Source organism: Coregonus lavaretus (genome assembly GCF_964263955.1).
Source record: "Coregonus lavaretus genome assembly, chromosome: 15".
Taxonomy (NCBI): Eukaryota; Metazoa; Chordata; class Actinopteri; order Salmoniformes; family Salmonidae; genus Coregonus; species Coregonus lavaretus.
The window spans coordinates 41,391,944-41,463,644 of NC_140002.1; the positions used below are offsets into that span (position 1 = coordinate 41,391,944).

Genomic DNA, 71,701 nt, shown 5'->3' on the forward strand with positions numbered 1-71,701 from the left:
TGTATACCACTAATATACAGACTCTCCACATTTCTTTACCCTACTCGAAATTGGTATAACGTCTGTTATAAGTGGATGCACGTGGCTTTTTGACAACTTTGGGGAAAAAAACACTTTATATAGTTGTGCCTGTTGTCGTAGAGATAGAAAGAGGACTCATCATTGATATAACCCGCTTTAACATGGACGTTGCCATTGAGGGCTTCCACCATTTTAAAGTAGTCAATGTTATTTTTCTTCATTGGCTGATTACTCCCAACTCATAGGAATCCCCACCCAGTTGACTACTTTAAAATGGTGGAAGCCCTCAATGGCAACGTCCATGTTAAAGCGGGTTATATCAATGATGAGTCCTCTTTCTATCTCTACGACAACAGGCACAACTATATAAAGTGTTTTTTTCCCAAAGTTGTCAAAAAGCCACGTGCATCCACATATATCAGTGCATTCGTAACAACCTAACCATTACAAAACTTCTATTAGATCAAATAAGCCTCACGTAGCCTCACGATTTGACCTCGTTTTTTCCCCCAAGTTCCCATTTGTCTTAAACGCATCATTAGGGCTCAGAGTTTTTTCCTGGTCAGCTCACGTGGGCAGAAAAAATAATAATTAGTAGGCTAGCTAACTAGCTAGATCGGTTCGCCATTTTGTAGGCTCTGAGATGCAGAGTAGCCCACGTTTTGCGAGCATGGAGAGGCCAGGGATAGCCAGACTAGTAACTTGGGCTAAGGAACAGAAGTTGGGTATTGGAGAAAGGCCATCAGTGTGTGTTCTGCAAACAATATAGCGGATGAAGGCACGCATGAGTGTAGTGATTGGATAGATGTGGTTATGGACAACAAGGAAGAAGGAGAAGAGCCAAGTGCAGAGGGAAGATGTGTGTTGAGGAAGAATTGCGCCAAGTACAAACTGTACCCTGCTGTCTCTGATGGCTCAGAAATTGAACCTGACGAGCGTGAGGATGAATTACCTGTGGTGGAAGGTGTGGTGAAGACCTCCGAGTATGAGCCTCGCCCCGATGGTCATGCAAAGGATGACCATGGAGAAAGTGGATCCCTGCCTTTTGGCTGACCCATATGTAGTCTCAGGTTGGGTAGAAAATAATTTGGGTACTGTTAAATTGGTGAAGGTAGCTTGAAGTGGACTTGTGATGATTTTCTGTGTTTCTTCCGCCCAGACGGAGCAGGTGCTTATCCCATGAGAGCTTTTGTGCCGAACCCACTAAGGTGTTTCAGATGCCAGGCTTATGGTCATGTTGCAGCAGTGTGTAGGAGGGAGATTCTGAGATGTGAGAAGTGTGCAGGAGAGCATGGGACAAAGGAATGTGTAGTATCAGTGGAACAAACTGTGTGTGCCAATTGTGGGGGTGCCCATGTTGCTGGGGATCAGAAGTGATTGGTGCAAGAGAGACAGGTTGAGGTTGCCAGGGTTAGAGTAGAACAGGTGTCATATGCTGTGAGGCAGTGAAGAGAGTAGAGGATGATGGGTCAAGGGTGAGTAGTAGGCCTAGGCCAATACAGAGGGAAACAAATTTGTGCTTCAGTAAGGTTGGCTTCTTAGCATTCATTGCCATGGTTATCAACTGTACCGCAGAAATGGAACTTAATCACAGAAAATATATGTTGTGGTGGCAGCTGCAGAGAAGTACTTGGGTGTACAAGGTTTTACTGCAGAAGAGTTACAAGGTGTTTTGAACGAAAGAGTCCCGTCCTCCTAGGCTGTCAGCCTGGTGTAGGATCAGTTAGGGTCAAAGTAGTGGAATGTAGTGGAATGTATGATTTTAGTTTTTTTGAAATAGTGAACTATTGGTGTAGGGTTAGTTGGTTGTGCACATTTTTCCTTTCCCCCTTCCTTTTTATTTTTGTTTCACAAAATGTAACGTGCTCGACCACACACTCCCGCACAGTAGATGGCGGCATGCACAAACAAAATGTGCGAACTCCATGATACCAAAGAACAAGAAGAAGCAGCTAGCTAGATCACACAAACCCACGTTTTCCTCCAGCGTAGGGTGTGGCAGGAGTCAAACTGGAAGGCTAGCTAACTAATCAGTCGGTGTCATTCAAATACACTAGATAAGGTCGGAGTCTTGTCCTCCTCTGCCTCGCAGTACGCGGGACAGAATGGCGTCTACACTAGCAAGGCATTTCAGCAGGATTTTCCAATTAACGTTAAATGTCCAAAGAAAATCTGTTACGTTTTCGGGTGAGTAGTTAGCTACTATAAAAGTGTTTGATTAATGTCGCAACTATTAAACGTATAATTATTCCAGTCATTCAAAAACAACGTATACAAGGGGCGGGTGTCGCTAACGTTAACTCTACAACCAAAGTACAGTGAACTAAGTAACAGCTACCTACTTAAAGCAGAGATTCCTTTTCTAATAGAGCGTCTGCTAAATGATGTAAATGTAATATCGCTGCCTAAAGCTAGCTAACGTTAGAGGCTAGCTATTTAGTTAGCTAACTTTAGCTTACTGTAGCTAATAGCTAAATGCATAACGGAAAACATTGAGTTGTTACTGGCTAGCTAGACAGATTTTCAAAATAATTACTGTTTCTACGAAATCTCTGCTTCAAAAACCAAGTCGGTTAGCGATCTTCCTTTCCTAGCTTCCTTTCCTTCCCTACCTCAATTTCTTCTCCTCCTTTCCTATCTCTTTCCTTATCTCCTTACCTTTCCTAGCTCCCTTGTTCTAGCTTACTTTCCTCGCTCCCTTTCATTCTTACCTAACTCCCTTTTCCTACTTTCCTAGCTTTCTTTCCTTACCTCCTTTCCTAGAATTAACCACGTCCAGTAGAAAGGAAGGAAAGGGAGCTAGGCAAGGAGTAATGGAGGTAGGAAAGGAGGAAGAGAGAAAGGGACCATGACATTTCTCTCTCTCTCTATCTATCTCTGGTGAGTTATCATTATTATTAGCATTACATAAGGCTTGTGTTGACATAGATAGCACATTTACCGAACTCCAATGACAGTTGACCACAATGTGTGATATCTGGGGGTTTTGTGTGATGTTGCAAGATAAGTGGGCGGCAGGTAGCTTAGTGGTTAAGAGCGTAGTGCCAGTAACCGAAAGGTCGCTGGTTCTAATCCCGAGCCGACTAGGTGAAAAATCTGTCGATGTGCCCTTGAGCAAGGCACTTAAACCTAATTGCTCCTGTAAGTCGCTCTGGATAAGAGCGTCTGCTAAATGACTAAAATGTCAATGTAAAGGAATATAAGAAAGAAAATGGGGAAAGGGAGCGAGGAAAGGAATCTAGGAAAGAAAAGGAGTTCACATGTATGTGGTAGGGATTAACCACGGCCAGTAGAGGAAAGGGAGCAAGGAAAGGAATCTATTAGGGATGTGCATCTTTCCCTTTCAAGACGATTCAATACATATCAAGATACATGGGCTCCGATACTGTACAGGAACGATACGTTTTGGTTGGATTAGAGAACGAATCAATGCGATTTGATGCACTAACATTTTCATAAATGTTCATTTTCCATTCTAAATTAAAATCTGCTTCTGATGGAGCTCATGAGCTGGGCATCTGAGCTGGATCTGTCCGAGCTGATGTCAAAAATCTAATCAAATTTTATTTGTCACATGCGCCGAATACAACCTTACCGTGAAATGCTTACTTACAAGTCCTTAACCAACAATGCAGTTTTAAGAAAAATAAGAGTTAAGAAAATATTTACTAAATAAACTAAAGTAAAAAGAAATAACACAATAAAATAACATTAGCGAGGCTATGTACATGGGGCACCGGTACGGAGTCAATGTAAAAAATCATACAATGTGATTTTCTGGATTTTTGTTTTAGATTCCGTCTCTCACAGTTGAAGTGTACCTATGATAAAAATTACAGACCTCTACATGCTTTGTAAGTAGGAAAACCTGCAAAATCGGCAGTGTATCAAATACTTGTTCTCCCCACTGTAGGTAGGGGTAAAGTGTTTATGCATAGATAATAAACAGAGGGTAGCAGCGGCGTAAAAAAACGGGTGTCAATGCAAATAGTCCAGGTAGCCATTTGATTAACTGTTAAGCAGTCTTATGGCTTGGCGGTAGAAGCTGTTAAGGAGCCTTTTGGACCTAGACTTGTCGTGTGGTAGCAGAGAGAACAGTCTATGACTAGGATGGCTGGAGTCTTTTGACCATTTTTAGGGCCTTCCTCTGACACCGCCTGGTATAGAGTTCCTGGAGGGCAGGAAGCTTGGCCCCAGTGATGTACTGGGCCGTACACACTACCCTCCTGTAGCGCCTTGCGGTCGGATGCCGAGCAGTTGCCATACCAGGCGGTGATGCAACCAGTCAGGATGCTCTCGATGGTGCAGCTGTAGAACTTTTTAAGGATCTGAGGACCCATGCCAAATCTTTTCAGTTTCCTGAGGAGCAGTAGGTGTTGTCGTGCCCTCTTCACGACTGTCTTGGTGTGTTTGAACCATGATAGTTTGTTGATGTGGACACTAAGGAACTTGAAGCTCTCGACCTGCTCCACTAAAGCCTGTCGACGTGAATGGGGGCGTGCTCGGCCCTCCTTTTCCTGTAGTCCACGATCATGTCCTTTGTCTTGATCACGTTGAGGGAGAAGTTGTTGTCCTGGCACCACACTGCCAGGTCTCTGACCTCCTCTTTATAGGCTGTCATCGTTGTCGGTGATCAGGCCTACCACCGTTGTGTCGTCTGCAAACTTAATGATGGTGTTGGAGTCGTGCTTGTCCATGCAGTCGTGGGTGAACAGGCAGTACATGAGGGGACTAAGCACGCACCCGAGGGGCCCCCGTGTTGAGGATCAACGTGGCGGATGTGTTGTTGCCTACCCTCACCACCTGGGGGCGTCCCGTCAAGAAGTCCAGTTTCAAAGGGAGGTGTTCAGTCCCAGGATCCTTAGCTTAGTGATTAGCTTGGAGGGCACTATGGTGTTGAATGCTGAGCTATAGTCAATGAACAGCATTCTCACGTAGGTGTTCCTTTTGTCCATGTGGGAAAGGGCAGTGTGGAGTGCAATCAAGATTGTCATCTGTTGGGGCGGTATACATATTGGAGTGGGACCAGGGTGTCTGGGATGATGGTGGTGTTGATGTAAGCCATGACCAACTTTGAAAGGCATTTCATGGCTACAGATGTGAGCGTTACGGGGCGATACCTTGGCTTTCTTTGGCACAGGGAATATATAGTAGTCTGCTTGAAACATGTAGGTATTACAGACTGGGTCAGGCAGAGGTTGAAAATGTTAGTGAAGACACTTGCCACCTGGTCAGCGCATGCTCTGAGTACGCATCCTGGTAATCCGTCTGGCCCTGCGGCCTGTTTAAAGGTCTTACTCACATCGGCTACGGAGTGTACACAGTCGTCCGGAACAACTGGTGCTCTCATGCATGGGCTCCCGAGTGGCGCAGCGGTCTAAGGCACTGCATCTCAGTGCTTGAGGCGTCACTACAGACCCCCTGGTTCGATTCCAGGCTATATCACAACCGGTCGTGATTGGGAGTCCCATAGGGCGGCGCGCAATTGGCCCAGCGTCATCCGGGTTTGGCCGGTGTAGGCCGTCATTGTAAATAAGAATTTGTTCTTAACTGACTTGCCTAGTTAAATAAAGGTTAAATTAAAATAAATGCATGGTTCAGTGTTGCTAGCCTCGACGCGAGCATTGAAGGCGTTTAGCTAGTCTGGTAGGCTCAAGTCACTGGGCAGCTCGCGGCTGGGTTTCCCATTGTAATCCGTGATAGTTTGCAAGCCCTGCCACATCCGACGAGCATCAGAGCCAGTGTACTAGGATTCCATCTTAGTCCTGTATTGACGCTTTGCCTGTTTGATGGTTCGTCGGTGCGCGTATGGGGTATTTCTTATATGCGTCCGGGTTAGTGACACGCTCCTTGAAAGTGGCATCTCTAGCCTGTAGCTCAGTGCGGATGTTGCCTGTAATCCATGGCTTTTGGTTGGGATATGTACGTACGGTCACCGTGGGGACAATGTCGTCAATGCACTTTTTAATAATAATATGCCATTTAGCATACGCTTTTATCCGTGCATACTTAAAAAAAAAAAAAAAAATTGTATGGGTGGTCCCGGGGATCGAAACCACTACCTTGGCGTTACAAGCGCCGTGCTCTACCAGCTGAGCTACAGAGGACCACGCCGGTGACTGATGTGGTAAACTCCTCAATGCCATTGGATGAGTCCCAGAACATATTCCAGTCTCTGCTAGGGTTGTCACGATACTGGGATACCTGATTTTCCATGGCGAAAAGGAAAACACAAAGCAGATTTAGCTCTTTGGTCCTTTTAAAAAACCTATTGTATGTAAATCTATTGTGTTCTTGGAAAAGAAACGTGATTCTGGTTGACACATAAGGCTGCTTGTTTCCAACATTGACTGTTTTCCTCAGGAAATATTATCCACTTCATGTTTTGTTTCCTTGCCACGATACCTCAGAGTATCGTAATACTGGTATGGTGACAACCCAACTTCTCTTCTAGCGAAACAGTCTTGTAGCTTAGCATCTGCTTTATCGGACCACTTCTGTATTGAGCGTGTCAGATTTGCCAAATGGAGGGCGAGGGAGAGCTTTGTATGAGTGTGTGTGTGGGGAGTTTTTTTCGCCTCTAGTTGCACAGGTGACATGCTGCATTACAATCACCGGCAACTAGGATCACAGCCTCTGGATGAACTTTTTCTTGTTCGCTTATAGCCCTATACAGCACATTGAGTGCGGTCTTAGTGCCAGCCTCGGTTTGTGGTGGTAAATGGACAGCTATGAAAAATATAGATAAACTCTCTTGATAAATAGTATGGTCTAAAGCTTATCATGAGGTATTCTAACTCAGGCGAGCAGAACCTCGAGACTCCCTTAATATTAGAGATCGCGCTCCAGCTGTTGTTAACAAACACACCACCCTCCTTGAGCTTTCCCGACGCTGCCGTTCTGTCCTGCCGATGCATAGAAAAACCAGCTAGAATATTATCCATGTCCTTGTTCAGCCAAGTTTCAGAGAAACATAGAATATTACAGTTCTTCAGGTCCCTTTTGATTAAACAGAGCTCATCCAGTTTGTTCTCCATTATACATCCGGTGTACATTCGCTAATAGAACAGAGGGTAGAGGCTGTTTATTTGCTCGCTGACGTAGTTTCATCAGCCACCTTGCTTGCCTCTGAAGCTACGCAGGGTCGGTCCCTGGATGGGAGACCAGATGCTGCTGGAAGTGGTGTTGGAGGGCCAGTAAGAGGCACTCTTTCCTCAGGTCAAAAATAAATAAATATATATATATATCCCAATGCCCCAGGGCAGTGATTGGGTACATTGCCCTGTGTAGGGTGCCGCTTTTCGGATGGGATGTTTAACAGGTTTCCTGACTCTCTGGTCACTAAAGATCCCATGGCACTTATCGTAAGAGTAGGGCTGTTAAACCCGGTGTCCTGGCTAATTTCCCAATCTGGCCCTCATACCTTCATCATCCCCAGCTTCCAATTGGTTCATTTATCCCCCCTCCTCTCCCCTGTAACTATTCCCCAGGTTGTTGCTGTAAATGAGAATGTGTTGTCTGTCAACTTACCTGGTAAAATAAGGGTAAAATAAAAAAATATCTCAAAATAATAATCAGGGTATCTAGATTCTAGTTTGGGAACAGAACTGTATTGAGATTGGGCTTTTGTTCGATGAGGACATCAGCAAAATGTAGGCCCAGTTCCATCTCGCTCCATACACTCCCACTGCCAGCCACTTCCTCTCCTCCGGAAATTCCAACCGGATGCTTCAGATTTATACATCCGGTGAAACATCTGGCTCTTTGTTCTATCTGTGCTAACTTTACCCTAGCTAGATAGCTAACTAAGTTAGCTAGTTAGTTACTGGAAAGGAGCAAGTTACAAGTAGTACCTTGCTAGCTATTGCTAATGCAAGCCTGCAGCTAACTTTGCTAACTCGCCAGCAGTTATTCATCAGTTGTCAGTATTATAACGCTTTCAAGACAATTCGGCACTCGGAAATGTCAGACTTGGAAACTCTTTGTAGGAAAATTAGCTCTGAGTTTCCCACTTGAAAAATATCAGAATTGACCAATAGGATGCTCTAAGCAAGAAAACGTACAGAAATGTTAACTCTGAGTTTCCGAGTTGTTGTTTTGAAAGCACCATTAGCTAGCTAGTCAGAACAGACCATGATTGTTCAAAGGTGTGACCAGACCAGTGGTGTTCGAAACCACCTAAAGTGAGACAGACCAAGACCATTGCAAATCAAGACCAACACGGGGGGGAACATATGGATTGGATTCTATAGCCATTCAGAATGATGGAAAAATATATTCTGAGGGCATATAGTCACTCTTCAAATTATCACTAACCATTGCCAACACCTCCTTTGGCCGCCATTCCTTCCAGTTCTCTGCTGCCAATGACTGGAACGAATTGCAAAAATCTCTGAAGCTGACAAACTATTACAATTTCCCCAGATCTTCTAGGGGAGCAAGGAAATTCCGAAGAGCGTGACAAGGTTTGAGAATATGTTTCAACAAAAGTAAAGGACAGTAATGTTACGAGTAAAGTAGAAAGCCCAGGTTTTAATAGGCTATAAGATATAAATGTCATGAATGGAGTGTGGATCTCTGGCCTGGCAAAGCGCTGACTGAACATGGGCTGATAATTATTTATTTTTTTACTCCACTGAGGCCTCATCTATAAACCTTGCGTAACCACAAAATATGCCCCAAAACATGCGTGTGCCAGTTATCATGCAAAAGTTGGCTCTTGACCTAAGAATGTGCTTATCCTCCCGCAAACTTTAGACCATGCGTTCGCACAGTTTCTAGTGGTTGCGGTATTGCATTTCAAGAATGCAAAAGTAGGCTAGTAGTAGCCTTGTGCAAATGGGAAAATACAGTATGATGACACGCTTATTCATTAAAAAAAGTAACAGGTAGCTGATATAATAACAAGATGCAATCATTTGCCGTTAGTGATAAGAGCAAAAATCTAGGCCTATATATTTTATTTGGATTCTAAAATAATTAGAAATAGTCACCTATTTCCTATTTATTTCATTTCCATGATCATTGCAGAATAAATTCCTCACCTTTTCTAACTCGTGGTTTCATACTCGGGAAAATTCACTGAACAAAAATATAAACGCAACATGTATAGTGTTGGTTTCATGAGCTGAAATGATCCCAGAAATGTTCCATATGCACAAAAAGCTTATTTCTCTAAAAAATGTTGTGCAAATTTGTTTACATCCCTGTTTGTGAGCATTTCCCCTTTGCCAAGATAATCCATCCACCTGACAGGTTTGGCATATCAAGAAGCTGATTAAACAGCATGCTCATTACACAGGTGACCCAAACTAAATGCATGCTCTTCAATCGAACGCTGCTGGCACCCGCCCACCCGACTAGAATCACCACTCTCGACGGGTCTGACCTAGAGTATGTGGACAACTACAAATACCTAGGTGTCTGGTTAGACTGTAAACTCTCCTTCCAGACTCACATTAAGAATCTCCAATCCAAAGTTAAATCTAGAATCAGCTTCCTATTTCGCAACAAAGCCTCCTTCACTCATGCTGCCAAACATGCCCTCGTAAAACTGACTACCCTACCGATCCTTGACTTCGGCGATGTCATTTACAAAATAGCCTCCAACACTCTACTCAGCAAATTGGATGTAGTCTATCACAGTGCCATCCGTTTTGTCACCAAAGCCCCATACACTACCCACCACTGTGACCTGTACGCTCTTGTTGGCTGGTCCTCACTACATGTTCGTCGTCAAACCCACTGGCTCCAGGCCATCCAAATCCCTGCCTCATCTTAGCTCATTGGTCACCATAGCAGCACCCACCCGTAGTCTGCACTCCAGCAGGTATATCTCACTGGTCATTCCCAAAGCCAACACCTCCTTTGGCCGCCATTCCTTCCAGTTCTCTGCTGCCAATGACTGGAACGAATTGCAAAAATCTCTGAAACTGGAGACTCTTATCTCCCTCACTAACTTCAAGCATCAGTTGTCAGAGCACCTTACCGATCACTGCACCTGTACACAGCCCATCTGAAATTAGCCCACCCAACTACCTCATCCCTATATTGTTATTTATTTTGCTCTTTTGCACCCCAGTATCTCTATTTGCACATAATCTCTTGCACATCTAGCATTCCAGTGTTAATACTAATTGTAATTATTTTGCACTATAGCCTATTTACATTTACATTTACATTTTAGTCATTTAGCAGACGCTCTTATCCAGAGCGACTTACAGGAGCAATTAGGGTTAAGTGCCTTGCTCAAGGGCACATTTACGTCATTTAGCAGACGCTCTTATCCAGAGCGACTACAAATTGGTGCATTCACCCTATAGCCAGTGGGATAACCACTTTACAATTCTTATTTTTATTTTTTATTTTTTTATATTTTTTTTTTGGGGGGGGGGGGGGGTTAGAAGGATTACTTTATCCTATCCCAGGTGTTCCTTAAAGAGGTGGGGTTTCAAATGTCTCCGGAAGGTGGTGAGTGACTCCGCTGTCCTGGCGTCGTGAGGGAGCTTGTTCCACCATTGGGGTGCCAGAGCAGCGAACAGTTTTGACTGGGCTGAGCGGGAACTATGCTTCCGCAGAGGAAGGGGAGCCAGCAGGCCAGAGGTGGATGAACGCAATGCCCTCGTTTGGGTGTAGGGACTGATCAGAGCCTGAAGGTACGGAGGTGCCGTTCCCCTCACTGCTCCATAGGCAAGCACCATGGTCTTGTAACGGATGCGAGCTTCAACTGGAAGCCAGTGGAGTGTGCGGAGGAGGGGGGTGACGTGAGAGAACTTGGGAAGGTTGAACACCAGACGGGCTGCGGCATTCTGGATGAGTTGTAGGGGTTTAATGGCACAGGCAGGGAGCCCAGCCAACAGCGAGTTGCAGTAATCCAGACGGGAGATGACAAGTGCCTGGATTAGGACCTGTGCCGCTTCCTGTGTAAGGCAGGGTCCTACTCTCCGAATGTTGTAGAGCATGAACCTGCAGGATCGGGTCACCGCCTTGATGTTAGCGGAGAACGACAGGGTGTTGTCCAGGGTCACGCCAAGGCTCTTCGCACTCTGGGAGGAGGACACAACGGAGTTGTCAACCGTGATGGCGAGATCATGGAACGGGCAGTCCTTCCCCGGGAGGAAGAGCAGCTCCGTCTTGCCAGGGTTCAGCTTGAGGTGGTGATCCGTCATCCATACTGATATGTCGGCCAGACATGCAGAGATGCGATTCGCCACCTGGTTATCAGAAGGGGGAAAGGAGAAGATTAGTTGTGTATCGTCAGCGTAGCAATGATAGGAGAGGCCATGTGAGGATATGACAGAGCCAAGTGACTTGGTGTATAGGGAGAAAAGGAGAGGGCCTAGAACTGAGCCCTGGGGGACACCAGTGGTGAGAGCACGTGGTGCGGAGACAGCTTCTCGCCACGCCACTTGGTAGGAGCGACCGGTCAGGTAGGACGCAATCCAGGAGTGAGCCGCGCCGGAGATGCCCAGCTCGGAGAGGGTGGAGAGGAGGATCTGATGGTTCACAGTATCAAAGGCAGCAGACAGGTCTAGAAGGACAAGAGCAGAGGAGAGAGAGTTAGCTTTAGCAGTGCGGAGAGCCTCCGTGACACAGAGAAGAGCAGTCTCAGTTGAATGACCAGTCCTGAAACCTGACTGGTTTGGATCAAGAAGGTCATTCTGAGAGAGATAGCAGGAGAGTTGGCTAAAGACGGCACGCTCAATAGTTTTGGAAAGAAAAGAAAGAAGGGATACTGGTCTGTAGTTGTTGACATCAGTGGGATCGAGTGTTGGTTTTTTGAGGAGGGGTGCAACTCTCGCTCTCTTGAAGACGGAAGGGACATGGCCAGCGGTCAAGGATGAGTTGATCAGCGAGGTGAGGTAGGGGAGAAGGTCACCGGAGATGGTCTGGAGAAGAGAGGAGGGGATGGGGTCAAGCGGGCAGGTTGTTGGGCGGCCTGCAGTCACTAGTCGCAAGATTTTATCTGGAGAGAGAGGGGAGAAAGAAGTCAAAGCATAGGGTAGGGCAGTGTGAGCAGGACCAGCAGTGTCATTAGACTTAACAAACGAGGATCGGATGTCGTCAACCTTCTTTTCAAAGTGGTTGACGAAGTCATCCACAGAGAGGGAGGAGGAGGGGGAGGGGGGGGGGGGGGATTCAGCAGTGAGGAGAATGTGGCAAAGAGCTTCCTAGGTTTAGAGGCAGATGCTTGGAATTTAGAGTGGTAGAAAGTGGCCTTAGCAGCAGAAACAGATGAAGAAAATGTAGAGAGGAGGGAGTGAAAAGATGCCAGGTCGGCAGGGAGTTTAGTTTTCTTCCATTTCCGCTCAGCTGCCCGGAGCTCTGTTCTGTGAGCTCGCAATGAGTCATCAAGCCACGGAGCTGGAGGGGAGGACCGAGCCGGCCGGGAGGATAGGGGACACAGGGAGTCAAAGGATGCAGAAAGGGAGGAGAGGAGGGTTGAGGAGGCATAATCAGGAGATTGGAGGGAGAAGGATTGAGCAGAGGGAAGAGATGATAGGATGGAAGAGGAGAGAGTAGTGGGAGAGAGAGAGCGAAGGTTGCGGCGGCGCGTTACCATCTGTGTAGGGGCAGAGTGAGTAGTGTTGGAGGAGAGCGAGAGAGAAAAGGATACAAAGTAGTGGTCGGAGACATGGAGGGGAGTTGCAGTGAGAAGTAGAAGAGCAACATCTAGTAAAGATGAAGTCAAGCGTATTGCCTGCCTTGTGAGTGGGGGGGGATGGTGAGAGGGTGAGGTCAAAAGAGGAGAGGAGTGGAAAGAAGGAGGCAGAGAGAAATGAGTCAAATGTAGACGTAGGGAGGTTGAAATCCCCCAAAACTGTGAAGGGTGAGCCATCCTCAGGAAAGGAACTTATCAAGGCGTCAAGCTCATTGATGAACTCTCCAAGGGAACCTGGAGGGCGATAGATGACAAGGATATTAAGCTTAAATGGGCTAGTGACTGTGACAGCGTGGAATTCAAATGAGGAGATAGACAGATGGGTTAGGGGAAAAATTGAGAATGACCACTTGGGAGAGATGAGGATTCCTGTGCCACCACCCCTCTGACCAGATGCTCTCGGGGTATGCGAGAACACATGGTCAGACGAGGAGAGAGCAGTAGGAGTAGCAGTATTTTCAGTGGTAATCCATGTTTCCGTCAGCGCCAGGAAGTCGAGGGACTGGAGGGTAGCATAGGCTGGGATGAAGTCAGCCTTGTTGGCGGCAGAACGCCAGTTCCAGAGGCTGCCTGAGACCTGGAACTCCAGGTGTGGTGCGTGCAGGGACCACCAGGTTAGAGAGGCAGCAGCCACGCGGTGTGAGGCGTTTGTGTAGCCTGTGCGGAGAGGAGAGAACAGGGATAGGCAGAGGCATAGTTGACAGGCTGCAGCAGATGGCTACAATAATGCAGAGGAGATCGGAATGAAATGAACTAAACATCTGGGAAAGGAGAGAGCAGGCCTCCCTCACCAAAAAAAAAATATAACTCTCCCAACTTCCACCTCAGAAACTATAATTGTTTCACTGAACCACCCGAATAAAACTCTCCCAACTTCCACTTTAGAAATTAGAATTGTTGTAAACTACAGCAGACTGTTATCAGTAGCTGTAATTAAGTACAGCAGCTACCAACCACCTAACGTTAATGCCTCGGATAATGAGGTTAGAAAAACAGCTGAATGGTGGCAGCTAGCTGGCTCAATCACAGGTACTCTTAAGCATGAAATAACATTGGAAACAACTAACCACAGTTGCTAAAAGTTACCAGTAGCTACCCGCTAGCTAGCTAGCTAGCTTTGTTGGTCCAAGTAGTGGGTAAGCTAGCCTCGTGCTATTTATTGCCTTACCTCCATAACTTGCTACATTTGCACACACTGTATATATATTTTCTGTTGTATTTTTTGACTTTGTTTTTTTACCCCATATGTAACTCTGTGTTGTTGTTTTTATCGCACTGCTTTTGCTTTATCTTGGCCAGGTCGCAGTTGTAAATGAGAACTTGTTCTCAACTGGCTTACCTGGTTAAATAAAGGTGAAATAAAATAAATAAAAAATTGTGCTGGGGACAAAAGGCCTCTCTAAAATGTGCAGTTTTGTCACATAACACAATCTGTGCAATTGGCATGCTGACTGCAGGAATGCCCTCCAGAGCTGTTGCCAGAGAATGTAATGTTCATTTCTCTAACATAAGCTGCCACAACGTCATTTTTGAGAATTTGGCAGTACGACCATGTGTATGGCGTCATGTGGGTAAGCGGTTTGCTGATGTCAAGGTTGTGAAAGATGGGTGTTTTTCAGGTGGAGTTAGAATGCTTGTTTATGCTTGCGCAGTTTTACAACAGGTCTGATTTCTAACGGGATACATGCATGTGTATGGCTTGCGGCAAGTTTATAAATCTCAATAATTTTGTGAGTGCGCAGTCTTTTCAGAAATGGGGCTTGCAGATATTTATAACGGTTATAAATTAGGCCCCTGGTCTTGTCTGGTCTCGTGAAAAAATGACGAGTCCTCATTGACCGAGCAAAAATGCATCAGAGACCGAGACACTCAATATGTGATCTCGAGACCGGACTACAACACTTGACAAGACGCATACAAATTGGAACCACAAACAAAACCATTGTAAAAGCACCACCATCTCCAATTCCAAATCACATGGGCATGGCTATCCGTGTCATTTATTGAAATCATGTAGTTCAAGATTGACCCAATGGTTTGGTGAAACATATGCAAAATGTGATCATTATTTGACCCTGCTGGTCATCTATGAACGTTTGAACATCTTGGAGAAAAATCTGGCCTTAATGGTGGCCATGTACTGTTATAATCTCCACCCGGCACAGCCAGAAGGGGACTGGCCACCCCTCGGAGCCTGGCTCCTCTCTAGGTTTCTTCCTAGGTTTCTGCCTTTCTAGGGAGTTTTTTCTAGCCACCGTGCTTCTACATCTGCATTGCTTGCTGTTTGGGGTTTTAGGCAGGGTTTCTGTATAGCACTTTGTGACATCTGCTGATGTAAAAAGGGCTTTATAAATACATTTGATTGATTTGATTGTTGTTGTAATGTTTCTGTTTTCCAGGAGTGCGACACAAGTCGTCTACAGTGCAGTATGCAACACGCCCTGACCTGCCGAAGCTGGCTTATAGAAAAGTGAAGGGGAAGAGCCCAGGTGTAGTCTTCTTGCCAGGGTTTGCTTCTAACATGGGTGGGAAGAAAGCAGATGCCCTTGAGGAGTTCTGCCAATCACTAGGCCACTCTTACCTAAGGTAAATTAGAAAAATAGAGCTGTCTGATATCTCTCTCTCTACATGCATCCATGCATGTACAGTGGGGAGAACAAGTATTTGATACACTGCCGATTTTGCAGGTTTTCCTACTTACAAAGCATGTAGAGGTCTGTAATTTTTATCATAGGTACACTTCAACTGTGAGAGATGGAATCTAAAACAAAAATCCAGAAAATCACATTGTATGATTTTAAAGTAATTAATTTGCATTTTATTGCATGACATAAGTATTTGATCACCTATCAACCAGTAAGAATTCCGGCTCTCACAGACCTGTTCGTTTTTCTTTAAGAAGCCCTCCTGTTCTCCACTCATTACCTGTATTAACTGCACCTGTTTGAACTCATTACCTGTATAAAAGACACCTGTCCACACACTCAATCAAACAGACTCCAACCTCTCCACAATGGCCAAGACCAGAGAGCTGTGTAAGGACATCAGGGATAAAATTGTAGACCTGCACAAGGCTGGGATGGGCTACAGGACAATAGGCAAGCAGCTTGGTGAGAAGGCAACAACTGTTGGCGCAATTATTAGAAAATGGAAGAAGTTCAAGATGATGGTCAATCATCCTCGGTCTGGGGCTCCATGCAAGATCTCACCTCGTGGGGCATCAATGATCATGAGGAAGGTGTGGGATCAGCCCAGAACTACACGGCAGGACCTGGTCAATGACCTGAAGAGAGCTGGGACCACAGTCTCAAAGAAAACCATTAGTAACACACTACGCCGTCATGGATTAAAATCCTGCAGCGCACGCAAGGTCCCCCTGCTCAAGCCAGCGCATGTCCAGGCCCGTCTGAAGTTTACCAATGACCATCTGGATGATCCAGAGGAGGAATGGGAGAAGGTCATGTGTTCTGATGAGACAAAAATAGAGCTTTTTGGTCTAAACTCCACTCGCCGTGTTTGGAGGGAGAAGAAGGATGAGTACAACCCCAAGAACACCATCCCAACCGTGAAGCATGGAGGTGGAAACATCATTCTTTGGGGATGCTTTTCTGCAAAGGGGACAGGACGACTGCACCGTATTGAGGGGAGGATGGATGGGGCCATGTATCGCGAGATCTTGGCTAACAACCTCCTTCCCTCAGTAAGAGCATTGAAGATGGGTCGTGGCTGGGTCTTCCAGCATGACAACGACCTGAAACACACAGCCAGGGCAACTAAGGAGTGGCTCCGTAAGAAGCATCTCAAGGTCCTGGAGTGACCTAGCCAGTCTCCAGACCTGAACCCAATAGAACATCTTTGGAGGGAGCTGAAAGTCTGTATTTCCCAGCGACAGCCCCGAAACCTGAAGGATCTGGAGAAGGTCTGTATGGAGGAGTGGGCCAAAATCCCTTCTGCAGTGTGTGCAAACCTGGTCAAGACCTACAGGAAACGTATGATCTCTGTAATTGCAAACAAATGTTTCTGTACCAAAAATTAAGTTCTGCTTTTCTGATGTATCAAATACTTATGTCATGCAATAAAATGCAAATTAATTACTTAAAAATCATACAATGTGATTTTCTGGATTTTTGTTTTAGATTCCGTCTCTCACAGTTGAAGTGTACCTATGATAAAAATTACAGCCCTCTACATGCTTTGTAAGTAGGAAAACCTGCAAAATCGGCAGTGTATCAAATACTTGTTCTCCCCACTGTATGTATGTCATTCCTTGAATCGGTCAGGAATTGTTGCCAATGTTTTTTGCCTGCATTGCTCTCATTGAGTTATAGGCTGCCATCATATCATGACGATGTAGGCTATCTGGTCTTTCCCAGGTTTGACTATACAGGCTGTGGGTCATCTGAAGGTGAAATGGTAGACGGCACTGTCGGCACTTGGAAGAAGGATGTTCTATATGTATTGGATGAGCTTGTGGAGGGGCCACAAGTAAGGCGCTCCTCTCTGATTCTATGATGAGAAGAATTCTAATCAGCCAGTGTAATACAAAGTATTAATACCTGAAGTAGACCTGCACACTCATGTATAATGGTGTATAACCACTAGGGATGGTAGTTTATGTAAAACTGTTACAGATTGCAGTGTGAATTGACCACTGAGTTAATAATAAACCCAGCCCTGATGGCCATGTGGAGGATATTAGGGTTATTATAGCTCTACTTGGCCTGCACTTGTACAATAAGCCTTTGATTCCTCCGGCATGCATCATTTACACTAGGGATATCAGTTCTATCATTAGAGGGTCATTTCTGATCTAGATAATTATTCTGATGTTGCAGATTCTGGTTGGCTCCAGTATGGGCGGCTGGCTGATGTGCCTGGCAGCCATAGCTCGTCCAGAAAGAACTGCAGCCATGGTTGGCATCTCTACAGCAGCTGACCACTTTGTAACTGTCTTCAATACACTTCCTATTGAGGTGAGTCAGCATTCAGAGTAAGCCATCTTGAGTTGTCAATAACCTTAAAGGGCTCTACAGACCAATGCATTTTTCCCCTCATGACAGACACTTGATTAAATGGGTCATATCAATAAACCGAAGGTGGGTTCAAAGCAAAGGGAACAAAAAATCCTTAATTCTGAAATCCATGCAGTTAGTCTTGAAATCGCAATAACAAAATTCAGATGGCATTATAGTAAAAACGTATTTCCTGAGGACATTTTCGAATGGTTGCCATCTTAGACAATGTCTCCACCCCTAAAATCTAATTTAAGCATTTTGTCTAAATACCACCTGCCTGTCATTCTAGGCAAGAAAGGAGATTGAAGAGAAGGGGCAGTGGGTGGTTCCTACCAAACACAACGAGGAGGGCTCCATCACGTTCACCACAGAGTTCCTGAAGGAGGCAGAGCAGCACTGCATTCTGCAGAGCCCCATTCCAGTGACCTGCCCTGTGAGGCTCATCCATGGGATGAAGGACCAGGATGTGCCCTGGCACATCTCCATGCAGGTAGCTGAGCGTGTGCTTAGCAATGACGTTGACGTCATCTTGCGCAAGCATGGCCAGCACCGCATGGTAGAAAAGGAAGACATCAAGCTCATAGTTTACACCATCGATGACCTAATAGACAAGCTGACCACTTTGGTTTGAGTGGGCAAAACTGGACCATGCTATGGGTGACACCTACTACCCCGATCCCAACATTTCCGCACTCCGACTGCTCTGTTCCTGATGCGTTACAAAATCAAGGTGCCACTGTACAAAATACATACAGTGAAGATAAGGACCTCTTACATTTTCTCCTGGCTCTCCATACCTTTTGTTAGGATTTTTATTTACCAGTGCCATTCCACTTTGTCACTTTGTTCACAGTACCACCGAACTTCTTGGGCATTCTGTGAACAGTTTTTTATGTATTCTCACAATGTGGTCAGATAGTGATTCCGTTAAACCATCAATGAGGAACGTTACGTCCACTTGCGAGAAAACATTTATTTTATCCACTGTCAATTTTACTCCAACAAACACAAGTGTAATGGGCAGTTTTGCCTTTATGTATGTGCACTTAAAGACCAGTAAGAGGCAGCAAATGTCACTAGTATTTTAGGCACTTCACTATGTAACAGTCTCCAGCAGAAGAAATCGCTGGGGGGTTGTCTGTGGAGAGATCAGTTGGAAAAAGGACTTTCTTCATCTGTACTGTATGATTCTCGTGCTGATATCCATGCACTGCCCATTTCCCATGCTGTCCATATTTGCGCTTTTGGTTCCATTGCTGACAGAACAAATCTATTTTCGCATTGATTTGTCCATGCCATTTGACTTTGCACACAAGGTCAGAACAGAATATTGACTGCATGGCAACTCATGTATGAAGAACTGGAGCATTGTGTGTTATTTTTTAAATGTATTGTAATGAGAGAACTTTATTGAGATTCAACTGACGTCACTCTGGGTTACTTTCAATGTTGGCTCAGTTCATGTGGGTTTTGTTGCTAGTGGGTCCTATTCCAAAATTACACAGATCTCAAAGAAACGATTGAACAGTAGCATCATGAGATGTTAGCCTGGTTTGAGTGACTAGCACAAAAGCACGTTTCTTGGGAGTTGTTAGGTGAAAAACATTGCCGTGTAGGCAGCAGCCCATGTTTAGATTTTCCTGTTTAGTATAGTAAACATTCTGTTTTGCTGGTTAAAGACAGGTTCCTCTTGTTGGTTTCCAACATATCACAACCTAGATCCTGAATGTTTAATCTTGTGAACAAAGTTTTATTTATGACATGTTTCCTATCACAGTTAAATGTTTATAGGTGATATTACTGTGGAAGAATTGATGGGCTAGTTCACTGAAACACAATGGCCATACCTGTATATTGATGATAACAAGCAATACCATCTGAAGCTTATGCCAATAAACAAAGTACCAAAATGTAAGGATCTGGCTTTTTTAAATATATATTTTCTATTGTTTCTCTCATACCTATCTGGTTTCATTTGAGTTTTTATTTTAAATGAGCCATTTCCCAAAGGTTATGAAGTGTATCTCATTTCTTAACATATACACTGAGTATACCAAACATATTAGGAACACCTTCCTAATATTGAGTTGCACCCACCCTCCCCCTTTTGTCCACAGAACAGCCTCGATTCGTCGGGGCATGGACTCCACAAGGTGTCGAAAGCGTTCCACAGGGATGCTGGCCCATGTTGACTCAATAGCCTCCCACAGTTGTCAAGTTGGCTGAATGTCCTTAGGGTGGTGGACCATTCTTGATACACACAAGTGTGGAAAAACCCAGCAACGTTGTAGTTCTTGACACAAACCGGTGCGCCTGGCACCTACTACCATACCCTGTTCAAAGGCACTTCAATATTTTTTCTTGCCCATTCACCCTCTGAATGGCACACATACACAATCCATTTCAGTTGTTAGCTGGAATTCTATCTCTCATTGATTATATACAGTGCCTTGCAAAATTATTCATCCCCCTTGGCGTTTTTTCCTATTTTGTTGCGTTACAACCTGTAACTTAAATGGATTTTTATTTGGATTTCATGTAATGGACATACACAAAATAGTCAAAATTGGTGAAGTGAAATGGGAAAAAATATGAATAAAGCCATAGATTTTTGAGATGGCAAGTGATCCATGCAGTTACAGGTGAAAAGGTAGACCCAATGCTAATGAGGGTTGCTGTTTCACCTGCAAAAAAAACACATTTTGTTTTTGCGTTTCACCCAACTGCAGTAATATCTTATTTTTTCAGGTCAGAAACATGAAAATTGTGATTATTTTTGCCCTCCTGAGTGGTAAGTGTGTATATAAAACGTTTTGGTAAACTTTCAAAAGGCTGGTCTGCAGAAATCTCAAAGATACTGCATTTAATCAATTACTGAACAGAAAAGTGCAATACCAATATTTTGAACAGGAGTTTTCGCTGCTCCATTCATGAAGGAAGAGGAAGCTAAGCGATTCATCAGACTGAAGAGACAATCAGGATACTGGGATCCCAACCACTCTCAGAACCAGTGGGGTTACACTATTCAAGAACAGGTGCCACATCTACCAGTGTATTTTGTGTATGGATTTAGGATTTTGTATTGCCTTTGACCAGTTTAGGCTTTCTACCTGTGTAAATGTATGTGTTTGTTTGCATGCCCTTGATATATTACTCTCTACCCAAGGCCAATGAGTACTGGACAGCTCTCCGAACAGATGCACAGTATTATATGGATATGGGACACCTGATGTTCGACCGCTCTGTGGCTATGTGAGTCTATTAAGACAACTGTCACCATCGATAACTGCAATGACACTAAAAAGATTTCTTAACAAAGAGCACAGCTTACATACCGGTAATGTGTAATTCTGCTATTGACGTGTTTTTAAATAGTCTGATTGCATGTATTTGTGTTCCAGTGAAAACAACAGGCTCTATATGGAGATGCTGCGGAATGCTCGTGCTCACCTTGACAGTCATACGGTGACAATGGTCAATAGAGGAGCTGTGGAGATGCTCAGCAGCCACAGTCTCATGGATCATATCATCAGCACCTCACAGTGAGGGTGGATGAATACAATCATTTACAGTGAGGGAAAAAAGTATTTGATCCCCTGCTGATTTTGTACGTTTGCCCACTGACAAAGAGATTATCAGTCTATAATTTTAATGGTAGGTTTATTTGAACAGTGAGCGACAGAATAACAACCAAAAAATCCAGAAAAACGGATGTCAAAAATGTTATAAATTGATTTGCATTTTAATGAGGGAAATAAGTATTTGACCCCCTCTCAATCAGAAAGATTTCTGGCTCCCAAGTGTCTTTTTATACAGGTAACGAGCTGAGATTAGGAGCACACTCTTAAAGGGAGTGCTCCTAATCTCAGTTTGTTACCTGTATAAAATACACCTGTCCACAGAAGCAATCAATCAATCAGATTCCAAACTCTCCACCATGGCCAAGACCAAAGAGCTCTCCAAGGATGTCAGGGACAAGATTGTAGACCTACACAAGGCTGGAATGGGCTACAAGACCATCGCCAAGCAGCTTGGTGAGAAGGTGACAACAGTTGGTGCAATTATTCGCAAATGGAAGAAACACAAAAGACCTGTCAATCTCCCTCGGCCTGGGGCTCCATGCAAGATCTCACCTTATGGAGTTGCAATGATCATGAGAACGGTGAGGAATCAGCCCAGAACTACACGGGAGGATCTTGTCAATGTTCTCAAGGCAGCTGGGACCATAGTCACCAAGAAAACAATTGGTAACACACTACGCCGTGAAGGACTGAATCCTGCAGCGCCCGCAAGTTCCCCCTGCTCAAGAAAGCACATATACAGGGCCGTCTGAAGTTTGCCAATGAACATCTGAATGATTCAGAGGAGAACTGGGTGAAAGTGTTGTGGTCAGATGAGACCAAAATCGAGCTCTTTGGCATCAACTCAACTCGCCGTGTTTGGAGGAGGAGGAATGCTGCCTATGACCCCAAGAACACCATCCCCACCGTCAAACATGGAGGTGGAAACATTATGCTTTGGGGGTGTTTTTCTGCTAAGGGGACAGGACAATTTCACCGCATCAAAGGGACGATGGACGGGGCCATGTACCATCAACTCTTGGGTGAGAACCTCCTTCCCTCAGCCAGGGCATTGAAAATGAGTTGTGGATGGGTATTCCAGCATGACAATGACTCAAATCACATGGCCAAGGCAACAAAGGAGTGGCTCAAGAAGAAGCACATTAAGGTCCTGGAGGGGCCTAGCCAGTCTCCAGACCTTAATCCCATAGAAAATCTGTGGAGGGAGATGAAGGTTCGAGTTGCCAAACGTCAGCCTCGAAACCTTAATGACTTGGAGAAGATCTGCAAAGAGGAGTGGAACAAAATCCCTCCTGAGATGTGTGCAAACCTGGTGGCCAACTACAAGAAACATCTGACCTCTGTGATTGCCAACAAGGGTTTTGCCACTAAGTCATGTTTTGCAGAGGGGTCAAATACTTATTTCCCTCACTGTATCTAAATGTGCTTTCTCTACGTTGCTGTCCTTGATGTAAGAGCGTGATTGCACAAGGCATTAACTATGTATTATCCTTTTTATTCTGTCCAAATAAACATTTAAAAAAGGAAAATGCATATTACATTTTTGCACATGCATGATTCGTTTTTGCATAGACATGTTTCATATAACATAGGCAACTGTAACTTTGTGAAATGCATTTAAGAATAAAAACTATTTTATATGAATAATAATCAGGGTTTAGTTGAGGTGTAAGCCTACTTGCTTGACATGCAGTGCCTTCAGAATGTGTTCACACCCCTTGACTTTTTCCACGTTTTGTGTTACAAGGTGAGATTAAAATTGATTTAATTGTCATTTTATTTGTCAATGATTACACAAAATACTCTGTCAAAGTGGAAGAAAAATTCGAACAAAAAAAGAAACAAATCTTGATTACACAAGTATTCAACCCCCTGACTCAATACATGTTAGAATCACCTTTGACAGCGATTACAGCTATGAGTCTTTCTGGCTTAGTCTCGAAGAGCGTTGCACACCTGGATTGTACAATATTTCCACATTATTCTTCAAACTCTGTCATGTTGGTGGTTGATCATTGCTAGACGGGCATTTTCAACTCCTGCCATAGATTTCCAAGCAGAATTAAGTCAAAACTGTAACCAGGCCTCTCGGAAACATTCAATGTCATCTTGGTAAGCAACTCCAGTGTATATTTGGCCTTGTTTTAGGTTATTGTCTTGCTGAAAGGTGAATTTGTCTCCCAGTGTCTGTCTGGAAAGCAGACTGAACCAGGTTTTCCTCTAGGATTTTGCATGTGCTTAGCTCCATTCTGTTTCTTTTTATCCTAAAAAGCTCCCTAGTCCTTGCCGATGACAAGCATACCCATAACATGATGCAGCCACTGCCATGCTTGAAAATATGAGGAGTGGTAGTGATGTCTTATGTTGAATTTGACCCAAACATAACGCTTTCTATTCTGGACATAAAGATAATTTCTTTGCCATGTTTATTACAGTTTTACTTTAGTGCCTTATTGCAAACAGGATGCATGTTTTGGAATATTTTTATTCTGTACAGGCTTCCTTTTCACTTTGTCATTTAGGTTAGTATTATGGAGTAACTACAATGTTATTGATCCATCCTCAGTTTTCTCCTATCACAGCCATTAAACTCTTAACTGTTTTAAAGTCACCATTGTCCTCATAGTGAAATCCCTGAGTGGTTTCCGGCAACTGAGTTAGGAAGGATGCCTGTATCGTTGTACTTTTGACATGAGGTATTGTGTGTAGGCCAGTGACACAAAATCTCAATTTAATCCAATTACAATTCAGGCTGTAACACAAAACAATTTGTGAATACTTTCTGAAGGCACTGTATGCCTTGATTCAAATGCCTTGTGAATAAAACAACTGATCCATTGATTAATCAATAAAGAGAAAGCACACAAATATCAACCATAGTCAAATGAATGGGTAAAGAAGGGCCTATCTACAAATCATGCAAATGTAATGATACATTATATTAATTAAATAATTGGAATGAACTCCCAGTAAACTATTTGAAGGGTAAAGTCCTATAGTAACCATTCCTGGACATTATCACTGGATATTGACGTTTCTCCCATTTGGCCATGAATTCATCCCGATAGTATGCTACATCCCCTATCAGAGGCGCGTAGGCGCTGAGGCATCAATTGACTCTCGTGGCACTGAAAGCTGTAGCCAGTCCGAGAACGGATGCTGAGTACGGATGCTGAGGTTGGTACTGCATTCCTCAAGATGTCCATTTTTAACAGCATGTGACTGCAGAGCGGGACAAACGACCAGGAACGGAACGAAGCAGACCATACATCAATTGAAAATTCGTAAGTAAACGAATGAAATGGGAAAATGATGTGCATAGACGGAGACTGACATTCCGAATGTGCCTAGATGTATTGCGAACGCTATAATAAATTATTTCATATTGCAAGCACTTACACTAGCAGTCTTTTCCCTGGAGGGAGTTAATCCAGGCCGTTTTGCCTACGTTATTTCCTTAACTCGGCTGATCCATTTGTCTTTTTATTTAGCCTATGCAAGCAAGTATATTATGGCGTTTTATAAATCAATCCCTGGATGCCATCCAGTGGAGAGTGACAACGCGCGCATCACAGGAGGACTACCAAGCCTATCTTAAAATTCGATCATATTTCCCTCGATTTTTTTTTCGAGAGAAGTATCACACGGTTAAAACATAAATGTAATTATGGAGATTTCAATGTGAAACTAGAGGTGTCCGAATATATTAAGAAAATTGCTGAACTTTATGACTGCGTATCCTTGAAGCTCACAGATGCCCGTATCTAAATATACACATGACATCAGAAATGAAAGCCCAGGGCGGACTTCTGTGTGAGCTGCAATAGAGTGCATTATTTATTAATACAAATAATAAACAGAGAGCAGTGAAATAGTGTATGGCTCCAGCGACACACATCCTCAAATTACTAGACTGCAGTTCAAATGTTATGTCTTAATTTACGCACAATAAGTGATTTTGCTTCTAATTTTACAGAAGGGTTGGAGAGATTTTATATTTGTTAAATTGCACCCTTCACCTTGCAGTCACTCTCTTGGAAGAGCTCTAATTCCGGAAGCCATGGCTAACAGAGGACCCAGTTACGGGCTGAGTAGGGAGGTTCAGGAGAAGATAGACCAGAAGTATACTCTGGACCTGGAGGCCAGACTGGTGGACTGGATCATCTTGCAGGTTGGGGGGGACATAGAACGACCAGAGCCTGGGAGACTAAACTTCCAGAGCTGGCTCAAGGATGGAACAGTGAGTCTCTGACATAAACTCTGGTTGACGTAACCTTATGCATGTCTTCATTATTCTAAACCTAACTCTTAAAACACATATACAGATCATCTCAGACTCTAATTCACCATGGTCATAATAGGCCATATATGATAGCCTTTGCTATTATGGGGTTTCTTCTCCTGGTCCAACCACTGCCACCCCTAATGCTAGGTGGGTGTAGGCCGGTTGTATTCTGTCATTCCATTATTTCATCTCTCGTTGCAGATTCTTTGTAGGCTCATTAACAGCCTCTATCCCCCTGGTCAAGAGCCCATAAAGAAGATCCCAGAGACAAATATGGTCTTCAAGCAGATGGAGAAGATCTCACAGTTCCTGCAGGCAGCTGAAGCTTATGGGGTGATCACCGGGGACCTTTTCCAGACCGTGGACCTATGGGAAGGTACAGCTCTTCTAATACAGTAGTGACTCCACTCCACCATACACTCACATGCAGCAACCGGTTAGTCCTTATGATAGATAACTTCAGGGATGTGCCATGTATGTGAATATAGCCTTTCAATATAAAATAACTTACTTTGTCAAATCATACATTTATTTTCTACAAAAACAAATTTTTATTATAACCAATGAGGGAACAACATGGACTACAGGAGACCGCAGAGAGAGCACTCCCCCATCCACATCGACAGAGCCGCAGTGGAGAGGGTCAAAAGCTGCAAGTTCCTCGGCGTGCACATCACTGAAGACCTGAAATGGTCCCTTCACACAGACAGCGTGGTGAAGAAAGCTCAACAGCGCTTCTTCAACCTCAGGAGAATGAAGAAATTTGTCTTGGCCACTAAGACCCTCACAAACTTCTACAGATGAGGGTGATGCGGTCAGCCCAACGCATCACCGGGGGCACACTGCCTGCCCTCCAGGACATCTACAGCACCCAGTGTCAAAGGAAGGCCAAGAAGATCATCAAGGACCTCAGCCACCCGAGCCACTGCCTTTTCACCCTTCTACCATCTATCTAGAAGGCGGAGACAGTTCAGGTGCATCAAAGCTGTGATGAAAGACTGAGAAAACAGCTTCTATCTCCAGGCCATCAGACTGTTAAACAGTCACCACTAGCCGGCCTCCACCCAGTACCCTGCCCTGAACCTTAGTCACTCTTACTAGCCGGCTAACACCCGGTAATCTACCCTGCACATTAGAGACTGCTGCCGTATGTCCATAGTCATTGAACACTGGTCACTTTAATCATGTTTACATACTGTTTTACCTACTTCATATGTATATACTGTATTCTAGTATTCTATAACTACTGCTGTACACACCTTTTCTATTCATATACTGTCCATACAGTCTATAGACACCATTATAAACAGTGCATTCGGAAAGTATTCCCTTCACTTTTTTCCACATTTTGTTACGTTACAGCCTTATTCTATAATGGATTAAATAATTTTTCCCCTCATCAATCTACACACAATACCCCATAGTGACAAAGGGAAAACATATTTTTAGATTTTTAGCCAAAAAATATAAAACAGAATGCCTTATTTACATAAGTATTCAGACCCTTTGCTATGAGACTCGAAATTGAGCTCAGTTGCATCCTGTTTCCATTGATCATCTTTGAGATGTTTCTATAACTTGATTGGAGTCCACCTGTGGTAAATTCAATTGATTGGACATGATTTGGAAAGGCACATACCTGTCTATATAAGGTACCACAGTTGACAATGCATGTCAGAGCAAAAACAAAGCCATGAGGTCAGGGAATTGTCCGTAGAGCTCTGAGACAGGATTGTGTCGAGGCACAGATCTGGGGAAGGGTACCAAAAAATTTCTGCAGCATTGAATGTCCCCAAGAACACAGTGGCCTCCATCATTCTTAAATGGAATAAGTTTTGAACCACCAAGACTCTTCCTAGAGCTGGCTGCCTGGCCAAACTGAGCAATCGTGGGAGAAGGGCCTTGGTCAGGGAGATGACCAAGAACCCGTTGGTCACTCTGACAGAGCTCCAGAATTCCTCTGTGGAAATGGGAGAACCTTCCAGAAGGACAACCATCTCTGCAGCACTCCACCAATCAGACTTTTATGGGAGAGTGGCCAGACGGAAGCCACTCCTCAGTAAAAGGCACATGACAGCCCGCTTGAGTTTGCCAAAAGGCACCAAAGGACTCTTAGACCATGAGAAACAAGATTCTCTGGTCTGATGAAACCAAGATTGAACTCTTTGGCCTAAATGCCAAGCATCACATCTAGAGGAAACCAGGCACCGCTCATCATCTGGCTAATACCATCCCTACGGTGAAGCATGGTGGTGGCAGCATCATGCTGTGGGGATGTTTTTCAGCGGCAGGGACTGGGAGACTAGTCAGGATCGAGGGAAAGATTAATGGAGCAAAGTACAGAGAGATCCTTGATGAAAACCTGCTCCAGAGCGCTCAGGACCTCAGACTGGAGCAAAGGTTCACTTTCCAATGGGACAACGACACTAAGCACACAGCCAAGACAACGCAGGAGTGGCTTCGGGACAAGTCTCTGAATGTCCTTGAGTGGCCCAGCCAGAGCCAGGACTTGAACCCGATCAAACATCTCTGGAGAGACCTGAAAATAGCTGTGCAGCAACGCACGCCATCCAACCTGACAGAGCTTGAGAGGATCTGTAGTGAAGAATGGGAAAAACTCCCCAAATAGAGGTGTGCCAAGCTTGTAGCATCATGCCCAAAAAGACTTGAGGATGTAATCGCTGCCAAAGGTGCTTCAACAAAGGACTGAGTAAAGGGTCTGAATGCCTATGTAAATGTGATATTTCAGTTTTTATTTGTTATACGTTTGAAAAATGTATAAAAACCTTTTTGCTTTGTCATTAATAGGTATTGTGTGTAGGGGGAAAAAAACATTTAACCCTTTTTTTCCATTTTCATCTGAAATGATATATCCAAATCTAACTGCCTGTAGCTCAGGACCTGAAGCAAGGATATGCCTATTCTTGATACCATTTGAAAGGAAAAACTTTGAAGTTTGTGGAAATTTGAAATTAATGTATAACACATAAGATCTGGTAAAATATAATACAAACCAAAAAACATGTGTTTTCTAAATATAAATGTTTACAGCATCTTTGAAATGCAAGAGAAAGGCCACAATATAATATTGCAGTTTAGGCGCAATTTAGATTTTGGCCACTAGAAAGCAGCAGTGTGTGCAAAGTTTCAGATTGATCCAGTGAAACGTTGCAATTTATTTTTTTATTTTATTTTACCTTTATTTAATTAGGCAAGCCAGTTAAGAACAAATTCTTATTTACAATGACGGCCTACACCGGCCAAACCCGGACAACCAGGGAGTCTGTAGTGACGCCTCAAGCACTGAGATGCAGTGCCTTAGACCACTGCGCCACTCGGGAGCCCAATATCAGACTATTTTGAATGAAGTCTGCCCAAGTGTGCAGAATTGGTCAGTTGATACATTTTCAAGTACATAACTATAGAGAACATACAAAAATTATATGGTAATACAAAATGTAAGTTTACACATTCCCAGGAATGTCATACATGATGGATCATTAGCTTATACACTAACTTTCACACATCTAGATGGCCGGGCGGGGTGGGTGTGGAGCCAGAGACAGCAGAGGTTCAAACTGTAGAATATTTTTGAATATAAAAATGGATTTTATCGAACAAAACTATGCTACATTTTATCTCTAGGACCGTTAGGATGACAAATCAGAGCAAGATTACTGAATGTAAGTACATGATTTACCTTCAGAGGTGAATGTATCAAACCAGTTGCCGTGATACGTTTTTTTTTGTTGTGCACTCTCCTCAAACAATAGCATGGTATTTTTTTCACTGTAATAGCCACTGTAAATTGGACAGTGCAGTTAGATTCACAAGAATTTAAGCTTGTCCTGGAAAGTTTGCTGTTACTTACAACAGTCATGCTAATCACATTAGCGCACGTTATCTCAACCGTCCCGTATACGGGACACCGATAAGGCTGCAATGTAACAAAATGTGGAAAAAGTTAAGGGGTCTGAATACTTTCCGAATTATATATATATACAGTACCAGTTAAAAGTTTGGACACACATTCAAGGGTTTTTCTTTATTTTTACTATTTTCATAGTTTTGATGTCTTCACTATTATTCTACAACGGTAAAAAATAAAGAAAAACCCTTGAATGAGTAGGTGTGTCCCAACTTTTGACTGGTAGTGTATATATATATATGTATTTATATAAATGATATGTATATATATATTTATATTCTGGTCTCTGACAATGCTTGTTCTGATATTTCTTAATTTTATTTTTCTGGATAATGTATGCATTGTTTGTTTTTTATTGCTAGGTATTATTGCACCGTTGGAGGTACAAACACAAGCATTTTGCTGCACCTGCGATAACATCTGCAAATCTGTGTACGCGACCAATAGACTTTGATTTGACCTACTAAAGCCAAATATGGTATTGAAATGTCTGTCTGGTATTTTGCGTGACTACAGGGAAGGATATGGCTGCCGTGCAAAGGACCTTGTTGGCACTTGGCAGTATGGCACTCACAACGGATGATGGTCAATATCGTGGTGAACCTGATTGGTTTCATAGGTGAGGAACCAATCACGTTAGCTGTTTGTAATGAGTTGTACAAAACAGCAATGATACTGTATGTCCATTTCTTTATTACATACCACTCCAAAAAGAACTATTTACAATGAGTCGTATGACTTGACCCATCCCCCCTCTCACCTGTCTGTTTATGTATCGGTTTGTTTACGTTTCATTGCTGTAGGTGTAGGCTTTCCTATCTGACTTGTATCAGTTTGAATCTCCTGTACAAACATCCATCACAGCAGGTAATTCAACAGTTTTGTCTCCTGTGCTTTCAGGAAAGCTCAGGGAAACCGGCGGGATTTTTCTGAGGAGCAGTTGCGTCAAGGCCGCAGACTGATTGGCATGCAGATGGGCGGAAACTCGGGGGCGTCTCAGTCTGGCATGAGGGGGTACGGCATGCCACGCCAGATAATGTAAAAATGTCATTTGGCTCCCCTAAATGAATCCAAAGTTGCTCTCTCATTAGTTCAGTGGCAGCGTGAAGTTTCCCTGATGATCTCGCTATAGGGGCCCTAGATGTAACCTCATACTGAAAAGAGCACTATTACAGGGCATTACAGATGATGTCCTTCAATAAGCCTTTGTGTGAGCTCACAGTGGCTCTTCTTCACTCAGTTACAAAGTCAGGTGTGTCATTTCTGTCGGAGTGGATGTTGTTTGCGCATCAGACGGGTGTTCAAGGTTTCTGTCAACACGATTGTGACATGACAGCAACTGTGCAATTGTCCAAGAAGAAATGTTATTTTGAAAAGTCATTGTAATGATAGTCACGATAGTATTAAATTACAATATTCTTTATTCAGGTAATTTACAGCACCACTAGTCTTATTCTTTACTACACTGTGGAATGTGAATGCAACGCACTACAGCCATTTTTCTTTTTATAGAACTACCTTCGTTGCATGATTTCTTTATGAAAAATGTTCATGTTCAGTATTGAATGTTAAGTTAAATACTTGTTAAAGTACTTAAATTATATGTATTTTTTTCTTGTTTCATTTATGTTACTTAATGTACCCTGATGTATGAGTACTGTATGAAATGTCTAATAAAAAACATGAGCTGGTGCACACCCCAAAAAGTTGGTAGAGGTGCTGACTAATGACGAGTTGACTCTAGGCTATAAATATAAATAGAGTTGCACACTCTATATACAAGCTCCCAGTAATTTATTGGGTAAAGCACCAACATTTTGTCATCACTGTGCCTTCTTCAGTGTAATGTCATGAATGCTTGAACCAGGTTATGTAGACAAAGTGCAATTAATGCAACCAATGACAATAGTGAGGGGTGTGTCATAATTATTAGGGTGATGAGAATTTACAAAAATTTAACTGTTAAAAGACAATAGTTTACAACATGTTGAATATAAATTATATGGCTATTGCAGTGGAGGCTACTGAGGGGAGGACGGCTCATAATAATGGCTGGAACGGCGCTAATGGAATGGCATCAAACACATAGAAACCATGTGTTTGATACCTTTCCACTAATTCCGCTCCAGCCATTACCACGAGCCCATCCTCCCCAATTAAGGTGCCACCAACCTCGAGTGCGCTATTGTTATATTGCAACGTAATTAGATATTATACATACATTTAGTATTAGCATCAACATACATTATTATTGAACTACATTTCATATACATATTTAATTGTTTCTTTCATTTAATCTTTGTTACATGTCATCTTTTGGTTCAACCGTAATGCACAATCAGCATCATCAACAAAGGGAACATCTTGTGTGCACGCTGATAAGTTGTTGAAAGAATATGTTCATTTAGTAGACTTGTTCATAAAAACGGAGACTTGTGTAGTGTCGAGTTAGTGTGGCTAATTATGCTGTAACAAAGGAGTCCGCTTATACTGAGCTTTGATCATAAGTTTTATTCATATCACAAGATTTCAGCATAAGTTTACAGATGTATATAGCATCCGGAGAGCAGTGTCCGAAAAGAATATGTCTGCTGCTCTGACCTTCTTTGTTCCCATCCAGTACTTATAATCTTTCCCAAAATATGGGTGGCTCCCTCTACTGTCCAATCAGACTCTGTCTGTTCTATGGTGTCACTCTAAAACTACTCCCTCTAACACTGAATAAACAGCCTCTCAGGTTCCCCTTAAAAACATTAGCAAAGTCATAATTCTTAATACACTACACTTGTTCATAGAAACGGCCTGAGGGCAAAGTCAATGTTCAGACCACTAGGGGTCAGTGTTTTTAGATAGGAGATCCAGTAGGCCTCCCTCTGTAGTAGCAGGGTCTCGACGTTACATCCTCTCCTTGGTAGAGTAACATGCTCGATACCTGTGTATTTGAGGGAGGAGATCAGATGGTTAGCTTCAACAAAGTGAGCTGCTACTGGATAGTCAGTGTTCTTACACCTGATTGAGCTGCGTTGTTCAGCTGTGAGTTGTTTTAATTGTCTATTCGTTTGTCCTACGTAGGCTTTCCCACATGAACAGGTGATGAGATATTTTACTCCCTTTGTCCCGCATGAGATAACACCCCTAACAGGGATTTTTCGACCTGTGTGTGGGAGTCTGAAAAAATATGTTTTGTAGTGCTGTCTCGCTGTGCACATGAGCCACATTTGTAGTTCCTATTTAAAATGGGTGCCAAGAGTGTCTGAGTGGGCAGGTCAGATCTCAATAGGCTGTTCCCAATATTGTGGCCAGGCTTGTAGACCACCAGTGGGGGTTACTTGAAGAGGTGTGCATTTATTTTGTCTGATTGCAGAATATGCCAGTGCTTTTCCAGGATTGCTTTCATTTTCTACGAACACTTGGTGTACTTAGTGCAAAAGACTGTTGTGTTATTTTTCTTCTTTGGTTGAGTTTTTATTTTTATTTTCATCATTGCATCATCAAGAGTTTTGTCCTTCTAGCCTCTCATTTTGAATTTGTCTGTCATTTTCTTAGCATTGTTGTCAAAATCTGACTGTTGGCCACAGATGCATTTAACCAAGCACAACTGGCTATACGTAAAAATGTATGCACACATGACTGTAAGTCGCTTTGGATAAAAGTGTCTGCTAAATGGCATATTCATTATTATTACTTTTATATGGTAAACCATTCTTAAGGGGAAGGGGATGCACACTGTCCACACATAGCAGGGTGTTGCGGTCTGTGGGCTTTGTGTATACCTCTTTGTGTAATGCATTATTCTCGTTAATGATCCATAAGTCCAGATAGTTTATTTTTCTCTCATCAGTCTGCATGATGAATTTGAGATATTTAGTGCTCCCATTTAGCAGAGTTTGGAATTCATTTAGTTCCTGCTGACTTCCTACCCAGAGCACAAAGACATCCTTGATATATCTCTTCCATAGGATTTTAGAAAGTAGGGTGTGTGTGTCTGTTTTGTAAATTAATGCTTCCACAACTTGTTCCACATACAGATTTGTTGATGATGCTTATTGTGCATTACGGTTGAACCAAAAGATTGCATGTAACAAAGATGAGATGAAATGGAAACAATTAAATATGTATCTGAAAATAAATTAAATAATGTATGTCTATGCTAATATTCGGAACAAAAATATAAATGTAAAATGTTGGTCGCATATTTTATGAGCTGGAATATAAGACCCCAGAATTTTTCTATACGCAAAAAGCTGATTTCTCTCAAATTTTGGGCACACATTTGTTAACATCCTTGTTAGTGAACGTTTCTCCTTTGCCAAGATAATCCATCCTCCTAACAGGTGCAGCATGATTAAACAGCATGATCATTACACAGGTGCACGTTGTGCTGGGGACAATAAAAGGCCACTCTAAAATATGCAGTTTTGTCACACAACACAATGCCACAGATGTCTCAAGTTTTGAGGGAGTGTGCAATTGGCATGCTGACTGCAGGAATGTCCACCAGAGCTGCTGCCAGAAAATTTGTAAATTTCTCTACCATAAGCCACCTCCAACATCGTTTTAGAGAATTTGGCAGTACGTCCTCACAACCGCAGACCATGTGTAACCACGCCAGCCCAGGACCTCCACATCTGGCTTCTTCACCTGTGGGATCGTCTGAGACCAGCCACCTGGACAGCTGATGAAACGAGAAGTATTTCCGTCTGTAATAAAGCCCTTTTGTGGGGAAACAGTAATTCTGATTGGCTGGGCCTTGCTCCCCAGTGGGTGGGCCTATGCCCTCCCAGACCCACTCATGGCTGCGCTCCTGCCCAGTCATGTGAAACCCATAGATTAGGGCCTAATTTATTTATTTCAATTCACTGATTTCCTTACATGAACTGTAACTCTGTAAAATCATTGACATTGTTGCGTTTATATTTTTGTTCAGTACTTTGTACATTATCTAAATATGTTGCTATATATATATAGTCTAATATATTCAACAAGCTGTAAACTAGTCTTTTAACAGTTTCATTTCTTTTCATTCTCATCACCCTAATAAATTATGACACACCCCTTCACTATTGTCATTGGTTGCACTAATTGCACTGTTTGTCTACATATCCTGGTTCAAGCATTCATGAATTTACCCTGTGATGCCAAAACAGTGGTTTACCCAATACAATACTGGAAGCTTGTATATAGAGTGTGCGAGCAACTCTTACATTTTTATAGCCTAGAGTTTGTGTGAAATGTAAAATGTTATGGAATACGTTTACTGAACTCTCCCCTATTGGTTTATCATTCAAAAGCATCTAGGCCTGTATGGCGTAAATCTTTCATGTTGGTTTAGACCAAACAATCTCCCCCATTTGTCCTTTCCTCCAACGATGTACTGCTCCTTGCCACAGGCTGGGTGGATCTTAGCCCTCTCTGCTGTCACAGTCAAGCACCAGATGGTTCTCTGGGTAATGGCACATTCTGGGATGTAGTTCCAGCCGCTCCTGTGCACATGTCCTTGTCATTGATAAATGACAGTTGACCATTGACAAACAACCATAGGCCTCTGTCAAATATGTTAAGGTCAGTAGGTTCAGAGTAAATGTTAGCCATAAGATGTGACAAAATTAATTCCAGAAGTCAAACATTTGTTTATTCAATAAGAGGAAACTATATCCAGGTACTATTCATAACCACAGAATGGGACTAAATTTCGTAATAGGCTGCATGCATTAATTAATTTAAAATGGGTAACCTAATGTCAATAGTAACAGAAAAAAATGGAATGTTGAAAACAAACCAGACAAACATTTATACTAAAACGGCCTTCCTCTGGGAAGACTACAGGTGGACGACAATCCTCTCAATCAGCCGGGGTCTGTTTATCTTTATCCATCTTTCCCTAAAAAAATAAAAGTTTACATTTTCAATGCAATATCTATGGAATATTAACCCATAACACAAGCTAAAACAGATCCCCTAAAAAGTCCTGTATCTTTCCATTTGGTTGAGATTCCACAAGCATAGGTGATACCAGCTTAAATAAAACAAGGTTTCCCTTGACAGTGATCAATATTCGACACATTCATTGTTAAGAATTAACATTTGACAGTGAAACCCGATGAATGTTGAGAATGTATTCTGGCCTCCAAGGTCAACTACACTTTCTTACAAATACGCCACACCACAAAGTATGATTCCTAAGACTGACTCGTCATAGTTGAAAATTACCTTAAGGTTCATGTAATGTTCCTCACTGCTACAGTGGACTGATTTGGCTGTTTTCTCATTGGTGTAGAAGATGTTGCACAGCTTGCAGAATAATCCAGTCCTTGGTACCAGATAGTCTAACCCTGCAAGTAAAAGGAGAGAAAAAAAACACAATAATATAATATATAATATGCCATTTAGCAGACGCTTTTATCCAAAGCGACTTACAGTCATGCGTGCATACATTTTTTTTGTGTATGGGTGGTCCCGGGGATCAAACCCACTACCTTGGCGTTACAAGCGCCGTGCTCTACCAGCTGAGCTACAGAGGACCACAACATGTTTGTGTTCTGACGATATGGCACTAAAATATATTTATTAGATCCCTGTCACTCGATAATTTTAAAAAAGGCAGCCACACAAACAGAAGTCTGTTTTTCTCCAGCCTCTTACCAACAGGGTTGTCAGGTTGATAAGGACCCAGAGGTTCCTCCTGCTTCTCCTCCTCCTCCTCTTCTCCCTCCGGGATAGCTTCCACACCACTGGCTTCCTCACCCTCAGGGTCCCCACAGACCCCCTCACTGTCAGACACAGGGCTCTGGACATCCTGGCCATACAAACACAATCATGTCTATCACTCATTTGTTCTAATTAGCCTGAGAGACCAACACCAAGAAATATCTTCACTCTTCTCTGTGTGAAGTGCATTGACTGATTACTTCTTGACTAACCGGTAACTGTAAAAGGATTGTTCACGAACATGTCAAAATTAAATACATAAATAATCAGCTAGCATTTAACTAAAAAGGCAACCTTTCACCTTGTTTAAATTAAGGAAACAAAAACATAGCAAATAACCATCTCTTTCACTTCTGGAGAGGGGCTTTTGGCTGACTGGCCATTGGTCTTTTCATCTCCATGGTGATCTCTTGATCTTCTGTTTTTCTGACCGGCCAACCACAGCTCATATTTGACTGGTGGTTTCCTGGATCAGAAGAGCAGAATACAATGTCATGCAGTACTACATCATGAAAGTGTACTTAGATACAACCCTCATACAGTCCAGTTTAACCATAGATCACAACATTATTTATCAGATAATTTTATTGGCTGTATATTCTTCCAATAGATTCCAATCAATTAAACTGGCAGTGGACATGGACTGAATAGGATACTAGCATTCTTCAAATTCCATTTAGTCTAACTATCATTTCCATCTACTCTACTGCATATTCTTAGGGGTCATTGAAAATTATATACCAGTATATTAGTGAGTCTCCCTTTTTGCACAAACTGACCCTTAACAGGGTACCGTAAAACTTGTGTGGACGTTCGAAGTACTTCACCATCTTCTGTGCGGCTTCCACACTCTCCAACTGGATATAACACTGAAAGAAGAATAAAAATCCATGTGAGTCCGTTATCAATAGAAAAACAAACTCCCCCCTAAAAAATGGGCCGGTGAAACTTTACCTTTCCATGACGCCAGTTCAAATTATAGCCAGTGATTTTCCCGAAAGGCTGGGCAAGTCGTAACAGAGAGACGTCCGAGTACTTCTGGAGTGGAAGCATACAAATGTAGATGGATCTCCCACTAGGACTCTACATTGACAGAAACAAAGTCACATTACACATAGTATGCATCTTTGTGTTACAAATATTGACTATGCTAGGTGTGTAGTTGAGTTTATAACTAAATTCTTTCATCAGATGCATACTACACCATTTAGCAGACACCAAACCCACCTCCAACTTTTTCAGTGAAAAGCACATGCTAACATCGACACGTTTCCGCAACAACTGTCCTTTGCCTTTGTAGAATTTCACCATTTCACGTACTTCCTCTGTAGTTTCAAGCTCTAACCATGCCTGAAAATATAGAAAAAGCTCAATGTCATAAAAACTAGGACAGCAAACGCTTGCACAAATCAGGGTTTGAGTAAAACTCTTTCCTGTATGCCAAAATACGTGAATGTCAAATTGTTATTCACCTACGACAACATTATTTCCATCCCATAAAGAAAACTAGATAAGTACCATACAAAATAAAACACACTGATCCCCAAATAACATATCTGCAAGTAACATAACTATGAACATACCTCCTGTCTGACGAAGGATATGTAATGGTTGACAACTTTCACATTTGCTCGCTCTGCCAGTTTCAATAGGGCCACCTCCACGTTTCCATAGCCCTTTCTAATTGGGCTAATTTGGACAACTTTTCCATCCTGTAGAAAACAATTTTACTGAGCAACCTACTATCAATAACGTTGGATAAAGCAACTTTTCTACACTTGACACATTCCAAGTAGACGTTTCTCAATTTGTCGTTTTTGGAGGAATACCAACCCATGAAGCATCCTTTGACTCTGCAAATAAAAACAAAAGTAATTATTACTATAAATGATGATCTGCAGATTATTTTCTTAATGTGTTATCCACACAGGCTAAACCGTAATAATTGTTATGTCCTTTGCTGCCAATAAATAAATGTTTTGCATCATTCATTGCTTACCCAGCAATGTGTCCCCTCCAGTATTGTTGTCGAGTTCATCCAATGTAACAAAATCATCCATATTCTCAGGGAAATCCATGTCATCCATATTGTCCTGTTGGAAATAAGTACAGAACATCAATAAGTTAATTCACGAGTTTCAAGTTCCACAGTGCTGCACCAGAATCATATCAAATCTCATGACAAATACTTGTGAGGTTGCAATTGGAAACTGTCAAAAGCAGCTCAAACACTGAACATAAAAGTATGCAAAACTGTATTCAATAGTCTTGAACTATGATATAGAGCCATGTCTCTTAAAGCTAGGAAGTGAACTCTGTGGCTGCACTATTACAAAGGATATTGTAAGCTGTAATTTGTTATTCAAACCTCTTGGTCAGTCCAGGTTAACCATGTTAGGGCTGAACAGATAGGCATGTCTACTGATCCATACATCTACAATGTTTGGCTGACTTTCGAGTGCTTAAGCACCTGTTCTGGATTACTACTGACAGTCTAGGTTTTCTGGAAACAATTGGAGCTTGTACAGAGATGTCTCGATCACCTTTGATATTCAACCATGGAATATAAAGGAGACCCTTCAAAGCTTATCTCCATCTGATTTGTAGGGCACTCATAAAACGGATGGAATTAATAACCCCTGAGCACATCATATACCCTACATACAGTGCCTTCAGAAAGTATTCACACCCCTTGACTTTATCAACATTGTTGTCACAGACTGAATTTAAAATGTACATTGTCAAACAATACCCCATAACGTCAAAGTAGAATTACGTTTTCAGAAGTTTTTGCAAATTAATTTAAAATTAAAAGCTGAAATGTCTTGAAGTCCAATAAGTATTCAACCCTTTTGTTATGGCAAGCCTAAATAAGTTCAGGAGTAAAAATTTGCTTAACAAGTCACATACAGTGGGGAAAAAAAGTATTTAGTGTAGCCACCAATTGTGTAAGTTCTCCCACTTAAAAAGATGAGAGGCCTGTAATTTTCATCATAGGTACACGTCAACTATGACAGACAAAATAAGAAAGAAAAATCCAGAAAATCACATTGTAGGATTTTTTATGAATGTATTTGCAAATTATGGTGGAAAATAAGTATTTGGTCAATAACAAAAGTTTCTCAATACTTTGTTATATACCCTTTGTTGGCAATGACACAGGTCAAACGTTGTCTGTAAGTCTTCACAAGGTTTTCACACACTGTTGCTGGTATTTTGGCCCATTCCTCCATGCAGATCTCCTCTAGAGCAGTGATGTTTTGGGGCTGTCGCTGGGCAACACAGACTTTCAACTTCCTCCAAAGATTTTCTACGGGGTTGAGATCTGGAGACTGGCTAGGCCACTCCAGGACCTTGAAATGCTTCTTACGAAGCCACTCCTTCGTTGCCCGGGCGGTGTGTTTGGGATCATTGTCATGCTGAAAGACCCAGCCACGTTTCATCTTCAATGTCCTTGCTGATGGAAGGAGGTTTTCACTCAAAATGGCCCCATTCATTCTTTCCTTTACACGGATCAGTCGTCCTGGTCCCTTTGCAGAAAAACAGCCCCAAAGCATGATGTTTCCACCCCCATGCTTCACAGTAGGTATGGTGTTCTTTGGATGCAACTCAGCATTCTTTGTCCTCCAAACACGACGAGTTGAGTTTTTACCAAAAAGTTCTATTTTGGTTTCATCTGACCATATGCCATTCTCCCAATCCTCTTCTGGATCATCCAAATGCACTCTAGCAAACTTCAGACGGGCCTGGCTTAAGCAGGGGGACACGTCTGGCACTGCAGGATTTGAGTCCCTGGCGGCGTAGTGTGTTACTGATGATAGGCTTTGTTACTTTGGTCCCAGCTCTCTGCAGGTCATTCACTAGGTCCCCCCCGTGTGGTTCTGGGATTTTTGCTCACCGTTCTTGTGATCCTTTTGACCCCACGGGGTGAGATCTTGCGTGGAGCCCCAGATCGAGGGAGATTATCAGTGGTCTTGTATGTCTTCCTTTTCCTAATAATTGCTCCCACAGTTGATTTCTTCAAACCAAGCTGCTTACCTATTGCAGATTCAGTCTTCCCAGCCTGGTGCAGGTCTACAATTTTGTTTCTGGTGTCCTTTGACAGCTCTTTGGTCTTGGCCATAGTGGAGTTTGGAGTGTGACTGTTTGGGGTTGTGGACAGGTGTCTTTTATACTGATAACAAGTTCAAACAGGTGCCATTAATACAGGTAACGAGTGGAGGACAGAGGAGCCTCTTAAAAGAAAAAGTTACAGGTCTGTGAGAGCCAGAAATATTGCTTGTTTGTAGGTGACCAAATACTTATTTTCCACCATAATTTGCAAATAAATTCATTAAAAATCCTACAATATGATTTCCTGGAGAGAAAAAAATCTCAATTTGTCTGTCATAGTTGACGTGTACCTATGATGAAAATTACAGGCCTCTCTCATCTTTTTAAGTGGGAGAACTTGCACAATTGGTGGCTGACTAAATACTTTTTTCCCCCACTGTAAGTTGCATGGACACACTGTGTGCAATAATAGCGTTTAACATGATTTTCCCAAATCTCTGTACCCCACACATACAGATAATTGTAAGGTGAATTTCAAACACAGATTCAACCACAAAGACCAGGGAGGTTTTCCAATGCCTCGCAAATAAGGGCTCCAATTGGTAGATGGGTAAAAAAAAATGACAAAAAAGAGAGACTATCCCTTTGAGCATGGTTTAGTTATTAACTACACTTTGGATAGTGTATCAATACACCCAGGCCACTACAAAGATAGAGGCATCCTTCCTATCTCAGTTGCCAGAGAGGAAGGAAACTGCTCAGGGATTTCACCATGAGGCCAATGGTGACTTTAAAGCAGTTACAGAGTTTAATGGCTGTGATAGGAGAAAACTGAGGACGGATCAACAACATTGTAGTTACTCCAGAATACTAACCTAAATGACAGAGTGAAAAGGAAGCCTGTACAAAATAAAAATATTCCAAAACATACATCCTGTTGCAATAAGGAACTAAAGAATACAAAGCGTTGTGTTTGGGGCAAATCCAACACATCACTGAGTACCACACTTCATATTTTCAAGCATGGTGGTGAACGCATCACGTTATGTGTTTGCTTGCCATAGTGAAGGACTCGTGAGGTTTTTTTGGGATAAAAATAAACGGAATGGCGCTAAGCCCAGGCAAAATCCTAGAGGAAAACGTGGTTCAGTCTGCTTTACAACAGACACTGGCAGACAAATTCACCTTTCAGCAGGACAATAACCTAAAACACAAGGCCAAATCTACACTGGAGTTGCTTACCAAGACGACATTGAATGTTCCTGAGTGGCCTAGTTACAGTTTTACGTAAATCTGCTTGAAAATCTATGGCAAGACTTGAAAGTGTCTGTCTAGCAATGATCAACAACCAACTTGTCAGAGCTTAAATAATTTTTACAAGAATAAATGTGCAAATATTGTACAATCTAGGTCTGAAAAGCTCTTAGACTCACCCAGAAAGACTCAGCTGTAATCGCTGCCAAAGGTGATTCTAACATGTATTGACTCAGGGGTGTGAATAATTCTGTAATTTTTTCCATAAATTTGTTTTCACTTTGTAATAACAGGTATTGTGTGTAGATGGGTGAGGAAATCAAATTTTCATTCAGGCTCTAACAGCAAAATTTAAAATAAGTCAAGGGGTATGAATACTTTCAGAAGGCACTGTACATAGTGTGCTATGGTACCAAGCAAACTCAATATTCCAACAATCCATGACTCAAACCAGCCACTGCTGACATGAGTCACAGAAAACATCTTGACTGTTTGTCTAGATTGATGAGGTTCAATCTGAAGTTTCAGGAAAAAATTATTTGCCACTGAAACCTCAGCCAGATTTCAGTGGTTCTAGGCATAATATGGCCACATCTGTTTCAACTGATCAGTGGAGGATCTCAACCAAACTACATTCTCAGCGAAGCTCCCAGAACTTCAACCAAGTTGAAGAGTTGAAGCACACATGCTTTAAGAACCCATTGCTAGGAACCCACATCTTGGTTACTTGACAAACGTATTTTCAATTATGAGAACAATAAGCCTTTCTTTGTTGGTTCCGGTCACAAATATGAATGACAAGAATTTCTTACATCTTCATGAAAGCTCTCCTTTTCCATCATGTTCTCCATTGAGACATCAGCATCACACAGAGCTGGATCATCGGCAGCCTTTATGTCAGAAGCCTCCAAGGTATTGTCTGCCAACAGTTCTGAGATTTCGGGTTCCCCCTTATCTTTAGAATCAGCCACCAGAGAGGCACTTTTGGAAGGAGCAGGGTTTTTAGTATCAACACCACTTCCAACCTCGTCATCTAACAAGCTTTGTTCAGCTTTCACCTGGACGCCCTCTTCGTCTAGATCTTTGTTTTCCAAATCAATGTCCTCCTCCTTGATATCCTGCTTGATCACTTCCTTGACCTCCTCTGAGGTAATTTGTTGATCTTCTCCTTGTTCCAATACTTTCTCAGTAGGTTGTTTGCCTGTACTGGGTTTCTCTTTGTTCGTGGAGTTTGAGGTCTTGCTGGTCTCCTCACTCTTGTGTCTGCTGCTGCGGCCTTTACTGGAATCTGCTCTTCTGGATGTGGTGGAGTCAGGACTTTCTCTACAAGGCAAAAACCATTGAGGTAAACTTCCCTGACACAAACTTCCTGATGAGTCCCATAGCCCCAGTTGAAGGACTCTTACTTACCTCAGGCGCTTCAGTGACAAGAATACTTTGACACTCTTTCCATTGATCTTGAGGGGGTTGGAGTGGTAGTACTTCACCATAATGTCAGCATCTTTCCAATCTACCATCTCAATCAGGGCCTGCAGATGAATAAGGGAGAATTCATTAGACAAAGCTAGAGAAGGTGCTGCATAATGGAGGTTTTGGTGTTGAATTGATCTATTCTAGTCATACAATTCCATGCTATTCAGAATTTTTTATTGTTTTCTATTTGAAATCACCAGAGAAATTTGCAGAATTGAATTGATCACACTTCAATTCCATATTGCGCGAACCTTACCTGATCACCTGAAAATGTTGAATGCCGCACATCCCCAAACATCTTGGCGAGATCGAGAATCTCTGGTTCTCTTTCCTTCCCAGGAGGTAGGCGGGAAAAACAAACCACTGTATTGGTAACTTGTTTGGTCTGCCGTTTTTCTGGTGGTTCATCCAACCTTGGCGGCTAAAGGAAAAAACAAGCTCATACTGGGATCTCTGTGATTAAGAATACAGAACCTCAAACTTTTAAGAGGCAGGTGCACTTACATGTATACTGCACACCATAGGTGACAGGTACAGAATCAACTTATTTCCCTTCACGAACGCTTGCTTTTCACTGAAGTGATTCACCATATTGACTGCCTCTTTGTGCGAACCAAACTCCAGGAATCCCTGTAACAAAAATACAACACTGGATCATCCAATAAACGTTAAACTACAGATGTAACTTTTTTTGGGTTGAGATAATGTTAAAAAAATAATAATAATAATCTGCAAAATTTAACTTTTTGGGCGACCTGACCAAATTCACATAGAAATGAGTTATAGATCTGTAATTCTCATTGAAAGCAAGTCTAAGAAGCGGTAGATATGTTCTATGTGCCCTATTTCTATGCTTCCCGTGCTTAAGTTTAGTATTTTACGTTCGGTTTTGTACACCAGCATCAATCAGCTGAAAAGACAACATTGCTGGCTATTGAAAAGCGGTTTAGATGGCACAATGATTCTCTACACTATACTTGCTCGATTTGTCACATAAACTGAAATTAGGCGAACTATTAGAATTTTAGCAACCAGGAAATGGCGGAGCGATTTCTGCATAGTGCATCTTTAAGAGATGAGTGCCTATTCCTCCGTAAAAAAATACAAATATAAATGTGTGTAATTTACCTTGCAGGGGAACACCAGATGTTTTACAACTGTGCCGAATGGCTTAGCCAAAGTCATCAAGTCTTCAACACCAACAGAGCCAAGGGGAAATTTTGTGACCACCACCTTCGTGCCAGCCTAAAGCAAAACATAATCACACATTCAAGCACGCAGCTTTAAATAAACAACATCATAAGTAGCCAATTAAAAATTATCTATTTATAAGAAAACATTGCCACAAAAGGGACATAATTACCTTGGGCTTCAAATGGTGTCTTTCTGGTGCTGACCAGACTTCACCTAAAGATGAAAACATGAAAGGAGATAGTATTTATTTTGAAGTGGTTTGCAATTGGGCCTTATTTGGTCTGGATCAAACTTGATTTTGGAACGGGACTCGGGTTATGACCTCGTACGCGGTCTGAGCCATGTTGTCTCTTGTAAGGCATAGCAGGACGTGGCATTTTTCTGGGTGGTGAAATAGCATCTCTACTTGGGATGGAGTTGGACCTGGAAGGTAATGTAAACAGTGCTAAGTAAGATGAGGAACAGCTAATGGTTTAAATCATGACATGCCTATTTTCAACATAAAGATTCATTTCATGCCCCTCACATTTCCCTCCCGGTATCACGTATTTTCCAATCTGGATATCTGTAAAAAAAAAATATATAAAAAAAAGAAGAAGAAAAAAAGAAATAAAACCAGGTAACAGGACATATCTCAATTGATTTTTTGACCTGTATCAGTCCATTTTCTAAATGTTTCACTTTGCATGGAAACACTTACAGACGCAAGAGTTCTCGACAGCCCTCCACATGGCGTAATCCATTGAGATGATCCTTCCATGTCTGTGAAAAAAGCAAACTCATATTAAGCAAAATGAATGCCATCATGGAAGGTTGAGTGTTCTGATTAAAATTATATAGCTATACAGTCCAACTGCAAGAGTATTGAAATATAACAAAGCTTACCTTAGAAGAATTCAACATGCAGAAGCATAGAGAGCATGTGTGTGGGTAAATCTTGGGCACAACTCCATGAAAATCATCCACTTGATAGGAGAAAGGAAACTTTTGCTGGCTGTCGGATATTTTTCCCCTTGAGGACCTAGTGTGACGGGAATTTCTCCTTGCCTCAGTCCGCTCTGGTCGACTGTGAATCTCCACTCTCCTATAGTCAGTGTCACAATGGCTGTTGGACTGGGGAGGGACTGCAGGGGGACTGTCCTGTTTGCTGCGGTCTCCATCATCTGTATCCTCCTGCTGGCTGTCTCTCTTCGGGGAGGCCTCTCCCTGCCCCTCTTGCTTGGCTCGTTTGGCCTTCAGTTGCATTATCAGATAAGGCAACGTCTCCACACTTATCTCGTTCTCTGGAATCTGGGCCAGAGCATCCACGTCTTCTGGAGAGAGCCCCAGAGTGGCATATAAATTCATAGTGCTCATCACTCCATCACCAGATCCTTGGTGTGCAGAGCTGTGACCCTCACTGTCCTCCATCCTCAAACCTCCAGGGAACAGAGAAGTTTATTCTGAAATTGGGAAAAAAACGATGTTCCGTCATTTCAACTGATGTAACTAAAGCAGCGTTTCCCAAACTCAGTCCTCAGGACCCCAAGGGATGCACGTTTTGGTTTTTGCCTTAACACTACACAGCTGATTCAAATTATCAAAACGTTATGCTTAGTTGATTATTTGAATCAGCAATGTAGTGCTACAGCAAACACCTAAATGTGCACAGAGTTAGAGAAACCTTGAACTACAGCCTATGAACATGTCTAGCTAACTCAATGGTTGGGTAAAACGTGTGTAGGCCTTAGAAGAGCCTTCGGAAGAAAGTATCCTTACCACAACTGCGAAACTGATCTTCAATCATTCAATAATTAGTTAGTCTTCATTTGCTGTGAGTAATTAGATGTCAATTGATGTCACTCATTGAAATAAAAATAAGTTTCCCAGCCCAGAGCAACATAGTTGCAAGCTAGCTACAGCGGCGGCCTTCCTCATAACAACAGCCAGTTGTTGTTAACTAGCTAACTATGCATCTTCAGTTCGGCAAAACGAAGCACAATATATTCTCACCCCAATGAAAACATGAGTTATCAAGTAAGTACCATGTAGCTATAACGTTACTGCATTAATGGCATTATTGTTAACTTGTTGCACGCACCGCTGGAGAATGCTGCCTTGCCGTCCACAGCCAGGAAGCTAACTTAGCCAGCAAGAAGCTAAGCATAGCTTTTAGTAAATATAGCAAGATATCAGCGTTTCGGAGTGAATATTTATGCATTAGGTTCAACTACTAGCTACATGGAAAATAAATTGTGAATGCTGTAAAACATACCTTTTAAGAAGTCCCCTTTCAGGTATTTCGTAAAATTTGGTGGCTACAGTCTGGCCAAATTTATTTATAACTAATCAATCTACCAGCGTCTCGTCAGCGACATTAAAAAAGTAGCTACTCCCTTAACTGAATTTCGAATCTTTTCAAAATAAAAGTCCCCCACGTAATTACATGAACATTTATTTATTCATTATATATGAAAAATAATTGTCTAAACATTAACTATGATCCATATTTAAGTGACATTTGCATTAAATGTGGATTTTAAGACATTTTCCTAAATTAAATAAATGCACCCAATGCATATTGGTATATAGAGAAACAATTCTGTAAAAGTGTGGTTGGGAATAATCAGGTGGCCTCTGTAGAATCAATATATGGTGTTATTTAATTGGGTGCTCTGGTCTAAATAAACAGCGACACGTTCTACTCACCCACTCCATAGCTCCCAATGCCTATAAATAACTTATTGGTTTATAGAGAAAAATGTATTCTATGTGCCGATGTAAAAGTGGGGTTGGGAATACTCAGTAGGGTCTGTACAATCTATGTGTACGGGATAATCAACAAGGGGCTAGTCTCTAAAGGCTTCATTCATACATAAACGATATTTAAATCTGAACTTGTTCTCTAGCAGATTAGTAAAAATGGCTCACCCAGTGTTCAAGAATGGCCTTTTCCCCTTCATTCAGATTACAACATCTCACTTTCGGTTATTTGAAAATGAAATAATCTCCAAAATGTAGCTATTTTTGAAACAAGCAATAAAAAGCTGGTTGCAATTTGTACCCAAGAAAGCAAATGTAACTGAACTAAATGACTGTCGACCCGTAGCACTCACTTCTGTCATCATGAAGTGCTTTGAGAGGGGCTCTCCAGCGGGTGGTGCGGTCTGCCCAACGCATCACCGGGGGCAAACTACCAGCCCTCCAGGACACCTACAGCACCCGATGTCACAGGAAGGACAAAAATATAATCAAGGACAACAACCACCCGAGCCACTGCCTGTTCACCCCGCTATCATCCAGAAGGCGAGGTCATTACAGGTGCATCAAAGCTGGGACCGAGAGACTGAAAAACAGCTTCTATCTCAAGGCCATCAGACTGTTAAATAGCCTTCACTAGCACATTAGAGGCTGTCCCTATATACATAGATTAGAAATCACTGGCCACTTTAATAAATGGAACACTAGTCACTTTAATAATGTTTACAAATCTTGCATTACTCATCTCATATGTAAATACTGTATTCCAGTGGCGGCTCCTGAAAAAATTCTCAGGAGGGGCAATTTTTCTGATGATTTAGGTGACCTACACACATTTTAAAAAAGATATGTCCAGCAACAACATGAAGACAGGGGCAGCATATAAGTCAATACCAGAAGCATTTATTGACTGATCTGGGGAGATGGATTCCAGTTTCTGTGACAGATTATAAATAATCTCTGATGCCTTTGTTATATTAGCTTTTGGTTGAATGTACTGTCGTAGTAAATATATAATGTTATAGCTTGGTCTGACTAAAATCTTGTGCATGACCCATTTTGTGTTGGGCGTTTGTTTTCAATCAATGCTGTTCCTATCCTATAACAATGGACAAAAGAGTCCTATCTTGTCAGCCTTGTCAGCAGGTGGCCAAGGACAACACCCACGCCATAGGTCTCTCAGTTCTTCCAACTCACGAGTTCTTGCTCTGAGGACACACACACACACACACACACACATCATCACTGATAACACACACACACACACACATCATCACTGTTAAACACACACACACACACACATCATCACTGTTAAACACACACACACACACACACAAAAATCCCCTCTCTTTAGGCTGAACATTTGAAGACAGAGAACCCGACTCAGAGCCAATGCAACAGTGGAGGGGACCTCGCCCAACTCATCAGGACCAATCAGAAGATCAGAACTACTAGATTCAACCTACATCATTTATTGTATAAAATGTCAGCACACAATGTTTTCTGGGCTCTCTTCAGATAGCTCCCTAAGAGTTTGACGAACGAGTCCGTGCACGCGATTCCAGATATCTTTACCTCTGAATAAACTGCCTTTATTATACCATATCCACCCTGTCCAAAGTCTCTACTTGGTCTCAGTTCTCCAGTAAACTTGTGATTATCAACAGTACACAACGGTAACAAACAATTGGGGGAACTCACGGGGCAGATAGTAAGGTCGCAGTGACACAGAAAGCAGTTCAATGTCGGGGCTCGGGGGTACAGAGTCGCTCTCTTACCAGGATCGATTTTCCCTGTGACTGTCAGATCGAGGTCCGCTCCGACCAGGGTGAAGCCGGCCGGCTCCACTTCTCTGTCCGGGACTCTGTCATCCAGCCAAGTCTCCCAGCTGTATTGGATTCCGCTGCCAGCAACGTTTTCATTATTTAGTCCGTTCGTAGCGGGTATGTACACGATCAACAAGATCAGTCCAAAACCCACCACTGGAAATCCATGGTTGGCAGAATGTTTGTAAACTAAGTGTACAAATTAAAAACATAAAATAACGCCACTAAGTGTACAAATTAAAAACATAAAATAACGCCACACTGCAGGTCGCAACAGAGACGCTGCTAGCCGCTATTTGCTTAGTTACGTTCATGGTTACGTCACGTATGACGAAAGCGCGTAAGTGCAAGCCCACAGATACCCATAGAGAATGTATTGAAAGCTTTGAAATTTGAAAAAAATAGATTTTACATGACAGGCTATGAGAGACTTCTGGGCGATTTTCAACCTGACTGAAATCGGCCAAAAACGGGCGGGGCCATTTGAAGCACGACTTTAGCCTGATTTGACATTTAGTGGCAGTCAGATCAGATTACAACACTGATAACTACTGTTGCCGTGATATAATTGATTAGAAAAAAAATCCCTTCCTTTTCCCGTTTGGCAGTGCGTCGCCCATATCGCCCTATTGAACAGGCCGTCCCTGCTGTATTCTATACTATTCTACTGTATCTTAGTCAATGCCGCTCTGTCATTGCTCGTCCATATACAGTTGAAGTCTGAAGTTTACATATACCTTAGCCAAATACATTTAAACTCAGTTTTTTACAATTCCTGACATTTAATCCTAGTATAAATTCCCTGTTTTAGGTCAGTTAGGATCACCACTTTATTTTAAGAATGTGAAATGTCAGAATAATAGTTGAGAGAATGATTTATTTCAGCTTTTATTTCTTTCATCACATTCCCAGTGGGTCAGAAGTTTACATACACTCAATTAGTATTTGGTAGCATTGCCTTTAAATTGTTTAACTTGGGTCAAACGTTTCGGGTAGCCTTCCACAAGCTTCCCACAATAAGTTGGGTGAATTTTGGCCCATTCATCCTGACAGAGCAGGTGTAACTGAGTCAGTTTTATAGGGCTCCTTGCTCGCACACGCTTTTTCAGTTCTGCCACAAATGTTCTATAGGATTGAGGTCAGGGCTTTGTGATGGCCACTTCAATACCTTGACTTTGTTGTCCTTAAGCCATTTTGCCACAACTTTGGAAGTATGCTTGGGGTCATTGTCCATTTGGAAGACCCATTTGCGACCAAGCTTTAACTTCCTGACTGATGTCTTGAGATGTTGCTTCAATATATCCACATCATTTTCCTTCCTCATGATGCCATCTATTTTGTGAAGTGCACCAGTCCCTCCTGCAGCAAAGAACCCCCACAGCATGATGCTGCCACCCCCGTGCTTCACGGTTGGGATGGTGTTTGTGACGAGGTGTGAAAGAAGGAGTCAGGCGCAGGAGGTAAAATACCGAAGTCTAGAGTTTAATCCGTTTGCATAAATCAAACGCCCCACGCTCTCACAACAAAAAGAAGAGCTACACGCTCTCACAACAAAAATAATCACTCACAAAGACAGGGGGAACAGAGGGAACACTTATACAATACTAATTAGGGGAATGAGCACCAGGTGTGTGTGATTGACAAGACATGACAAGTGGAGTGATGAGAATGGGATCGGCAGTAGCTAGTACTCCGGTGACGACGAATGGCGAAGCCTGCCCAAACCAGGAGGGGGGGGCAGCCTTGGCGGAAGTCGAGAGCCAGACCCGATACCCCGGTACGAACACCGGGGCCTCCCTGCGGTGGCGGTCAGCGTTGGCCTTCTGACGATGCACGGCGTGCTGGAGGCGAACGTGGGCAGCGTCCCAAGTCTCCTCCGTGCGCCGAAACCAGTCATCCACCGCGGGAGCCTCGGTCTGGCTCTGGTGCCACGGTGCCAGGACCGGTTGGTACCCCAAAACACATTGGAAGGGTGTTAGGTTAGTGGAGGAGTGGCGGAGAGAGTTCTGAGCATATTCTGCCCATGGCAGTAACACCGACCACTCCCCCTGCCGGTCCTGACAGTAGGTCCGCAGGAACCTACCCACATCTTGATTCACCCTTTCCACCTGCCCATTGCTCTCGGGGTGAAAACCAGAGGTCAGGCTGACCGAGACCCCCAGACGTTCCATGAACGCCTTCCAGACTCTAGACGTGAACTGGGGACCTCGGTCGGACACTATATCCTCTGGTACCCCGTAGTGCCGGAAGACGTGAGTAAACAGAGCCTCCGCAGTTTGTAGGGCCGTGGGGAGACCGGGCAGAGGAAGGAGGCGGCAGGACATTGAAAAGCGGTCCACAACGACCAGGATCGTGGTGTTACCTTGGGAGGGGGGAAGATCAGTGAGAAAATCAATACTCAGGTGAGACCATGGTCGTTGTGGAACTGGTAAAGGTTGTAGCTTACCAGTAGCTTACCAGTTGTGGGAGGTGCCTAGGTGCCTTACTCTGGGCACACACTGAGCATGAGGAAACATACACCCTCACGTCCTTAGCCAAGGTAGGCCACCAGTACTTCTCGGTCAGGCAGCACATTGTACGACCGATACCTGGATGACCAGAGGAGGGTGACGTGTGTGCCCAGTAGATCAGACGATCACGGATAAGCGCAGGCACGTACTGCAGCCCAGCTGGACACTGCGGTGGAGATGGATCTGTGTGTAATGCCTGCGCTATATCTGCGTCCATCGCCCATACTACCGGCGCCACAATGCATGAGGCCGGGAGTATTGCGGTGTTGTCTCTGGGCCTCTGACAGTGCGTCTGCCTTCACGTTCTTCGTACCCGGAATGTATGAGAGTGTGAAATCAAACCGGGTGAAGAAGAGGGCCCACCTGGCCTGGCGAGGATTCAGCCTCCACGCTGCCCGAATATACTCCAGGTTACGGTGGTCTGTCCAGACGAGGAAAGGGTGTTTCGCCCCTTCGAGCCAATGTCTCCACACCGTCAAGGCTCGGACAACAGCCAACAGCTCCCAATCACCAACACTGTAGTTCTGCTCCGCCGAGCTGAGCTTCTTAGAAAAGAAGGCACAGGGGCGGAGCTTGGGTGGCATGCCCGAGCGTTGGGATAAGACAGCTCCTATCCCTACCTCGGACGCATCCACCTCCACTACGAACGGTAGTGATGGATCGGGGTGAGCCAGTACCGGGGCTGAGGTGAACAGACCCCGCAATCTACTGAATGCCAAATCAGCCTCAGCAGACCAGCGGAGCCGGGACGGCCCACCCTTCAACAAGGAGGTAATGGGTAATGGGAGCTGCGACCTTGCCAAAACCCAGAATAAACCTTCGATAGTAGTTGGCAAAGCCAAGGAAGCGCTGCACCTCCTTTACCGTGGTTGGAGTCGGCCAATTACGCACAGCTGCAATGCGGTCTCACTCCATCTCCACACCTGTAGTGGTAATGCGATATCCGAGGAAGGAGATTGACTGCTGGAAAAACCTGCACTTCTCTGCCTTGGCATAAAGATCATTTTCCAGCAGTCGGACCAGTACTTTGCGAACCAGGGACACATGCTCGGCGCGCGTAGCAGAATACACCAGGATGTCATCGATGTAGACCACCACACCACGACCAAGCATGTCCCGAAACACCTCGTTCACAAAGGACTGGAAAACGGATGGAGCATTCATCAAATGGTAGGGCATCACCAGGTATTCATAATGCCCCGAGGTTGTGCTGAATGCTGTTTTCCACTCATCCCCTTCCCGAATACGCACCAGGTTGTAGGCACTCCTGAGGTCTAATTTGGTGAAAAAACGGGCCCCATGCATTGACTCAATCACTGAAGGAATGAGGGGAAGAGGATAACTAAATCGTACCGTCATATTATTCAGTGGTCGATAATCAATGCACGGGCGTAAACCGCCATCTTTCTTCTTCACAAAGAAGAAACTCGAGGAGGCAGGTGAAGTAGAGGGATGTATATACCCCTGGCGCAGGGACTCGGTGACGTATATTTCCATAGTGTCCGTTTCAGCCTGCGACAGGGGATACACATGACTGCTGGGAGGTACAGCGTCTACCCGAAGGTTTATCGCGCAATCCCCCTCCCGATGAGGTGGTAATTTAGTCGCTTGCGTCTTGGAAAATGCGAGTGCCAGATCATGGTATTCGGGGGGAATGTGCACGGTGGGGGTACCGTCTGGACTTTCCACCGTGGTCGCACCAACGGAAACACCTAGACACCTACCCGGACACTCACGCGACCACCCCGTAAGAACCCTCTGCGGCCATGAGAAATTGGGGTTGTGAAGGGCTAACAACGGGATACCCAAGACTACAGGGTAAGCAGGAGACTCAGTAATCATAAAGGTGATCTGCTCAACATGTGTCTCCTGTGTAATCATGGTGACTGGTACAGTAACTTCCTTAACCAACCATGACCCTAATGGTCGACTATCTAGTGCTCTGATGGGGAGTGGAATGGTTAGGGGAACCAATGAAATACCTTGACGTTGTGCAAATGCCCTGTCCATAAAATTCCCAGCTGCGCCTGAATCGACTAGCGCCTTACACTGGGAACCTACCAAGTGATCTGGAAAGGAGATAGATAAAGTACAGTGCGCCGCAAAGGGCTCTGAACATGTTTGGGTGTTCGTTACCTGGGGTGATGTGTGAGTACCCTGCCTACCGCCTCCAGACCCAAAAGCACGTTGACTGCGACATGAGATGGATTGTCCCTTCGTGCCACCAGAGTGGCACTGTCGCTGTCCTCCTGCGCTCTCTCGCCCAGCAGCTCCCCCCAGCTCCATCTGCTCAGGGTCGGAGTCGTCTGGAGTGGGAACTGGCAGACCCCTACCAGGACGTCCTCTGGCCACTAGCAGATTGTCCAGCCGGATGGCCATGTCCACCAGTTGGGAGATCGATAGCATGGCATCCAGGCAGGCTAGCTCCCGTCGTACGTCCTCCCTTAGGTTGCACCAGAAATGGTCTATCAGGGCCCGCTCATTCCATCCGGACCTCGCTGCCAGCGTCCGGAACTCCAGCGCGTAGTCCTGAGCGGTCCTCGTCCCCTGCCTTAGATGAACCAGTCGTTCGCCCGCCCCTCAGGCGGGTGATCAAAAACGGCCCGAAAGAGGCAAGCAAACTCCCCGTAGTTCTCCAACGTGGTACCTCCCTCATTCCATACCGCGTTGGCCCACTCCAGGGCTCTCCCACAAAAGGCAGGAAACGAGGACGGATACCTTCTCCCGCTCCCGGGGCTCCGGCCTGATGCTGGAGAAATACAACTCCAGTTGGAGTAGGAATCCCTTACATCTCGCTGCAGTCCCGTCAAACGCTGGTGGCCGGGATATCTGGATCCCTCCAGGGTCTGGGGTGTAGGTGGCTGGATCCAGTTGACCACCTGGTCTCGATAGATCGGATCCTCTCCTCTCCAGGCGTTCCACCACCTGAAGAACCCGATCCATCGCTTCCCCCAAGCTGGCCAACATCGAGGAATGCTCCTGGACCCTTGCCACAACGCCAGGCATGCGGTCTTCTCCTGCTGACTCCATATCAGATCAGGTGAGTGATTCTGTGACGAGGTGTAAAAGAAGGAGTCAGGCGCAGGAGGTAAAATACCGAAGTCCAGAGTTTAATCCGTTTGCATAAATCAAATGCCCCAAGCGTCAAACGAAACTGTACAAGGGAAAAACATCCACCTTGGCAATAACACAGTGAAATGTAGCTCAACCGAGCTACACGCTCTCACAACAAAAACAATCACTCACAAAGACGAGGGGAACAGAGGGAACACTTACAGTGGGGGAAAAAAGTATTTAGTCAGCCACCAATTGTGCAAGTTCTCCCACTTAAAAAGATGAGAGAGGCCTGTAATTTTCATCATAGGTACACGTCAACTATGACAGACAAACTGAGATTTTCACATTGTAGGATTTTTTATGAATTTATTTGCAAATTATGGTGGAAAATAAGTATTTGGTCAATAACAAAAGTTTCTCAATACTTTGTTATACACCCTTTGTTGGCAATGACACAGGTCAAACGTTTTCTGTAAGTCTTCACAAGGTTTTCACACACTGTTGCTGGTATTTTGGCCCATTCCTCCATGCAGATCTCCTCTAGAGCAGTGATGTTTTGGGGCTGTCGCTGGGCAACACGGACTTTCAACTCCCTCCAAAGATTTTCTATGGGGTTGAGATCTGGAGACTGGCTAGGCCACTCCAGGACCTTGAAATGCTTCTTACGAAGCCACTCCTTCGTTGCCTGGGCGGTGTGTTTGGGATCATTGTCATGCTGAAAGACCCAGCCACGTTTCATCTTCAATGCCCTTGCTGATGGAAGGAGGTTTTCACTCAAAATCTCACGATACATGGCCCCATTCATTCTTTCCTTTACACGGATCAGTCGTCCTGGTCCCTTTGCAGAAAAACAGCCCCAAAGCATGATGTTTCCACCCCCATGCTTCACAGTAGGTATGGTGTTCTTTGGATGCAACTCAGCATTCTTTGTCCTCCAAACACGACGAGTTGAGTTTTTACCAAAAAGTTCTATTTTGGTTTCATCTGACCATATGACATTCTCCCAATCCTCTTCTGGATCATCCAAATGCACTCTAGCAAACTTCAGACGGGCCTGGACATGTACTGGCTTAAGCAGGAGGACACGTCTGGCACTGCAGGATTTGAGTCCCTGGCAGCGTAGTGTGTTACTGATGGTAGGCTTTGTTACTTTGGTCCCAGCTCTCTGCAGGTCATTCACTAGGTCCCCCCGTGTGGTTCTGGGATTTTTGCTCACCGTTCTTGTGATCATTTTGACCCCACGGGGTGAGATCTTGCGTGGAGCCCCAGATCGAGGGAGATTATCAGTGGTCTTTTATGTCTTCCATTTCCTAATAATTGCTCCCACAGTTGATTTCTTCAAACCAAGCTGCTTACCTATTGCAGATTCAGTCTTCCCAGCCTGGTGCAGGTCTACAATTTTGTTTCTGGTGTCCTTTGACAGCTCTTTGGTCTTGGCCATAGTGGAGTTTGGAGTGTGACTGTTTGAGGTTGTGGACAGGTGTCTTTTATACTGATAACAAGTTCAAACAGGTGCCATTAATACAGGTAATGAGTGGAAGACAGAGGAGCCTCTTAAAGAAGAAGTTACAGGTCTGTGAGAGCCAGAAATCTTGCTTGTTTGTAGGTGACCAAATACTTATTTTCCACCATAATTTGCAAAAAAATTCATTAAAAATGCTTTAATGTGATTTTCTGGAGAAAAAAAAGCTCAATTTGTCTGTCATAGTTGACGTGTACCTATGATGAAAATTACAGGCCTCTCTCATCTTTTTAAGTGGGAGAACTTGCACAATTGGTGGCTGACTAAATACTTTTTTCCCCCAATGTATACACATATTAATTAGGGGAATGAGCACCAGGTGTGTGTGATTGACAAGACATGACAAGTGGAGTGATGAGTATGGGATCGGCAGTAGCTAGTACTCCGGTGACGACGAACACCGAAGCCTGCCCGAACCAGGAGGGGGGGCAGCCTCGGCGGAAGTCGTGACAGTGTTCTTCGGCTTGCAAGCGCCCCCTTTTTCCTCCAAACATAACGATGGTCATTATGGCCAAACAGTTCTATTTTTGTTTCATCAGACCAGAGGACATTTCTCCAAAAAGTACGATCTTTGTCCCCATGTGCAGTTGCAAACCGTAGTCTGGCTTTTTTATGGCGGTTTTGAAGCAGTTGCTTCTTCCTTGCTGAGCGGCCTTTCAGGTTATGTCGATATAGGACTCGTTTTACTGTGGATATAGATACTTTTGTACCTGTTTCCTCCAGCATCTTCACAAGGTCCTTTGCTCTTGTTCTGGGATTGATTTGCACTTTTCGCACCAATGTATGTTAATCTCTAGGAGACAGAACGCGTCTCCTTCCTGAGTGGTATGACGGCTGCGTGGTCCCATGGTGTTTATACTTGTTTGTACAGATGAACGTGGTACCTTCAGGCATTTGGAAATTGCTCCCAAGGATGACCCAGACTTGTGGAGGTCTACAACATTTTTTCAGAGGTCTTGGCTGATTTCTTTTGATTTTCTCACAATGTCAAGCAAAGAGGAAGTGAGTTTGGAGGTAGGCCTTGAAATACATCCATAGGTACACCTCCAATTGACTCAAATGATGTCATTTAGCCTGTCAGAAGCTTCTAAAGCCATGACATCATTTTCTGGAATTTTCCAAGCTGTTTAAAGGCACAGTCAACTTAGTGTATGTAAACCTCTGACCCACTGGAATTGTGATACAGTGAATTACAAGTGAAATAATCTGTCTGTAAACAATTGTTGGAAAAATTACTTGTGTCATGCACGAAGTAGATGTCCTAACCGACTTGGCAAAACTATAGTTTGTTAACAAGAAATTTGTGGAGTGGTTGAAAAACGAGTTTTAATGACTCCAACCTAAGTGTATGTAAACTTCCAACTTCAACTGTATTTATTTATATATTCTTAATTCCATTGCTTTACTTAGATTTGTGTGTATTGGGTATATGTTGTGAAATTGTTAGATATTACTGCACTGTCGGAGCTAGAAACACAAGCATTTCGCTACATCCGCAATAACATCTGCTAAACATGTGTATGTGACCAATACATTTGATTTGATGTGATTTTTTTATTTGAATTTCAGTTTAATCCACCAGAAAAGACAGAACAAATATTATTTCAAACATTATGGTTCAACTCAAATATACAAATCGATACAAAAATATTATTTTTTAGAAAAATGTTTAAAAACGGTATAATCTTTGTCAATGATATCATAAATAGGACTGGTGGAGTTGTCACACATGCAGTTAACAAAAATATATGGAAATGTCTGCTCTATCCAAAATTACAACCAAATGATTGCAGCATTACCGCAAAAATGGAGGCAAACGTAAAGGGGAGAAGGTAAGGAACTTGTCTGTCGGCCCTGAATTAAAGACCAAAATTGGCAAAAGAAAATAATGATCAATCAAAAAGTTTACCAGTTTCTTTAAAGGACAAAATTCACAACTGCACCATACAGGTTGCAAAATAGTTGGGAGATTTTTGATGTACCGATTCCATGGCACATGGTTTATGAACTGATACACAAAACAACACCGGATTCAAAACGTAGAGTTTTTCAATTTAAATTATTATGCAAAATTCTTGCAACCAATATAATGTTATATACAGTGAGGGAAAAAAGTATTTGATCCCCTGCTGATTTTGTACGTTTGCCCACTGACAAGAAATGATCAGTCTATAATTTTAATGGTAGGTTTATTTGAACAGTGAGAGACAGAATAACAAAACAAAAAATCCAGAAAACGCATGTCAAAAATTTTATAAATTGATTTGCATTTTAATGAGGGAAATAAGTATTCGACCCCCTCTCAATCAGAAAGATTTCTGGCTCCCAGGTGTCTTTTATACAGGTAACGAGCTGAGATTAGGAGCACACTCTTAAAGGGAGTGCTCCTAATCTCAGTTTGTTACCTGTATAAAAGACACCTGTCCACAGAAGCAATCAATCAATCAGATTCCAAACTCTCCACCATGGCCAAGATCAAAGAGCTCTCCGAGGATGTCAGGGACAAGATTGTAGACCTACACAAGGCTTGAATGGGCTACAAGACCATCGCCAAGCAGCTTGGTGAGAAGGTGACAACAGTTGGTGCAATTATTCGCAAATGGAAGAAACACAAAATAACTGTCAATCTCCCTCGGCCTGGGGCTACATGTAAGATCTCACCTCGTGGAGTTGCAATGATCATGAGAACAGTGAGGAATCGGCCTAGAACTACACGGGAGGATCTTGTCAATGATCTCAAGGCAGCTGGGACCATAGTCACCAAGAAAACAATTGGTAACACACTACGCCGTGAAGGATTGAAATCCTGCAGCGCCCGCAAGGTCCCCCTGCTCAAGAGAGCACATATACATGCCCGTCTGAAGTTTGCCAATGAACATCTGAATGATTCAGAGGAGAACTGGGTGAAAGTGTTGTGGTCAGATGAGACCAAAATCGAGCTCTTTGGCATCAACTCAACTCGCTGTGTTTGGAGGAGGAGGAATGCTGCCTATGACCCCAAGAACACCATCCCCACCGTCAAACATGGAGGTGGAAACATTATGCTTTGGGGGTGTTTTTCTGCTAAGGGGACAGGACAATTTCACCGCATCAAAGGGACGATGGACGGGGCCATGTACCGTCAAATCTTGGGTGAGAACCTCCTTCCCTCAGCCAGGGCATTGAAAATGGGTCGTGGATGGGTATTCCAGCATGACAATGACCCAAAACACACGGCCAAGGCAACAAAGGAGTGGCTCAAGAAGAAGCACATTAAGGTCCTGGAGTGGCCTAGCCAGTCTCCAGACCTTAATCCCATACAAAATCTGTGGAGGGAGATGAAGGTTCGAGTTGCCAAACGTCAACCTCGAAACCTTAATGACTTGGAGAAGATCTGCAAAGAGGAGTGGGACAAAATCCCTCCTGAGATGTGTGCAAACCTGGTGGCCAACTACAAGAAACCTCTGACCTCTGTGATTGCCAACAAGGGTTTTGCCACCAAGTACTAAGTCATGTTTTGCAGAGGGGTCAAATACTTATTTCCCTCATTAAAATGCAAATCAATTTATAACATTTTTGACATGCGTTTTTCTGGATTTTTTTGTGGTTATTCTGTCTCTCACTGTTCAAATAAACCTACCATTAAAATTATAGACTGATCATTTCTTTGTCAGTGGGCAAACGTACAAAATCAGCAGGGGATCAAATACTTTTTTCCCTCACTGTACATGTCAGCAGGGACGGAAATTAAGCTAGCCCGAGGCAAATACTTTTCAGACTGGGCTAGTAGACAATGTGCCAAACTAGCCTGACACTGCTGTGAAATGTTGCCTTTACAAACGTCACATGCCACAGATTTAGGACCTGAATGTTACCCGGGCTAGTAGAACCCATGGTCTGCTGGCCAGTTCCCAAGATCCTTATGTTACATCCCTGCATGTCAGTCCTTTTCAGACCATCCCCATTATCACTGTTGGTCCTCCTCAGTGACCTTACGGCTGAGGGTTTTAACTTTCCTCTTGAGAATTAGAATCAGAAGTACAGTAGTATAGCGCATCGCCAATGGCGATTTTAGCATGTAAATCTTGGTGGGGCAAACAAAACAAAACATTTTTAGATGCATGCCAGCAAAGCCACTACACAACACTAAACAATACATTAATTGCACTATAACGGTGACAAACGGTGCCCACAAACTGTTAGGGCCTACAAAAAGCTGTCCCAACAGCAGAGCTTTCTTTTCAGCACCATGGAGTGAATCCTTACCACTGCTACACCTGGCTATCAGCGGAGCCTTGTCTGGCAGAGAAACAGTTAATTCAGCCTAATTTACTGCCTTTTAAAAAACATAGCTGATATGGCTGACTTGCTTAAACAAATGTGGTTTCTACTGACAATTGAGATGAACAAACTATGGCATAAGGGGACGACGAGCGGATAATGGCAATCCGTAACTTCGATTAAGACTTTAATGAGCAAGCTAGGACGGACATAGTCAATATAACTATTTGTTCAGCACTTTTGAAATGTACAGCAACAGAATTCAGAACATTCAGGCCGTTCTTACAGTATTCTCCCTGTACACCAACTCAGAACCATAGGATAAATAAAGGGGGCATATAAGCAGACAATGAAAGCTCTTACAATATTCGATGATTACATTTCTCTACAACAAGCTATAGGCTACATGTGCACCACCAAGTCAGAACAGATTATTAGGGTGAGGCACGTGGGCTACTAACAGCTTACTACACAACATACACGTAGTATTACTTTCTTAGCTACAGTATACACGTCTCCCTGGCATATTACATCATTTATGCAGCAGCATACAATACATTTTTGGACTCACCTTGTTGTGCTGTGCTCACTTGAACAGGAAGGTGGCGCGGCAGTCCTTGTGGGCAAATTTTGTTATCAAACTTTGCCATTAAAGTCTGGCATTCTCTGGATTTATGGTGCTTTCAAGACAACTGGGAACTCTGAAAAAAACAAGGTTGATTCATGATTTCAGTGATCTTCAGGTCAGAGCTCTAGAAAGAGGCCAGAGTTCCCGACTTGGAATTCCGAGTTGGATGACCGTTCAAAACGTATTTTCCCAGTCGGAGCTCCTTTTTTTTCTGAGATTTCCCAGTTCCGAGTTTCCAGTTGTTTTGAACGCGGCAGAAGTCATGCTGGATTGACAGCATGGCCAATGTATTCAAACTTTTCTGGCCCATGGTGTTGAATGTTTATCCTTTTAAGCTTGGAAAAGAGACACTTAAACCCAGACATGGACCTAACACCCACTCCACTGAATAGCAGGCTAGTGATTGCTTTGCAACGCTTGCAGTTTGCCACTGATTCCTTCCAAACCACTCATTGTTGAATTTGGGATTACCAACTTGATGTGTAATGTTTATGTCCAATGGCCGATGAGCACCGATACGTTTTATCTATAATTTCTCTTCATATGACAATGATTGAAAAGGATTTGCCAGTCGATTGCTAGCTAAGATTTTGAAAGTATGATGTTGAAATTTTTAAAAAATCTAAACAGGTGGGGCTCAAAACAGGTGGGGCTACATCACCTCTTTGGGCAAATTGTGCCTTAGACTGTCCAGATCATCAATATAGTTGAGCATACCAAATAATTCCTCCATCCCATCAGAAATGTCCCATCCACATAGTAGGATTTTAGATGTGCAGACAGACCAAAGCCCAGTCTATTTTACCGTTACTATAGTCAAGTCTGTGGGTTACGGTATTTAAATATAGATGTTACCATTTTAGTAATCAACTTAGCTAGCTAGTAAAGGTAACTTTTTTTTTGTCTTTAAGATGGGCATACCGGAAACCCAGTGACAGGGCCGGTCCTTGCCATTCTGCCACCCTAGGCGAGACAAAAAAAATGCCCCACAAAACATGAATAGTCCCAGTAAGCAGAATGATGTTGAAAAGACGTCTAAAAGACGTATTTTCCAGACATTGAAGTTAGGTTCAATTTAGGTTCTGAATGAAAGTTGAAAATACGTATTTTACAGATGTTTAAAATACATATTTTCAAGGACGTTGAAAAGGCGTCTTTTCCGGACGTTGAAAAATATGTATTTTCCGGACATTGAAATCAGGTTCATTTTCGTTTCTGAATGAAAGTTGAAAATACTTATTGTCCGGATGTTGAAAATATGTATATTCCGGATGTTGAAAACAGGCAAATTTTTGGGTTCTGAATGAAAGTTCAAAAGATGTAATTTATAGACATCTATGTTTGGGCCAAATTAAGGCTGGTCCGGACCAAACTCCAATGTCCGTGGATGTGGAAATCAAGGCTGGTCCGGACCACACCAAAAAAAGACGTCCAAAAGGTCCGTGCTTATTGAGGTGCCTACAGAGTTGCCTAAAATTGAATTTTATGAATGCCCATCCATGTGGTAAGCCTACCATTTGTAAACATCCAAAAGACATCAGCTCGTGCTTACTGGTGTGTAGCCTACCATGTCAGCCTGCAATGGAATTTTATGAATGCCCATCCATGTGGTAGGCCCACCATTTGTAAAACAGGCCTTTGCATTGGCTTTATTAGTCCTGATTCTTGTTACTAATCAATTTGGCTATTTAAGCGCTGAATATAATATTTGATTGATGGCAATACAGCTGTAGAATATAGAATTAGAAGTTCAGTTTTAATTGATAACTTGGGATTTTATCACTTGACATATCAATCATATAGTGGGAAGGATCCTATAAATCAAGACTGTGTGAATTCAGGTAACACTCCGAATAAATAAATACTGTGCCTGAAGATTTGTCTCTGGTCATGAAACTACAATACAGACTGGCTGGCTAAACAAAGTCAATTCTGAATGTCAATAGATTTTTAGATTAATTCTTATCAATGAAAACATTCTAGAAATGAGTTATCACTCATCTAAATCTGGTATCCGGGGTAATCTGGTTAATGATTATACACTGCTCAAAAAAATAAAGGGAACACTTAAACAACACTATGTAACTCCAAGTCAATCACACTTCTGTGAAATCAAACTGTCCACTTAGGAAGCAACACTGATTGACAAAACATTTCACATGCTGTTGTGCAAATGGAATAGACAACAGGTGGAAATTATAGGCAATTAGCAAGACACCCCCAATAAAGGACTGGTTTTGCAGGTGGTGACCACAGACCACTTCTCAGTTCCTATGCTTCCTGGCTGATGTTTTGGTCACTTTTGAATGCTGGCGGTGCTTTCACTCTAGTGGTAGCATGAGACGGAGTCTACAACACACACAAGTGGCTCAGGTAGTGCAGCTCATCCAGGATGGCACATCAATGCGAGCTGTGGCAAGAAGGTTTGCTGTGTCTGTCAGCGTAGTGTCCAGAGCATGGAGGCGCTACCAGGAGACAGGCCAGTACATCAGGAGACGTGGAGGAGGCCGTAGGAGGGCAACAACCCAGCAGCAGGACTGCTACCTCCGCCTTTGTGCAAGGAGGAGCAGGAGGAGCACTGCAAGAGCCCTGCAAAATGAGCTCCAGCAGGCCACAAATGTGCATGTGTCTGCTCAAACGGTCAGAAACAGACTCCATGAGGGTGGTATGAGGGCCCGACGTCCACAGGTGGGGGTTGTGCTTACAGCCCAACACCGTGCAGGACGTTTGGCATTTGCCAGAGAACACCAAGATTGGCAAATTCGCCACTGGCGCCCTGTGCTCTTCACAGATGAAAGCAGGTTGACACTGAGCACGTGACAGACGTGACAGAGTCTGGAGATGCCGTGGAGAACGTTCTGCTGCCTGCAACATCCTCCAGCATGACCGGTTTGGCGGTGGGTCAGTCATGGTGTGGGGTGGCATTTCTTTGGCGGGCTGCACAGCCCTCCATGTGCTCGCCAGAGGTAGCCTGACTGCCATTAGGTACCGAGATGAGATCCTCAGACCCCTTGTGAGACCATATGCTGGTGCGGTTGGCCCTGGGTTCCTCCTAATGCAAGACAATGATAGACCTCATGTGGCTGGAGTGTGTCAGCAGTTCCTGCAAGAGGAAGGCATTGATGCTATGGACTGGCCCGCCCGTTCCCCAGACCTGAATCCAATTGAGCACATCTGGGACATCATGTCTCACTCCATCCACCAACGCCACGTTGCACCACAGACTGTCCAGGAGTTGGCGGATGCTTTAGTCCAGGTCTGGGAGGAGATCCCTCAGGAGACCATCCGCCACCTCATCAGGAGCATGCCCAGGCGTTGTAGGGAGGACATACAGGCACGTGGAGGCCACACACACTACTGAGCCTCATTTTGACTTGTTTTAAGGACATTACATCAAAGTTGGATCAGCCTGTAGTGTGGTTTTCCACTTTAATTTTGAGGGTGACTCCAAATCCAGACCTCCATGGGTTGATACATTTGATTTCCATTGATAATTTTTGTGTGATTTTGTTGTCAGCACATTCAACTATATAAAGAAAAAAGTATTTAATAAGATTATTTCATTCATTCAGATCTAGGATGTGTTATTTTAGTGTTCCCTTTATTTTTTTGAGCAGTGTATAATTGATTAAGTGTCTCTTTCCTTGTAGAATGTTGACAGCTGTATAGAACACATTGTATTGCTAAGATGCTAAAACTTAACTTAACTCACCAACACAGGATAAACTTTATCCCTCATGCTGGCCCTGACCAAACCGGTAAAAGGCTCTGTATGGTCAATCCGCCGTCTGCAGTGGCCGTACAGCATTTACTGAAATACAGCCTCTGCAGATGTCAGGGCATTTATACTTCTTGCCTTCGCTGAGCAGAGCAGAGGAAGTTGTCAAGGAAGTGAGTTTGTGTTTGTACTGGACCTACCATCAACCAATCATGTCAATCCGGAGCCAGACTTATAGTGGTCTTCTCCCCTTTTAATGCTCTTATGCTCATCCTTGAAAAGGTCTGAAATAGACACCAAAGTCGACATACTGTACAAACAATTATCTAGGCTAAGTAATACAAAATAATGTTTTGATCTACTGCTCTTCTAACTAACTAGCTAAAGTGTAGTCAGTGGTTAGCTAAGACAGAGAAAGGGGACGGAAGATGTTCAATATTATTATATTATATTATATTATTACATTATTATTATTATATTATTATTATATTATATTATTATTATGTTCAACACTTTATTCAATTAATTTCAATACAGCACATGGATTCATCATGGATTGGCCACAGGTTTCTGATCGTGCTGGTGAAAGGTAGCTGACAGTGTCGGCTAAAGATGACATACAGGAGCTTCCTGCAGGAATTTGTAGTCTTGCTGAGGTCTTCTCTGTTGCTAATTAGCATTTCAGATTTTTTGGAGTAAATTGAGGCAAATATATTGATAAAACTCACCTTGTCCGAGAGAGAATTACACAGTTAATAAAACGTCACGCCAAGGTAAGCCTACACCAAACACATACTTAGTTTGAAGTGTTTCACAATGTGAAAAAATGAATGGTGAAAAAATTGTTTGACCGTAACATTTATGGGTATTATGACGCGTCCACTGTGGCGGCCTATACCATTATGGGCAAGTTTCTGATAATGAAGGTTACGTATGTAACCACGGTTATGTGAGCTATTGGATCACTCCAATATAGTATCTTTCTGCTCGGCAGGATACATTCCGAGTAAGAATTTCAGATTCGTCCTGTGTACCGGTAGTGCTGCGGCTGACCCCCTTAAATAGCTGTGGCCGCACTACTCCCACCTCGTGTCCTTTTTGAGGCGAGGTAGATCACCGACTAGAGGATTGGAGTGGTTACATATGTAACCTTCGTTATGTAGCACTATATTGGATCACTCCAATATGGTAGCACAATACCAGATGAAATTGGTGAACTAGGCATGGCCGACAAGAGCAAAATCCTGTAGGACTGAGCTCATGGCAGTCATGGTTGCTGTGTCAGGGTTGTGGGTTCGATTCCCACGGGGTGCCAGTATGAAAATGTATGCACTCACTAACTGTAAGTCGCTCTGGATAAGAGTGTCTGCTAAATGTAAAAAAATGTAAAGAAATGTGTCCCTCCATCCCCCTCCAGGGAAGTGGAGGCAACACCCAACATGGCCGCCCAACAAGGTTGGCGGCAGAAACTTTGACTCGATAGTACCTAGCAAAAGTGCTAGACGACGCCCAACTGGGCGAGGAGCAAATGTCATCAAGGGGAACTCATCGAAGCAGGGCCCACGATGTAGCCACTCCTCTAGTAGAATGTGCCACTACAGCAGACGGCAGAGACTGGCCGGCCTGCTGATATGGTGTAGTAATAGTGTCCACAATCCAATGTGAGAGTCTCTGTTTCGATAGGCTCTTCCCCAGAACTCTCTGACCATAACACACAAATAGCTGATCTGACTGTCGTATTGTCTTAGTCCGTGTAACATAAGTGTCTAGTGCCCTCACCGGGCAAGGCACACTTGGGGAAAAACCCAACCCACTCACAGCCATGGGAGATACATACAGTGAGGGAAAAAAGTATTTGATCCCCTGCTGATTTTGTATGTTTGCCCACTGACAAAAACATGATCAGTCTATAATTTTAATGGTAGGTTTATTTGAACAGTGAGAGACTGTCACGGTTTCGGCCGAGACTGCTCCTCCTCCTGGTTCGGGCAGGCTTCGGCGTTCGCCGTCCCCGGAGTACTAGCTGCCACCGTTGTATGTTTCGTGGTGTGATTGCTTTAGTCTGTCTTGTACACCTGTGTCTGTTTGTGTTCTGATTACGTGTCCTATAAGTTCCCTGTTTTGTATTAGTTAGATTGTGTGTTGTTGTTTGCCTGTCGTGCGGAGCTGCGTGTTTGCGCTCTGTTAGTTTTGTTTATTGTTTTACGCATGTTGCGTAATTCCCTCGCCTCCGTTTGTTTTCGAGGTCGTGTATCGTTTTGTTGCACTTTGGACTAGTAAAGTCTTTTGGACGAATCCTCTGTGTCCTGCGCCTGACTCCTCCACCACATCCACATCGGTTCTTTTGACAGAACAACACACCCAACTATGGAGTCAGCAGGAGCAGCGTCGGCACCCAAGTCGCTGGAAGAGCGGATCAGCTATCAAGACACCATGATCCGGCAACTTGGGGCCGCCATGGACGAGGTGTCCAACACTCTGCGCCGGTTGGTGACTGGAGAGGTGCCTACGCCTTCTTACTCCATCCCATCACCAACGGCCAGTCCTCCTCTCTCAGCACCGGAACCCAGTGGCATTCGGCTCTCGCTCCCGAGGGCATATGACGGTTCTGCAGCCGGGTGTCAGGGGTTCCTCCTGCAGGTGGAACTCTACCTGGCTACCATACACCCAGCGCCCTCGGGATACGAGAGCGTCTCCGCCCTCATCTCCTGTCTATCCGGCAAGGCGTTGGAGTGGGCCAACGCCGAATGGAGGGGAATAGACGCCGCTACCATCACCTACGCGGAGTTCTCCCGCCGCTTCAGGGCTGTCTTCGATCACCCACCTGAAGGGAAAGCGGCGGGGGAGCGTCTGTTCCATCTCCGACAGGGGAAGAGGAGCGCACAGGAGTTCGCACTGGAGTTCCGGACGCTAGCGGCGGATGCGGGGTGGAATGAGAGGGCCCTCATCGACCATTACCGGTGCAGCCTACGAGAGGACGTTTGTCGTGAGCTGGCCTGCAGGGACACCAACCTATCATTCGACCAGTTGGTGGACATCTCCATACGTCTCGACACCCTGCTGGCTACCCGCGGACGTCCCGAGTGGGGGCCGACCATTCCACCCTCCAGCACCTCCGAGCCGATTCCCATGGAGCTCGGGGGTGCTGGCGCTAGAGAGAGGAGGAGAGAGAACCCGAGGGGGGCCACCCCCTGCACCAACTGTGGCCGTGGAGGACACACCGCGGCCAGGTGCTGGGGAGGGTCTCCTGGGAGAGGGGACAACAGGTCACGCACTGGGGAGTCATTTCAGGTGAGTAGGCACCCCACTTACCCAGAGCTTTCTGTTGGTCACATGAGTATTCCTGTGAGATTTCCACAGGTGGCACCTCATTCCCAGCATAAGGCGCTAGTAGATTCAGGCGCAGCTGGGAATTTTATTGATCTGGCATTTTGTTATAGGTTTGGAATTCCCCTTCGGCCGGTAGAAGCCCCCTTTCCTGTCCACGCCTTAGACAGCCGGCCGTTGTGGTCGGGGCTGATCAGTGAAGTCACAGCACCACTTACTATGACGACGCAGGGGGGTCATGAGGAGATCATTCAGTTTTATCTGATTGACTCTCCTGCGTACCCCGTGGTGTTGGGGCTTCCCTGGTTAAGCACCCATGATCCTACCATTGCGTGGCAACAGAGGGCTCTTATGGAGTGGTCTGCCCAGTGTGTAGGGAGATGTCTAGGTGTTTCCTTAGGGGCGACCTCGGTTGAGAGTCCGAACCAAGTGCCCGCAATGCGCATTCCCCCTGAGTATGAGGACTTAGCACTCGTGTTCAGCAAGACGAGGGCAACACGGCTACCACCTCATAGACAGGGGGACTGTGCGATAAATCTCCAAACAGGAGCGGCTCTTCCGCGGAGCCGTGTGTATCCCCTGTCTCAAGAGGAGACAGCGGCTATGGAGACTTACATAGCCGAGTCCTTGGCACAGGGATACATACGGTCCTCCACTTCCCCGGTTTCCTCGAGTTTCTTCTTTGTGAAGAAGAAGGACGGGGGTTTGCGCCCGTGTATTGATTACCGTAGTCTCAATCAGATCACGGTTAAGTACAGTTACCCTCTTCCACTGATTGCGACTATGACGGAGTCATTACGCGGAGCGCAGTTCTTCACAAAGTTGGATCTCAGGAGCGCGTACAATCTGGTGCGCATTAGGGAGGGGGATGAATGGAAAACGGCATTTAGCACCACCTCGGGTCATTACGAGTATCTCGTCATGCCATACGGGCTAATGAATGCTCCTTCAGTCTTCCAATCCTTTGTTGACGAGATTTTCCGGGACATGCATGGGCAGGGTGTGGTAGTGTACATCGACGACATCCTAGTGTACTCTTCTACACGAGCCGAGCATGTAGCCCTGGTGCGCCGAGTGTTGAGAAGACTGTTGGAGCATGACTTGTATGTCAAGGCAGAGAAATGCCTGTTCTTCCAGGAGTCCGTCTCCTTTTTGGGTTATCGGTTGTCCGCGTCTGGTGTGGAGATAGAGGTAGACCGTGTGTCGGCCGTGCGTAATTGGCAAACTCCAACCACTGTAAAAGAGGTGCAGCAGTTCCTGGGTTTTGCTAATTACTACCGGAGGTTTATTCGGGGCTTTGGACAGGTTGCAGCGCCCATTACGTCCCTGTTAAAGGGGGGTCCGGTTCGTCTGCAGTGGTCAGCTGAGGCGGACAGGGCATTTGTCAAACTGAAGAACCTGTTCACCTCGGCCCCGGTGCTGGCGCATCCGGATCCCTCTTTACCATTCCAAGTAGAGGTAGACGCGTCCGAGACCGGTATTGGGGCAGTCCTGTCACAACGGTCCGGCACGCCACCTAAGCTCCGCCCCTGTGCGTTCTACTCTAAGAAACTCAGCTCGGCGGAGCGCAATTATGACGTTGGGGACAGGGAGCTGTTAGCTGTAGTCCAGGCCCTAAAGGTGTGGAGGCATTGGCTTGAGGGGGCTCAACACCCTTTCCTCATTCTGACCGATCACCGTAACCTGGAGTACATCCGGGCAGCTAGGAGATTGAACCCTCGTCAGGCTAGGTGGAACATGTTCCTGACCCGGTTTGTTTTTAAGATCACATACATCCCAGGGTCCCAGAACGGTAAGGCAGACGCCCTGTCCCGGCGGTATGACACAGAGGAGAGGTCCATTGAGCCCACTTCCATACTGCCGGAGTCTTGTCTGGTGGCTCCGGTGGTATGGGAGGTTGATACGGAAATCGAGCGGGCACTGCGTGCCGACCCTACTCCCCCCGAGTGTCCTGTGGGGCGGAAGTACGTTCCGCTCGAGGTTCGTGATCGTCTTATTTATTGGGCTCATACATCACCCTCCTCTGGACATCCAGGTATTGGCCGGACAGTGCACTGCCTTAGCGTGAAATACTGGTGGCCAACGTTAGCTAAGGATGTGAGGGTTTATGTCTCCTCCTGCTCGGTGTGCGCCCAGTGTAAGGCGCCTAGACATTTGCCCAGGGGTAAGTTACATCCCCTTCCCGTTCCACAACGACCATGGTCCCACCTCTCGGTGGATTTTGTGACCGACCTACCCCCTTCCCAGGGGAATACCACCATTTTGGTCGTTGTGGATCGGTTTTCCAAGGCCTGTCGTCTCCTCCCAATGCCGGGTCTCCCTACTGCCCTACAGACCGCCGAGGCCCTATTTACCCACGTGTTCCGGCACTATGGGGTCCCCGAGGATATTGTGTCTGACCGAGGTCCCCAGTTTACCTCCAGAGTCTGGGGGGCGTTCATGGAACGCTTGGGGGTCTCGGTGAGCCTTACCTCGGGGTACCACCCAGAGAGCAATGGGCAGGTTGAACGAGTCAACCAGGATGTGGGTAGGTTTTTGAGGTCCTATTGCCGGGACCGGCCGGAGGAGTGGTCCAGGTATATCCCCTGGGCCGAGATGGCCCAGAACTCTCTCCGCCACTCCTCCACCGGTTTAACACCTTTCCAGTGTGTTTTAGGGTATCAGCCGGTCCTGGCACCGTGGCACGAGAGCCAGATCGAGGCTCCTGCGGTGGACGAGTGGATTCGGCGCTCGGAGGAGACGTGGGACGCTGCCCATGTCCATCTGCAGCGGGCCATCCGTCAACAAAAGGCGAGCGCCGATCGCCACCGCAGTGAGGGACCGGTGTACGCACCGGGAGATCGAGTCTGGCTCTCGACTCGAAACCTGCCCCTCCGCCTGCCCTGCCGGAAGCTGGGTCGGCGGTTTGTGGGGCCCTTCAAAGTCCTGAGAAGATTGAACGAGGTGTGTTACAGGTTACAACTGCCTATTGAATACAAAAATATTAACCCCTCGTTCCATGTGTCTCTTCTCAGGCCGGTGGTAGCTGGCCCACTCCAAGAAGATGAGATAGGAGAGACCCCTCCGCCCCCTTTGGACATCGAGGGGGCCCCGGCGTACAGGGTCCGGACCATCTTGGACTCGAGGCGCCGGATGAGTGGTCTCCAGTATCTCGTGGAGTGGGAGGGGTACGGTCCGGAGGAACGGTGCTGGGTGCCTAGGAGGGACATCCTCGATCCATCCCTCCTGACTGAGTTCCACCGTGGGCATCCCACGCGCCCGGGTCCGCGTCCTCCTGGCCGTCCCCGAGGCCGGGGTCGGCGCACGGCTGGAGCCGCGCGTCAAGGGGGGGGTACTGTCACGGTTTCGGCCGAGACTGCTCCTGGTTCGGGCAGGCTTCGGCGTTCGCCGTCCCCGGAGTACTAGCTGCCACCGTTGTATGTTTCGTGGTGTGATTGCTTTAGTCTGTCTTGTACACCTGTGTCTGTTTGTGTTCTGATTACGTGTCCTATAAGTTCCCTGTTTTGTATTAGTTAGATTGTGTGTTGTTGTTTGCCTGTCGTGCGGAGCTGCGTGTTTGCGCTCTGTTAGTTTTGTTTATTGTTTTACGCATGTTGCGTAATTCCCTCGCCTCCGTTTGTTTTCGAGGCCGTGTATCGTTTTGTTGCACTTTGGACTAGTAAAGTCTTTTGGACGAATCCTCTGTGTCCTGCGCCTGACTCCTCCACCACATCCACATCGGTTCTTTTGACAGAGACAGAATAACAACAACAAAATCCACAAAAAAATGCATGTCAAAAATGTTATAAATTGATTTGCATTTTAATGAGGGAAATAAGTATTTGACCCCTCTGCAAAACATGACTTAGTGGTGGCAAAACCCTTGTTGGCAATCACAGAGGTCAAACGTTTCTTTTAGTTGGCCACCAGGTTTGCACACATCTCAGGAGGGATTTTGTTCC

General features: G+C 44.2%; 3 protein-coding genes across 5 annotated transcripts; 2 read left to right on the plus strand and 1 right to left on the minus strand.

Moving 5' to 3' along the window:
- Positions 1 to 2,006: 2,006 nt before the first annotated feature.
- LOC311142409 (palmitoyl-protein thioesterase ABHD10, mitochondrial-like) lies at positions 2,007 to 19,615 on the plus strand. The gene is made up of 5 exons (XM_084178057.1): positions 2,007 to 2,208; positions 15,082 to 15,268; positions 17,056 to 17,167; positions 17,518 to 17,655; positions 17,987 to 19,615. The coding sequence occupies exons 1-5, from the start codon at positions 2,127 to 2,129 to the stop codon at positions 18,326 to 18,328; spliced, it is 861 nt and encodes a 286-aa protein (XP_084034183.1). The 5' UTR covers positions 2,007 to 2,126; the 3' UTR covers positions 18,329 to 19,615.
- Positions 19,616 to 24,421: 4,806 nt separating this feature from the next.
- On the plus strand, positions 24,422 to 31,192 carry LOC311142690 (transgelin-3-like). Its single transcript, XM_084178344.1, has 5 exons — positions 24,422 to 24,562; positions 25,305 to 25,518; positions 25,765 to 25,939; positions 30,008 to 30,110; positions 30,392 to 31,192. Exons 2-5 carry the CDS (start codon positions 25,339 to 25,341, stop codon positions 30,531 to 30,533), a joined length of 600 nt encoding a protein of 199 aa, XP_084034470.1. The 5' UTR covers positions 24,422 to 24,562; positions 25,305 to 25,338; the 3' UTR covers positions 30,534 to 31,192.
- A 3,909-nt stretch (positions 31,193 to 35,101) lies between these two features.
- LOC311142139 (uncharacterized protein) lies at positions 35,102 to 46,525 on the minus strand. Of its 3 annotated transcripts, none has more exons than XM_084177731.1 (21): positions 46,428 to 46,525; positions 45,059 to 45,615; positions 44,874 to 44,935; positions 44,700 to 44,738; positions 44,496 to 44,596; positions 44,343 to 44,386; positions 44,108 to 44,224; positions 43,484 to 43,609; positions 43,236 to 43,400; positions 42,917 to 43,035; positions 42,319 to 42,829; positions 38,199 to 38,292; positions 38,033 to 38,052; positions 37,783 to 37,911; positions 37,427 to 37,549; positions 37,154 to 37,282; positions 36,941 to 37,068; positions 36,551 to 36,665; positions 36,134 to 36,287; positions 35,702 to 35,823; positions 35,102 to 35,372 (listed from the first exon to the last, which is right to left on the minus strand). In XM_084177731.1, the coding sequence occupies exons 2-21, from the start codon at positions 45,581 to 45,583 to the stop codon at positions 35,334 to 35,336; spliced, it is 2,862 nt and encodes a 953-aa protein (XP_084033857.1). In that variant the 5' UTR covers positions 45,584 to 45,615; positions 46,428 to 46,525; the 3' UTR covers positions 35,102 to 35,333. The 3 variants fall into 3 exon arrangements, with proteins under 3 accessions (XP_084033857.1, XP_084033855.1, XP_084033856.1); XM_084177729.1 differs by having other exon boundaries at positions 36,539 to 36,665; XM_084177730.1 differs by lacking the exon at positions 46,428 to 46,525 and adding an exon at positions 46,254 to 46,272 and having other exon boundaries at positions 36,539 to 36,665.
- Positions 46,526 to 71,701: the final 25,176 nt, after the last annotated feature.

Coding starts and splice junctions, on each gene's coding strand:
- LOC311142690 (XM_084178344.1), top strand. CDS start 25,339: ATGGCTAACAGAGGACCCAGTTACGGGCTGAGTAGGGAGGTTCAGGAG. Junction 25,519..25,764: donor GCTGGCTCAAGGATGGAACA/GTGAGTCTCTGA, acceptor CTCTCGTTGCAG/ATTCTTTGTAGGCTCATTAA. Junction 25,940..30,007: donor GACCGTGGACCTATGGGAAG/GTACAGCTCTTC, acceptor GCGTGACTACAG/GGAAGGATATGGCTGCCGTG.
- LOC311142409 (XM_084178057.1), top strand. CDS start 2,127: ATGGCGTCTACACTAGCAAGGCATTTCAGCAGGATTTTCCAATTAACG. Junction 15,269..17,055: donor CTAGGCCACTCTTACCTAAG/GTAAATTAGAAA, acceptor GGTCTTTCCCAG/GTTTGACTATACAGGCTGTG. Junction 17,168..17,517: donor AGCTTGTGGAGGGGCCACAA/GTAAGGCGCTCC, acceptor CTGATGTTGCAG/ATTCTGGTTGGCTCCAGTAT.
- LOC311142139 (XM_084177729.1), bottom strand. CDS start 45,583: ATGGAGGACAGTGAGGGTCACAGCTCTGCACACCAAGGATCTGGTGAT. Junction 43,036..43,235: donor CAACATTTTCAGGTGATCAG/GTAAGGTTCGCG, acceptor ATTCATCTGCAG/GCCCTGATTGAGATGGTAGA. Junction 37,550..37,782: donor TATCCTTCGTCAGACAGGAG/GTATGTTCATAG, acceptor CTATATTTTCAG/GCATGGTTAGAGCTTGAAAC.